This window comes from Erigeron canadensis, chromosome 8 (genome assembly GCF_010389155.1).
Source record: "Erigeron canadensis isolate Cc75 chromosome 8, C_canadensis_v1, whole genome shotgun sequence".
Classification (NCBI taxonomy): Eukaryota; Viridiplantae; Streptophyta; class Magnoliopsida; order Asterales; family Asteraceae; genus Erigeron; species Erigeron canadensis.
The window spans coordinates 28,653,074-28,715,809 of NC_057768.1; the positions used below are offsets into that span (position 1 = coordinate 28,653,074).

General features: G+C 34.4%; 9 protein-coding genes across 12 annotated transcripts in view; 4 read left to right on the forward strand and 5 right to left on the reverse strand.

The window, feature by feature from the left end:
* Nucleotides 1-3,942: 3,942 nt before the first annotated feature.
* On the reverse strand, nucleotides 3,943-5,978 carry LOC122578529 (alcohol dehydrogenase 2). Its single transcript, XM_043750505.1, has 8 exons — nucleotides 5,903-5,978; nucleotides 5,579-5,762; nucleotides 5,165-5,490; nucleotides 4,987-5,069; nucleotides 4,811-4,886; nucleotides 4,566-4,723; nucleotides 4,312-4,473; nucleotides 3,943-4,219 (listed from the first exon to the last, which is right to left on the reverse strand). The coding sequence occupies exons 1-8, from the start codon at nucleotides 5,937-5,939 to the stop codon at nucleotides 4,103-4,105; spliced, it is 1,143 nt and encodes a 380-aa protein (XP_043606440.1). The 5' UTR covers nucleotides 5,940-5,978; the 3' UTR covers nucleotides 3,943-4,102.
* Nucleotides 5,979-11,345: 5,367 nt separating this feature from the next.
* Nucleotides 11,346-17,987, forward strand: LOC122578525 (probable glucuronosyltransferase GUT1). 2 transcript variants are annotated; one of them, XM_043750499.1, is made up of 8 exons: nucleotides 11,346-11,815; nucleotides 14,441-14,587; nucleotides 14,871-14,935; nucleotides 15,203-15,272; nucleotides 15,444-15,662; nucleotides 16,370-16,513; nucleotides 16,611-16,746; nucleotides 17,554-17,987. In XM_043750499.1, the coding sequence occupies exons 1-8, from the start codon at nucleotides 11,474-11,476 to the stop codon at nucleotides 17,781-17,783; spliced, it is 1,353 nt and encodes a 450-aa protein (XP_043606434.1). In that variant the 5' UTR covers nucleotides 11,346-11,473; the 3' UTR covers nucleotides 17,784-17,987. The 2 variants fall into 2 exon arrangements, with proteins under 2 accessions (XP_043606434.1, XP_043606435.1); XM_043750500.1 differs by lacking the exon at nucleotides 17,554-17,987 and adding an exon at nucleotides 17,045-17,210.
* A 459-nt stretch (nucleotides 17,988-18,446) lies between these two features.
* LOC122578167 (psbP domain-containing protein 4, chloroplastic) lies at nucleotides 18,447-20,653 on the forward strand. Its single transcript, XM_043750069.1, has 5 exons — nucleotides 18,447-18,813; nucleotides 19,180-19,283; nucleotides 19,673-19,784; nucleotides 19,865-20,092; nucleotides 20,509-20,653. The coding sequence occupies exons 1-5, from the start codon at nucleotides 18,525-18,527 to the stop codon at nucleotides 20,571-20,573; spliced, it is 798 nt and encodes a 265-aa protein (XP_043606004.1). The 5' UTR covers nucleotides 18,447-18,524; the 3' UTR covers nucleotides 20,574-20,653.
* Nucleotides 20,654-22,173: 1,520 nt separating this feature from the next.
* LOC122579356 (translation initiation factor eIF-2B subunit epsilon) lies at nucleotides 22,174-25,559 on the forward strand. Its single transcript, XM_043751520.1, has 3 exons — nucleotides 22,174-22,348; nucleotides 23,020-25,191; nucleotides 25,277-25,559. The coding sequence occupies exon 2, from the start codon at nucleotides 23,045-23,047 to the stop codon at nucleotides 25,175-25,177; it is 2,133 nt and encodes a 710-aa protein (XP_043607455.1). The 5' UTR covers nucleotides 22,174-22,348; nucleotides 23,020-23,044; the 3' UTR covers nucleotides 25,178-25,191; nucleotides 25,277-25,559.
* A 17,091-nt stretch (nucleotides 25,560-42,650) lies between these two features.
* Nucleotides 42,651-43,283, forward strand: LOC122610564. The gene has a single exon (XM_043783543.1). It carries the CDS (start codon nucleotides 42,651-42,653, stop codon nucleotides 43,281-43,283), a length of 633 nt encoding a protein of 210 aa, XP_043639478.1.
* Nucleotides 43,284-48,794: 5,511 nt separating this feature from the next.
* On the reverse strand, nucleotides 48,795-50,384 carry LOC122578614. Its single transcript, XM_043750609.1, has 2 exons — nucleotides 49,684-50,384; nucleotides 48,795-49,380 (listed from the first exon to the last, which is right to left on the reverse strand). The coding sequence occupies exons 1-2, from the start codon at nucleotides 50,315-50,317 to the stop codon at nucleotides 49,007-49,009; spliced, it is 1,008 nt and encodes a 335-aa protein (XP_043606544.1). The 5' UTR covers nucleotides 50,318-50,384; the 3' UTR covers nucleotides 48,795-49,006.
* Nucleotides 50,385-53,834: 3,450 nt separating this feature from the next.
* LOC122610565 lies at nucleotides 53,835-54,797 on the reverse strand. The gene has a single exon (XM_043783544.1). The coding sequence runs from the start codon at nucleotides 54,795-54,797 to the stop codon at nucleotides 53,835-53,837; it is 963 nt and encodes a 320-aa protein (XP_043639479.1).
* Nucleotides 54,798-55,844: 1,047 nt separating this feature from the next.
* On the reverse strand, nucleotides 55,845-56,837 carry LOC122610567. Its single transcript, XM_043783545.1, has one exon. The coding sequence runs from the start codon at nucleotides 56,835-56,837 to the stop codon at nucleotides 55,845-55,847; it is 993 nt and encodes a 330-aa protein (XP_043639480.1).
* A 4,596-nt stretch (nucleotides 56,838-61,433) lies between these two features.
* LOC122578627 (60S ribosomal protein L6, mitochondrial-like) overlaps nucleotides 61,434-62,736 on the reverse strand; it is a 2,046-nt gene continuing 743 nt past the window's right edge. For 2 of the 3 annotated variants that reach the window (XM_043750624.1, XM_043750625.1), the window contains exon 2: nucleotides 61,434-62,736. This exon is cut by the window's right edge. In XM_043750624.1, the coding sequence (XP_043606559.1) occupies nucleotides 62,644-62,736 (93 nt within the window). In that variant the 3' untranslated portion in view covers nucleotides 61,434-62,643. The other variant, XR_006320533.1, reaches the window with a different exon arrangement.

A 62,736-nucleotide genomic window follows, 5' to 3' on the forward strand; every position in this document is an offset into this window, starting at 1 on the left:
ACCCTAACTTAAAGAAACTGAATCCTAAATCCCTTATTTGTTTCTTTATCGGTTATTAATCTTACTGTCTTTCCTACACTACTAGCATTATTGACATGTAGCATGTCACATTTCTTGAGAACTAAGAGATCAGTGGGAGCACGACAAATCATAACTTAAGATTTGCAGGAATTACAAGAAGCGGGGGGAACCACTCGTCGGTTATTATTACTCTTCCGGTAACTCCTCTTGTACCCAACACTGCTCCTAATGTCACTGATCTGCATTCTCCTAATCCTCCTAATCAGGATACTACTAATGTTAAAGCATCTTATTAATAATGCTAAAGCATCTTCATTACTAAACCTAAAAATCAACTCAGGAGATCATCTAGGTCACTCATGACCATAAATTTTGATGATTTCATAACTTACTGAAGTTGAGGGCATTGGAAAGCTTACTAATCCTATTCCTTATTAAGAAGCCATTAATAGCGATTAGGCCACTTAGTGGAATGAAGCCATAATTTGAGAGCTTAATTCCATATAGCATAATGACATTTGGGACTTAGTTGAATTATAAGTTGTAAGTGGATCTTCAAAACCAAATTAGACCCGAATGGAAACGTCACACGCTATAAGGCCATAACCATTTGCGAAGGGCTTTACTCAAAAGGAAGGAATCGATTATCATGAGACCTTATCTCCTGTCTCATAAAGATTCCTTAAGGATCATCATGGCATTTGTATCTCATTATGATTTAGAGTTACATTAGATGGATGTCAAGACCACTTTCCAGAATGGAAACTTGCATTAAGACGGATACATGTGAACCTAAAGTTCCATAAGGTAAAGAGCGCATGATCTGCAAGTTGAATAAGTCCATATACAGGTTGAAGCAAGCATCACTAAAATGGTACGTTAAGTTTAATGAAGTCATAAGAGGACAAGACTTCCTAAGAAAATCAAGTGGATTAATGCACCTATCTCAAGATTAGTAGGAGTAAATTTACAATCCTTGTTTTGCACGTGAATGATATTATACTTGCAAATGACAACTTGGATATGTTGCATGAGTCGAAGCGTTTAGTTTTCGCAGAATGTCGACATAAAAGATCTTGGTGATGCCTTTAATGTCACAGGTATCGAAATACATCGAGATAGGCGCAATGATGTTCTAGTTCTTTCTCAAAAGGCTTATATTGAACATATCTTAGAACGCCATAACATGCAACACTACACACCCACTATAGATCTATTAGTAAAAGGAAACGTATGTGATTGTTTCCAAAGTCTGAACATTGAGATTAAAGAAAGGGCAAATAAGGATGATACCTTACTTATAAGTAGTTGAGTGCATTATGTACGCTCAGGTATGCACTCGTTCAGATATCGCTTACATTGCCACTATGCTTGGGAGTTAAGTATATAATCCCGGATTAGCATATTGGAAAATGGCTAAAAAGGTTCTACGATATCTACAAAGGACCAAAGACTACATATTAGTTTATAGAAAAAGTGACAACTTAGAAGTAGTGGGATATTTTAATTCCAATAAGAAATCTACTTCTGGATGTAGATTTATGATTAGCTAGCAAACCTATCTTTTGACGGAGTCATAAATAGAAACTGACTACAACCTCTACCATGATGGTTGAATGTTCATAATTTCATGTCATGAGATGTTGCTAAAGAACCTGGTTAGTGGACTCGAAAGTCGTCAACTTTATTATTAGACCATTGAAGTTTTACTGTGATAACTCAGCTACCGTAATTTTTGAACAGTAACAGTTCAACTGGCGCTAAGATGTATCTCGATACAAAGTATCTGTTTTACGTGAACGGATTGAGGAAAATGTTCTTTGTATTGAGTACATAAGTACACATAAATATACTAATGGATCCAATGACCGAAGGTCTTCCTCCTAAAATCTTCGTAGGACACGTGTCGAAGATGAGGCTTACTAAAAGACCCATTATGATAGCATGTTATATTTATTGGTCATTATTATTATGTTAATGAAAAATTTTCCTCCTTATTCAGATTTTGTTTGTCTATTAGTTACACTTTGAGCTCATAATAGTGTAAAGACATTATATAACAAAATTTGTCTTAGTCAATTGATCATTGCTTATTTATTTTAAATTTGAGTCATAGTTTGACTAGTGGGGGTCCTGAGTTAATGTTCTTCTCTACGACTGTACTTATTAGCTATGATTTCGGTTTAAAACAAAATGAGTATTATTCCGGAACTTATTTGAATACTCATAGATAAATGATCGCTTGGTCAAGTGGGAGAATGTTGGAACCACGTTAGTGTGACCGTCACTGATCATGTGTCATTCCTGATATGATAATTGACGATAACTGAAATCCCTATGTCTAAGTAAATATATGATGGGCGTATTTACTATTAGAGACGTAGTATAGGGTTTCCCATTAGGTAATCGTAACTAAGAGGACTAATGGTACACACATTAAACACCAGAAAGGTTAAATGTGTAAATACCAAAGGGTTGAATGTGTAATTACTCTCATTATAAATAGAGGGTAATTAATCCTAAGTTAAAGTTAATCCCAACACACATAATACCCTAATTTTCGTGTGTGTATTCCTCTCTAATTCGTGCATCATGTTTCAGCCGAATTTATCATCTCATTATTACTTAATCACCTTGTTATGGGAACCCGAAATCAATTGCAATTATGCTTTATGCTCTTACAGGTTCCACAGGACGATTGAGGATGTTTTATCACTCGAATCAAATCATGTTTATTCCAACATCCTCAACTTTTCGGTTAAAGCTTCGCCACAAATTATCAATGAAATTGATGGATTTAAGTTTTGTTGTATGGACTTCAATCTTCATGATATTATTTTCTCCGATTCTTGTAATAAAGGCCAAAGTGGCACCCATGTAGACTTTTATTTTTTCAAGTGATACAATTAACAAATATGTTTTAATATACTGTTAGTTACTGCGGTGCAATTTGTGTAAATGTTGACTAGGCTTTTGATTAGGGAATTGAATTGATATTAGTTTTTGATTATTTTAGCACATTTGTGGAATTGATACTTGTACAATTTATAATGATACATTGGTACCTGTACAGTATGGTAAAAACACTAAAATAATTGATACAAATATCACATCCTTTTGGTTATGATGAGATTTAGAAGTTAAAAACGACAGAAAGTTACTTATTCGAAATGTACGTGGGATGTTAGGCTATCAGTTGCAAACTGCTATTTATTTGTTTACAACTCGAAGAAAAGCCCCCTTTTGCTTTTATGATGAGTTTAAAAGTACGAACAATTAAGTCGAATGTTGTTTAATTATGCGAAGTATTTTCACATTTTGAAGCATAAACAATTAAAGTCAGATATATATTTCTACTTTTTTAAATGCGAAGCATCATGGATTATCTTAATTCGCACCTTAAAAAGCTAAGGTGCTTTTTGGTTCAAAGAATTTAAAGGAAAGAAATTTAAAATTTCTGATGTTAACAATTGTGTAAAGCTAGTTTTCATATATAACGGCATGAATAAAGTAGCAAAAATGCTTAATTTAAAGGGGATAACTTAGATGATGTAAACATTATCTTTGTTAGATGATGTTACTCTCATAAACCATAAAATTAATGAGGGACTTTTTGACATGTGTAAAAATTGATGTTAGTGAGTATGTGAGGAAACATCATCTAACAAATATAATGTTAACATCATATATCATTTTCTCATAAAAGGGTGAGAATGCAATAAAGATTTGTACACAATTTTCTTCACGCATGATTCAGTACTGTGAACGACATAACCTAACAAATTTATTAATGTGTATATTTGCTTCAATAAAGGTGAATATAGGACCATTTCAACTGAAATATAACACTATTGCACTACAACAAAAAATCAGTGGAGAAACCACAGTAAGAAGAAACCAAGAATAAATGGAAACCAGGGAACCGAATTTTATCAGTAGAAACATTTCTACATAAGATCGATCGAAGACAGATGCATAGCAAATTTTGTGGAATTAAAAATCACAGGACAAATTAAACAAACAAGGATCACTGCCAGTCTGGTGTACACTCATATACAACACAATTTTGCCTTCCTTAACTTTAAGCATCCATCCGTATGATGCACCGCAGACCCTCTCCTTTAAGCATCAGATCAAAAGCCTTGTTGATTTCAGCAAATGGAACCTCGTGCGTTATGAACTTCTCCAGCTCAAGTTCCTAAACAAATCCAGCCAAAAAAAATCAATGAAATTCATCATGCCTGATAATATCTCTGATCAATAGTTTGACCCGTTGAAGATATGGGTTACCTTGTTCATGTATTTTTCGACCACAGAAGGAATATCGGATCGAGGCTTATAGTTTCCGAAGAAAGTACCCTTGAGTGTCTTTTCGTTCAATAATTGCATAGGATTAGTCTTGAAGACGGCATCTTTATGAGGAACGCCCACTAGAACCGCAACGCCCCAGCCCTATTATATATACAAATTTTTTTCTTGTAAGAGTGGATGTATATAAGGAAAAGAAAACAATTATATAGAGAGGTAAGAAAGTAAATTCATACATCGTGAACACACTCGAAGGCAGAGATCATGGCATCAATATGGCCAGTGCATTCAACGCTCCTGTCAACGCCTCCATTTGTCATCTCTGCAATCACTTCTTGTACCGGTTTCTGATGGTCTTTTGGGTTCACAAACTCAGTTACCCCAAATTTCTTTGCTGTTAAAACCAAGAAATTAGAGTTGTATTAATTAATCCACCATTCACTTAATTATCTTGTATTCACATTGTTTTCGTACAACTTACCAAGCTCAAATCTATTAGCATTGAGATCAACACCAATGATCCTTGAAGCCCCTGCCATTCTTGCACCTTCTGCAGCCTGATCCCAAATAAATCATTGTCATTATATATGAATACATAGATATACATGCCTACATATTTTATGACTACAAAAATTAGAAGAAAGAAACAGAACTTACAGCAAGTCCCACAGCTCCCAGCCCGAAAATCGCCACAGATGAGCCCTTTTTAGGCTTGGCAACATTCAAAGTAGCACCTAGGCCTAAATTTATCCAGAATGATTTCATTTCTCTAATCCGAAAAATGCAAAATAATTAATGATGCTTATAATGAAATTAATTAGTATAAAGGTTGCACCTGTAGAGATGCCACAACTGAGGACACAAACTTTGTCAAGAGGGGCAAGAGGGTTGATTTTAGCAAGACATCCAACATGAACCACCGTGTACTCGCTAAACGTAGAAGTCCCAACAAAATGGAAAATGGGCTTCCCGTTGATCGAGAATCGAGATTTCTGATCATGGATCATGACGCCCCTGTCGGTGTTGATCCTCAAAAGGTCACACATATTGCTTTCTTCGGACTTGCAATGAGCACACTCTTTGCACTCTCCGGTAAAAACAGGGAGGACATGATCCCCTGGCTCAAGATCTGTCACTCCTTCCCCAACACTCTCCACAACCCTATTCAGTATTCACCACATCAATATTAAAAAATCTATCAAAATTACTATTATTATGTAACAAATGAATAACTTAAATATATACATACCCTCCAGCTTCATGTCCTAAAATTCTAGGAAACACAGGATTCTGGCCCTTGGCTTCCCAAAAGTAGACATCAGTGTGACAGAGTGAAGTGAAAAGGATCTTGATACGAACTTCCATCTTTTGAGGTGGGGCCACCTCAACTTCTTCCATCACTAGCGGCTTTCCTGCTTCCCATGCCACCGCGGCTATAACACAAAGTTAAAGTTTAGAATTAATATATATGACCATCTTGATCAAAACTTTTAGTGGTTATGCTACAACTATATATATATATATATACGTGACAACAATGATGAATAAGATGATATATGTTACATTAGCGTACCTTTGCATCGAATTACTTGACCTGTAGTGCTTGACATTTTTGTTTTCGTTACTTAATCGCGATATGTAATATGAATAGAATATTGTTTGTTGTTTGAGATGAAGACGCAATAGTATAAAGTTGGTATTTATAAGGAAGTGCAGAATATTGGATTAATATTCAATATAATCTTGGAACTAGCTAGAAAAGTTGTTGGTTTTTATCTTTTAATGTTGAGTTGAATAAGATGCAAATCAAGTGGCTAATCTACACAACAGAATCATAAACCGGGAACAGGTTTTGGGTTTGCTGGATTTTGGCTTAGCATAAAGTTAACTGTATTGTATATTTATTTTTTATTTTATTTTAGTTTTATATATTAGGTAACTAACAAGTTGCTATATGTACTTTGTCAGCCCACAACTCAGCTGTAACTTTTCTTCAAAACAATACTCATTTTTTAATACTCGTTTGTCACGGTCAATAAACTATATTAATTTTCATATACTTAGACAAAAAGATGAAATATAAATGCATTTTAAAAACATCTATAATGGTCACGCTATTAGCTAAAAACTTTTAAAAATAAAATATTGATAAAGTGATTGTTTAGCTTAAAAAAAAAGTCTTCCACAAAATTTTTGTACAAATTTTAAAAAATTTCAGCTACGATCTACTTTTGGCAAAGTTTGACCTCATAAGTAAATGAGGTTGCAATGAGTCGTGAGATTCCAATTTTCAATCTTCTCATATCGATAACATTCTGCTAACTCATTCCATCCATTTAGCCCTCTCAATTATTTTTAATAATGATAATGAGATTCTAGCCTTTCCAAATTTTTTTTTTTAAAATTAAACTAAAACATTTTTAATAAAAACAAAACATAAAATCAAATTATAATTGATCAAATTCTTAAAAACACAAAACACATAAATTATAAACAAATTACGATTAATATGACTATATATTTAAGAGTGGTTTTAATAAAATCATAATGATAAAAAGGAAAGGGACAACAATAAAAGAAAATGGGGGGAAATGACAACGGTCGAAAATGGGAGACTTCAATAAGGGGCTTTCAACTCGCTGAGCAAGCCTCCTACCCCAACCCGGCCATCGCAAGGCGATGTTTGCAGCGGTGTGAAGGAGCACATCGGGAACTCGGCTTCCCACTACACTCGCCCTAATCAGTTATAGGATTGCTACATATTTAGACTATTCATAAAGTAGGTGAAATGGCCCAATGAGGTAAAAACTAACAAGTTGTTAAAGGCAAATGTAAGGTTAATTAGCTAGAACCTCTTAGCGTAGAAACTAAAGTTCATACTTTGGTAATGAGATATTCCATAGTTGTAACATTTGTGTTTTTTTTTATTTGACTTAATTGACTTGTAACTAAATGATATTTGAAAATGAGCGAATTTGTTAGTTTACATGAATTATCGAACGCTTTGTTGCATAGTAACGTAATGTGAAGTCTAATTGTGTAAACGGTCTCGTGTTAGCGTTTAAATGGTTAACGTTTAGCTATTTGTCGAATTTAGCGGAGCGGGAGCCCAAAAATGGACTCCCTAGGCCGACCTCACCCCAGCCCCCCATCTCCACACTTCATTTCTTTCCCTTATCTTTTCCTTACCCACCTCTTTCTCTCCCTCATTACTCCTTCCCCCTCTCTTTCAACCATCACCTCTAATCTTCATAAATTCAACATTTAATTTCACCAAATACTTGTATTTTTATATCAAATTTAACTAAATCTAGTAACAATAACAACAATAATCTTTACTCTTCAAAGAAATCAAGATTTAAAGGTGTTCATCCAAGTTTTTGCCCTAAACCCGAATTTGGAAGATCTCGACTCTCTTGGTAAGTTAAATTCGTCTTAAATCCTTTCTTTTATGTTTATAACGTCATTACTAGTGATATCTAAGAAACCCTTGGTCAAAATCGGGCTAAAACTTGAAATGGGTCCAATTAGGGTTTCATTAGGGTTAGTTTGGGTCAAGAACGATTTGGACATGTAATTGTGTTAAAGGATTGAATTTGTTTGATGAAACATGTTTGTTTATACTCAATGATGTTTGTTTAAGCCTAAAAATGAACCTTGAAGCACCACAAATCGATTTGGATGTCAAAAATTGAGTTTGGTTCGTGTTTGGCATGTTTTGGAACTGATCTGGGCATCGGTGCGTCGCACCTCCTCCTTGGTGCGCCGCACCAAAGTCTAGCTGAGGTTTCTGGGCAAAATATGCGCCGCACCCCTCACTAGGTGCGCCACACCTGCAGTGGTGCTCTGCACCTGCATTTTGGTGCGTCGCGCCTATCCTCCAGAAACTCGCTTACCTTGTTTCGATCGTAACTTTTGATCCGTAAGTCCGTTTTAGGTGTATGACCTATCGTTAGAATCGTATAAGAGTCTAGTTTCTCTTAGTATCATCCTTTTTATGAGAAGCTATCACCATTTTTCCTGAGTCCCTCGTTTCTCCAATCGTGTATCCGACGTCCGACCTTGGGGTGTCTTGTAATGACCTAGGGTGACTTATAATGTAACGTAATCCATAATGTGATGATTTAATGTGATATAATAGGTTTGTGACCGTTGTGATCCCCGGTTATCCGCTTAGTCACCTTCTACCAACGCTTAAAGCAAAGGTGAGTTTCGTAGCCCCTACGTTTACGTTATTTGGGGTGGAAAGTGTACTCGTTTGTTAATGCTTGTTAGTTGATATGATTGATTATGATATTGAACGAGATGATGGTTACTTACTTGTTTTGATTCTTCACGGTATTGCATGTGTTATGATTACGCATTGTTCATCATGTAAGTCGTGCCGGTTTATTACGCATTATTTATTATATAAGTTGTGCCAGGAACGTATTTTTACGCATTGTTTATCATGTAAGTCGTGCCGGTTACTACGCATTATTCATTATGTAAGTCGTGTCAGGAAACGTATTTTATGCATTGTTCATCATGTAAGTCGTGCCGGTTATCAATATTGTTAAACGTTGACTTGTGTTGATTTGTGTGGACATGATTAGGTATACTAATCCTCGTGCAATGTTAACGGTTGCTATCCCGACACATTTGATCTCTTTATCTAAACCTACGAACTCACCAACTTTATATTGACACGTTTTAGTACACTTTTCAGGTGATCAGGTAATTGGAAGACGTGTCGGTTGATGATTGATGGTTTGCATGCTAGGATTGGACTTGGACTTACTGTGGATCTGTGATTCATTATCCCCGCTTATGGGTTATGCTTAGGATCATATGCCATCTTTTGTACTCTCTTTTGTAAACGTTTGATGGACGTGCTCCTTATGCATTTTGAATGGTCATGGACTTGTATTTGATTAAATTGTATGGATTACCAATCCTTTTAATGCATCTAGATTTGTCTCTACTTAATTTCCATGTCATGCTGTGCTTTTCTTGTGATATCTCATTATTCCGCATTGTTAGGGTGTTACAATAGTTTAGTATTATTTTGGTATATTTTAGTAGTATAGATACTTGCTATTCACAAAAAAAGAAAATTATTAACAGGTATTTGTGATGAAAGCGGGTTAAGAATAATAACCATTCTCTTTGTTTTATATAAATTGTTATGTTTTCTTTGATTTTGATTAGGTATACTCTATGATATAATGAGATATAATAAGATTTGTAGGTGAATGGTTAAGGGGAAATGAAAATGTGACGGTGATATAAAAAAGTTGATTTTGACTTGGCATGAAATATGTAGGTAAATAAGGTGAACGATTAATAATGATGGTCTAATGAATGCTATAAGCGTTATGTACACACACTCGCAAACTAAATATGGTTTCCCTGTCACGTTTGACTATTTGTAAAGGAAAATGATATATCATTCTAACTTATTTGCTTAAACATTCTTCTAACGATAAAATGATGACATTTGGCAAAAATCAATGAATAAGATTATAAAAAAAATTTAATGGAATCCATATGTCATATTCATATAATTTTTGAAGGATTTTTAGGCTACTAATTATGAGGATTAATTACTAATTATGAGGATTAATTATTTTTTATCTGTAAAAGCAAATTGTATAAAGACGATTCACAATCCGCGTATCCGACACGACAACTGGCGCCAGATGTGTCTTCCCCATCCTACCCCTATTCAGCATTGAGTTTCATTTAGGGGTTCAACGTCATTTTTTTTCTAACTAATTTATTCGGGAGTGGTGGGAAGATGTTCGTAATGTTTCATTAACCTATTAACTTAGTCCTTTAATTGATTGATGATAAAATGAAAAACTTAAGCCACCAAGACGAAAAGTGACTTGAGAATTATTTGAGATTGAAGTGTAGCCATTGATCGACTAAAGCTTAACTACTTCATTGATGATCGAGAATGCTACTTTCTTAAATACTTTACGTGAAGATTCTAGATTAGTAGACAACTATATCACCATCGACAAAGATGTATCCAATCATACTAATAATTGGTTTGTACGAAAGGGTGATTACAGAAAGAATTGTGTGGTACTTCAATTCAAAAGTGTACATCTAACACCCGACAACATTTAACGAATACTCAAATATCTTGAAATTAACTTTCGATAAGTATTATAAAAAAAAAGGTTATTATCTAGCACATAAGAGGCCAATGATCAGTAAATCAACTAGCATGAGAAGTCAGTCAATAAAGGCTTGATTTAGGGGCGACAACCAGTATAAAGTTAAAGTTTTTTCATTAATTTAATATTGTTTTTTTGTGAGAGGAGTTAATGAGTTTTTCTTGAATCGTGATAATTATGAGCTATCGATTTAGTAGGTCATCCTAAAAAAATCTACCAACATGATATATCAAACATGACATTCGTTTGTTAATTTATAATAGCACAGTTACTTTGCAATGCAACGATAATGGCGGTGATGGATGTCTGGTGATGACGGCGTCAAATGGTGTTACTTGATGTAATTGGGATAGTGAAAATATTTTAAAAGATAAGAGTTTATGGTGTAAATTAGTAAAATAAAATTTAAAAATGTAAATTAGTTTATTAAAAAAATGGATAATTTGTTATAACTCTATTCAAAATAATGATTTCATTAAAATAAAAAATTGAGTCATATATGTTCTGCAAAAATGATATGTGAAGGATTAACATCGTAAAATGGTTGAAGCTAAAAAGGAAAAAAAAATGGTAAAAGTCTCGATACTTGTTCGAGTTACGTATTAGTTTGCTACTTTTATGTTGTTTAATATGCCCAATATGGTTGCTGTCGTATTTGTTTTTGTATTGTCAAAGATGTTTCCAAGATATCGGTAGGACGCATGATTGTTAAACATTTGACCAGCATAGTAACCAGACACAGCAGACAGATATTTCTTTTTTTCAGATTTTTTTCCGTGTTACATTTCTTTGTAGCCGGAGTTCCCTATGAAAGGTAACCCGTTACCTCCCCATCCCCAGGTGTCATGTTTTGTTGTTGTTGTTGTCTCATACCTTAGTTTCTTCCTCCAAAATCACTCTTCCCATAAGACACACACTCACTTTTTGACTCCTAAATGCACTAATACCATCATCATCGTCATCATCAGTTTTTAACCATGAACAACTTAAAAGACAACAACAGACCACCCCCCATTTTCAGCCACCATCCAACACCCTGCACCCGCACACACCAGATCGGAGCTCTTGCTTTAATTGCCATTACTTTCTTCATCACAAGACTCTTAACAACCCCATCATTTTCTTCTTCTTCTTCAAATAATAATCGATTATTTGAAGATGGTTTAAGTTCGTGGCCCCACAGAGGTTATGGATCATATATAGATATAAAGATATATGTATATGATGAAAACGAAATCGATGGATTGAAGTTGTTGTTGTACGGACGTGATGGTACTATTTCTCCTCAGTCTTGTCTCAAAGGCCAATGGGGCACCCAGGTAAATTTAAAAAATTAAATAAAGAAACCCTCTTTTTTATGTAGTGTAAATGTTATTTTTTTTTTTTACTTTTAGTTACTGTGGTGAAATTTGTGTAAATGCTGACTAGAATGTAAGTTATGATGAGACAAATGTAAATGGAAGTTGCCCGAGTTAAGGAACAGCGAATAGTTGAACTACGGCGTTAAGGGCTTTTTAAGGATCGAAAGCGAATGTATGATATAAGGTTTGCGCAGTCGCAGATTATGATTTTACGTTTTGATAGTTGGGTATGCTAGAGCTTAGACAGACTTTTGGCTTTTCTTGATTATAACTCGCTTAGGAAGTAACTAAAAAAATGTCTCATTTATAGAATTATAGACTTAGTATTATTTTTAGTTAATAAACGGGGTTTTATATATACATAGGAGCACAAAAGTTTTAGACTTGATGCACCCCAGATACTATGTAAACCAAAGTAAGTATGCTCGAAGCAGTACATAGAATACCAACTCAACAATAATGTGGCATGTGAAATTACACCTGGCAAGATTTTGAAATTTAAAGATTGTGAAAGAAAGTTACCAAACTGAGGAAATACGCATCTAATGTTACCCTAGTTGAGAAATGTGTATTCCTTTTGATCCTTTTTATTGGCTTACCAACTTGAGCAGTTGAGCTTATGGGCTTAAATAAGCAATGAGCTTGTTTGCTTTTTGATTCTCAATAAGCGGATAAACTTAATGGTCCTATTGGTAAGCTAATTTAAACACTGAGATCAGAGGGGAGGTTGATTTTATATGTGATCTGGACTTGATCTTTAATCGTACATCAGTCAATGATCCGATTGGAGAAGTTTTCCTTTTGCTCAGGTTCGATGTGACTCTAAGGCACTTGTTGGTTCCCTACTATTATCAATTCCCCCTATTTGGATTAGCCAGTCAATTTTTACCAAAATTGAAGAAACGCATGTAGTACATTAGTTCATATTGTATTTTTCCCAATGTCAAGTTATCTAACGAGTTAAACTCCTCATTATCCGATTATCTGATCTGCTCAAGATACTTGTGTTCTTGTATACTTCTACTGATTGCTTTTGCTAGTGATGTAGCAAAAAGCATACATTCACTATATATGCTGATGTTAACAGTGTTAAATTGAACAACTAGTATGGTTGGTCACCAACTTTGGTACACGTAATTCTGTCTAGAAGGAGTGTGATGAAGTGGCACATACACACATTCACTATAAAAAAAGGGTAATGGGAGCAACCCTAGCCTTGGTACCACAATTGGATAACGAAGGGTACACGTAAAACATTGATACTGCATCATTTGTATAAGTCCTATGCGTCGATGTCCGTTTCAGGATGGTGGGAGTAAATGTGAGGTGTGATTATTTGAGTTGTTTTTTTTTTTTATTTTAAGGATTTAGTTTCGGAATGGAGTTCAGATGTGCGTTTTGAACTGATCATTGTGACTTGAACAATCTGAATCAGAATCAGATGGTCAGTGACTTGGTTAAATCTAGTAGTATATGAGTGATTCTGCTTTTATTATTATAATTTGTTTTGTTGGTGTAACTTTTTAGCTGCTTTTCCAAGTTTACTTGGCTCCTAAATAATCAGAAGATCATTATCATTACTACTTATAGCAAAAAACATGAAATAGATTATTTTAAGCTTAAGTTGTAGCTATAAATTTAAGTGCACATCCAAACACTGCCTTAGATATGAGAAATTGGAATATAACTTGCAGATCATAAGATCTCACAAGTTCATCTGGTCACATGTATAACATTCTTATCTTTTGGTTAATTTTTTCCAAATGAATGCCATCCTAAGCCTTAGATAACCAGTCTGTCCATTACTATCTGTCACTTTAAGCCAGTCCTAGCAGTCAAATAGACGGAAACTGTCGCACTTAATTAGTGTTGCCATGTTCACCTGCCATGAATAGCATTTCTGGAGTTCTTTTGTTCATGGTTAACTAACTTGCTACCTAAATAGTTTAGTGTCCGTTTACAGTATCAAAGTTCTGTAATTTGTCACAATATCCAAGAAGCAGTATAACCATTTGTGCACGGTCTCGGTTTGGTAGGATATCGAAAGTGGATAAACAGATTTTTCTTTAATTCTTGTTGCTTATAGCTTGCAGGAATTATTTGTCACTTTTTAATTATTTTGAGTTATAAAAGGAAGTTTCCAAACATCGTAGGTACTATTGCCCTGCACATTCATAGGAATTTAAAGAAACTGAATACAACACTCTCTTTTGAAATTTAGTATAAGTCTGTGCTTTGTTATAAACTTATAATATAAATGATCTAAATATTTCTGCATCCTTGCTTTTTTTTTTTTTTTTTTTTTGGAATAGAAAACTTTTTAGTAATAACCAACAAGGATACCAGGTTACAAGATGAAGCCATGGTACTACATCAGTGTTTATCAAACTGAGATACAGCCAAGGATAAACAAATACAGAACATATCTCTGCAGTATAAAGTTTAGAACCAAAAAGAAAAAATCTACTAGTTTGGGTTAAATATGATCCTTCTAGGATCTTTAATTCTGTTGTTCTTGCATCCTACTTTTGTTTGATGGGTGTGCTGATTTTCTTATCTGACGATGATAATTTGAAATCACAGGTCAAGATACACAGGCTTCTACTTAAATCAAGGTTCCGTACCCATAATAAAGCAGAGGCAGATCTATTCTTCGTACCATCATATGTAAAATGTGTTCGAATGATGGGAGGTCTTAATGATAAAGAGATAAACCAAACTTATGTCAAGGTATGATGTAGATGTTTCTGTATGAATATGATAAAAATAAATTGCACTTTAATTTGAATATAATATAATTTGCTAGTTCTATCTATTATAGTGTTACTTTCACATTTTTCTTTGAATATGCCACTATGTTAATCTACCACTTATATTTGTTGAAAGTCTTCATTGCATAGCTTTCATCAGATTGAGTAATATGTTTGTCTTTTATCTTGACAAGTTGGACGTAACACATATGCTACTAGTAAGGTAAAGGGGTCCCTGATGTGGTGTTTTTTTTTTATTTCAGGTATTAAGCCAAATGCCATATTTTAGGTTATCAGGTGGGCGTGACCACATATTTGTGTTTCCAAGGTTTGATTGCTTGCTGTTATAACTTATAACCGATATGTTAGTTATTGTTCTAGATCTTACTTCTGTAAACCTTTAATCTCTAATTTGGTCACTGGACTCTAGAGATTGTTAGATGAAATTCCAAGTTGAATATCTTGGGTATTATTGAGTACTAAACCTCTAAAAAGATTTCAACTCTTGTTATAAGAAAATGTTAATACCCATCACGCTTCTGTAACTTAACTTTACCTTTTAATGTGCTTGGTAATATCTCCTACTGTATGCCAGTGGTGCAGGGGCTCACTTATTCAAGTCATGGGCTACTTTTATAAACCGCTCAATAATCCTAACTCCTGAGGTTGGTGTTCCCTCCTTTCAAATGCACAAATACACATGAACTGAACATAACACTCGGGGAAGGCTATCCTTTTGATTTTTTAAAACTAAATTAAGTGGAATCACGGGTCAGATACGTATGTTTTGAGTTGTACCGTGATAAGTTGTTGCTCTATATGCATGATTTTTACAGGGGGACCGGACAGATAAACGGGACACAAGTGCATTTAATACATGGAAAGATATTATTATTCCTGGGAATGTTGATGATGGTATGACGAGTAACGCGGTAAGGCTGGTAGAGCCATTACCATTATCAAAGAGGAAATACTTGGCAAATTATTTAGGTCGAGCACAAGGAAAGCTTGGTCGTCTTCAGTTAATAGATCTTGCCAAGCAATTCCCAAACAAGGTATCTACTTTTTCACGTCTTGATGCCATGTTGTACATGTGTACCCTTATTCTGGCTGAAAGTGTTAGCATTCTAATCCTAATTTACACATTAGTTATTTAAAACCAGTTTTAAGTATTGGATAAATAGTGTTGAGGTGAAAGTGTGAAACCAACTGATACAATTAACCCAGGTGATAATATAATATAGTTATAACTATTTTGTTTAGTACATAAGTTTTATTTTAGATATAATTAGTTACTAATAAATAGCTTGTTAATGAAGTCGCAAGATTAGTTTTTATAGAACATTAGGATTCGGATTGCAATTTTGATTATGGATTGTATGGCTATAGTCTTGAGACTTTTAGGAGATTCTTGCTTCTCTAATTCCCAATTACCTTTTATAATTTTTTTTTGTTTATCAACACGAATCCATCTTAGTTCGCATCACCAACCCACCCAGCTCATCTCTTCCAGTACTCATTAGTGACATGCTTGAAGCTAAACCCGTTTTGACCAATTACCCACCACACTGCCCTTGCAATCTCTAGTTTATACCGTAGACTCTAGTGGAAAATCATATATCCGTCACCGTGGCTTCGTATTTTGCTAATTTTTGTCAAGTAATCAGAAAAGCTAAAATGCAATCCTCACTCATGTTTTCTATTCATATTTGTATGTACTTTATGCTTATGCAGACAATATGCATATTGATTTTATTTACAGTTGGAATCTCCAGAGTTGAAGTTCAGCGGTCCTGAAAAATTGGGGAGGACTGATTACTTTTTACACCTGCGCAATGCTAAGTTCTGCTTGGCTCCTCGTGGCGAGTCGTCTTGGACTCTTCGCTTCTACGAGTCTTTTTTTGTGGTCTCTCTCTCTCTCGCTGCATTTCATAAGTGTTTTTATAGTTGCATTAACATAAATGGCAGTTCACCAAATAACTTAACGATTTCATGCAAAACAGGAGTGTGTTCCTGTGCTATTATCAGACCATGCAGAGCTGCCATTTCAAAATGTTGTTGATTACTCCCGGGTATCAATTAAATGGCCATCTTCACGAATTGGCACTCAACTTTTGGACTATTTGGAGTCTATACCAGGTTTGTTTTCCAGCATTTCGATTTTAAATTCATAGTATTTGCTAAATGGCTACACCACTCTTTCCTAACCTTTGCAAGTTTTTGTCCTGTGGTAGTTACCATAAAAAATAACGTCTTTCATGCTATTTATGTTTTTTTGGGAAGCCACAAACAAAGGGCCAGTGCTTCATATCTGTTTCTGTTTGAGGGAATAAACAGGAGTGCCAAAAACGGAATAAACTTAAGTTACATAATTTAGAACTTAAAAGGAAGTATAATGTCTTCTGTGTGTCTAAAAAGTTATAAAATGTGATGACAGGCAACAGTCTCTTAACAAAATGAAAAAAAGAAAAAGAGGAGGTAGTTCCTGTTTACGGTATTGCTTAAAGTGCTAGAACTAATATGTTATCAATTTCGGTGAAATTTCAGTGGTATTTCGGTGATATACCGGTTTTCGGTAGTGGGACATAATTTCGGTAATGAATTTCGGTTTTGATATCGTTACCGAAATTTTCGGTGGTTTTGACCGAAATTTGACCGAAATACCACCGAAATTTCCGAAATTTGACCGAAATTTCCGAAATTTCAGTGAATTTTGTTTCAGCACTTCCAGGTTTTATCTTTTACTCTTATTTATGTATATATAAATATATATATATATATATAATATTAGAATCACTGAAATACCACCGAAAAAAACGATATTTCGTATACCAGTCCGTGACCGAAACACCGTAATTTATGTCCTTGACTACTTAGCTAAGCATAAATGCACATACAATACCTTACTTTGTTGCACTAAACCCTTTTTGGCTATTGTATCAACAGATAAACACATAGAGGAGATGATAGCTCGTGGCAGAAGCATACGATGCTTATTGGTTTATGGTCCTGATTCAGAGCCCTGCTCTGCGTTTAGTGGGATATTATGGGAACTCCAGAGAAAAACAAGGACATTTCACCAGTCACCTGAAACATTTTGGCTACATAATGGGTCCGTAGTTAACCGAGACTTGCTGGACTTTTACAAATGGAAACCACCAATGCCTTTGCCTTAAGTTGTAGTTCACTTATAAGAATACAAACTATTAGTAACGACCTAATATTAAGTAGATCTGTAGATGTAAGAAACTAAATTTTTGTAGATCTCTTCACCCATTTCTAGGGTGTTTTTTTTATTCATGAGTCGTCGTGTCATACACACTTAATTTGATTGATTTGTTGTATCATAATAGTGAGAAATCTAATTGACCATTTATATATTTGTTCAGTCGTGTTTTAATACCATTAATTTCACCTCATATCTGTAAATGTGCATCGACTTACAAGGTATGTTCCCAAGTAACATGTTAATAAGAGATCCATATGTCTTCATCACCAGGACCACATGTTACTTATACCATTCTTGCAAGATGATAAACTTATCACAAATTTTTATTCATTTACAATTATATGTAACATTTACCGTAGATTATACAAGTCAATAATGCATAATATGAGTATAAGATTAGTAGTAACTTTTCCGATCTTAAGTTGATTAACTTGAGAAGCGTGGACATATACAATTCTTACAAGCAAGAAATACTTGAACAAGACTCTTTGAAGACGTGGCAAATTCCAAGCCAGATTATGATCATTTTTAGATAAGTAAATTCCAACCAAGCAAATATGCAAATGACAAAAAATAAAAGTGAAAAATGGTCTAAACTATACAATAATAATAATTTGTCACAACAGAACATTTCATCTCTCACCCACTCTATCACAAGCCATTAAAGATTTAAAGGCACAAGAACAAAATGGGCACAATTGGATTTACAAGTTTTGGATTTACTTTAAAAAGCAGCAACCAAAAACTTGCTGCACATTCATTTGTTTCTGCTTCTTGTTCACAAGGAAGAGTTTCTGCAACAAAGAATGATGCAGATTCTGAAGAAAAGGGGTGTTTGGGAAGAAGAATAGCACTTGTTTCTGGGGTTTCACTGGTTTCTTCAGCAATGTTGGGGTCTCCAAAAGAGGGATTGGCTGTTGTCAAACAAGGACTTTTAGCTGGTAGAATTCCTGGCCTTTCTGAACCTAATGAACAAGGTTGGCACTGTTCTATCTGTATAAACACCTTTTTGTAAGATTTTAATGTAGGAAACCTTGAGACATCAAAGCCAAAAGTTTGGACTTTTTTTCGGGTAGCCCGAATAGGTAGAAAATGATAGAAACTTTGATTTGTAAATGATTGGAACTAAACTGTTGTAATTATGTACCATACTACCATGTCTAACTTTGAGCATAATATAGATAAGTATGTTATTATGTCATAGTTTGTAGTAAGGCAATATGAAGAACCTATAAGACTAACTCCAAATTTATAGCTAGAATTAGACCAAAAACACGGCATAATGTGTACTTTATTCAATGTGTTGCTCATCATCTTCACGAGGTTAAAACATGCTCAGACAGGTTGGAGGACGTACCGAAGACCAGATGAGAAGTCAGGAGGACATGGAGTTGGGTGGAGTCCTATCATTCCGTATGCCTTTTCGGTGCCTGATGGCTGGGAGGAGGTAATATTTTACTTCAATAGTTGATTATGGTTTTGATCTATTTATCTGAAAATCGACCGAGATATTTTCTTTATCTTTAACGGGAAGGGTTGACGAACAAAGTATCTATTACAAAACTAGTCAAATGAACTGAACAGGCTGAAATTCTTGAGGTCGCCTGACGTCTATTAAAGCTCTTCAACCTACTATTATAGCTTTATGAAAACTTTGTAGCTCAAATTATGTGATACTCGTAATATTGTCTTTCTAGTTAACTAAATACATTAACTACTTACAACTTTTAAGAATTGATAACAAAAAAAGTTGGCACTGGCCCGTTTTGACTCGCTAATAAGGTACATGTTTTGACCCTAACCCATTTAAGTTTATTTTTGTTATATTTTTTTCAGACACCGGTATCAATAGCTGATCTTGGAGGAACAGAGATTGATCTAAGATTTAGTAATGCGAGTGAAGGCCGAATTTCTGTCGTTGTTGCACCAGTTTTAAGATTTGCAGACTGTGAGTTATCATATAATTTAACTAAGTTTTAGGAGTCTTGATATGTGACTAAAGATGCCATTACATTTTGTCATACATAGATCTAGAGGATGATGCCAGGATTGAGAAAATCGGGCCTCCTGAGAAAGTGATCAATGCATTTGGGCCAGAAGTAATTGGAGAGAATGTAGAAGGGAAAGTTATGAATAGCCAAGTTAAAGAATACGATGGAAGAAAGTATTACCAATTTGAGTTGGAGCCACCACACTGTCTGATCACAGCAACTGCAGCTGGGAACCGTCTTTACTTGTTCAACATACTTGCAAATGGTATGAATCCATCACACTCTTCACATCAACTAAACATCGCAGTTTAACCCAATCAAGTAATGACCCGGTTGAGTTTGGTCAGTTCTTTGCCTCAGACGGGTCGACTGGGCCAGGTTACCAGTCAAATGAGTTAAAAACAGCCAAAAGTCTAATGTTAATGCATACAACCTCATATATCATTTTCTTCAAACAGATTTGAACTATTATTGAAACCATAACCAACACAGAAAATACTAAAAATGGAAAACCGGGTCAGTTAAATCCAATGTCGCCCATTTGGGGTCGTACTAACAATGACACATTTTAACCGACCTTGTTTTGACCCCTTATCCAATGTGCATGGCCAACCCATGTTGCTACCTCCACATACAGTTACAACTATAAGTCTATAACATTAGTTTATCTATTCTTTGCAGGTCTGCAGTGGAAGAGGCACAACCAGGACCTGAAAAAGATTGCCGATTCTTTTAGGATTGTATAGAGGCAACTTTCAGATGATAGTATACACAATCTTGTTATTACAAACTCCTATATTCTATACTACGTGAAACATTACATTCACCTTTTGTTTTGGACCACCGTCATGCTTGAAAGGTGAAATCAAGAACCCTTGATTTGGGCTGTAAGATAGTGAGCCAAATGGTTTAAAGATAGAAAACGAAGCATCCAAGTTAGCAATTGGCAAACATATTCTGTGTTTGCTATTATTGATGGCGAAAAACTAGTTTAGTTGGTTTATCCTTTGTTTTCTTAAGAGTAATAAATGGTTGCTAGCTTATGCAATAGAGAGCAGGCTATCTGTGTTGTCTTCAGTTGATGTGATGGTGGGTTCATGTGTCCTAACGTAAACCCAACCCGTTTCGCTTTTCGTGTCAAAAAGTTGAAAATTGACCCGAATACGTTTGTTGATCCATGATAATGATATGAATCAACCAAGAAAGTAAAAAGTGTGAAGTGTCATTATTTAATACGGAGTACTAGTTAATTTATTAGTTATAGTAATTTATTTTTCACAAAGTGTAGGGTTAGACATCTTGGTTAAATAAAGCCGTTAGGTCACAGTTTTTACGTATCAAGACTTTTATTATCGTTCTAAGGAACTAAGGCTATCGGGGCTTTAATCCAAAATAGGGAGTTACTGAAGTTATATCCAACACTATCTTTTATCATACAACTTATATTTCTGCGTGCTTATTACTGTATAACCATTCTTTTCAGATACAATCAACTTGTTACATATCAATCGATATCAGAGCCATAGCTTATGCAACTTGTGGTACTAAAAAAATTGTTCATGGGGTATTGTTCATCCGGGAAAAAAAACTTGTTCAGCAAGTTTAGGGTTAGACAATCGGTGATATCAGAGCCATAGTTTCGTGCATATGTGAGTATGAAATTGACGGTAACAATATATTGGTCTGTCTTAACTGTAACTGCAATGATTAGAGTTATAACCAGTGACAAATTTAGGATTTTTGAAGATCGGGAGCCCGAAAATATTTTTACTATAAATTTGAGTTGAAATAATGAAATCCAATAGTTTTTTAAGTTGAGGCCTAGTATTAAAAACATAAGTACTAATAACAAAAAACTTGGTTGATGGTGGGGTGATGACCACCCTCCTACTACACTTCATTCGCTAAGCTTTGTATAATATAAACTCCTTTGAGAACAAGTTGGGGTATTATAGTCAACTCACAGTATATATACAGATTAAAGTAGGATTTTTTTATAATTTAATTTATTTTTGAACGGAAATTAAGCAAACTAATTAAGTAGAATACATATAGAGAACGTCTTTAGAAGATTTAAAGGATTGTTAGTCAAAATTGAAGTCGTAAAATGAATAGTTTTTCATGAACTCAACGATTTAGATAGGTAAAAACGGATAAAGTTTTCCTGAATCCTGAGGATAGAGGTATGGATCATAACTATCCCGTCATTATATCCGAACATTTTCTAGCCCTCCGGAGATTCGAACCTCACAACAACTCACATTCCTTATCCTTTTACTAAATATATAGGGTCATCTATGGACATTCTCAAAAGGTAAAGGCTAACTTTGAAAAATAAACGATAAACCCCAATCAATCAATCAATCAATGATCCCTCCGCCTATTCACGCTTTCATCTCTTTACCTTTGACGTATCTCACTTTACTAGCCACCGTCGCTCGCCGCCGTTAGCCGCCAAATTTGACCGCCGGTCAATCCTCACTTACCGTTTCTTATATTCAGCTACCTCAAATCTTAACAGGTCCTTTATTACCCTTAAACCCTAATTTTATTTCCCACTCTAAACTTCTTAATATACTAGCTGATATATTAATTTTGCATTAGTTTATTAGTTTATTTTTTCAATAAATAACATTCAGATAATACTTGCAATATTAATTTGATATTTTTGATGTAATTTATTAGTGTTAATAAAGTTAGGCCTTTTATTTGATTATATCAGCTGTATATCATTTGTTATTTCAGTGATTTATTTGTGAATTTACTATTGTTCAAATTAGTGTGTGTATATATATATATGTATCTGTTTGAGCGTCTCGTCCGGGCCTTGCCGAAAAGGCGTTTTAGGTACAACCGATGCGGTTTGTATTTACTATTTGATGTACCTGTTGCACTGACCTTTTACACACTTTAAAACGCTGTAAATGCATCGAAAAGTAGAGTCGGTTGCGTCACAGTGTAAACTCTAGGTGCACCAACATTATTCCCTTTTTCGGGCGTGGCAAAATTTGTGATTTTTAGGCGTGTCGTATTCATTTTTTGTGGAAAATACGAAATGGAAAACTAAAATGAGATATAGATGATCCAAGAGCCTAGGGATTAGAGTAGATGCGGTTACTTTTTAGTTATAAAACAAGTCGATTTTATTGTGACATTGTAATAGCTTATGTATGGTGCTTTTTTTGAATGCAGGTGTGGACGTTTAAGCTGCAAAATAATGGGGGCTAAGAAAGGTGGGAAATCAGAAGATGCTGCGGAGGATATGGTTCGTGTTCCTTTGCAAGCCATTCTATTGGCTGATAGTTTCACTACAAAGTTCCGGCCTATCACTCTTGAATGCCCGAAAGTACTTTTACCGTTAGTTAATACCCCAATGATTGATTACACATTAGCTTGGCTTGAAGATGCAGGAATCCAAGAAGTCTTTGTGTTTTGTTGTTCTCATTCGAAGCAAATAATCGATCATTTGGATAAATCTAAGTGGCTTAACCAGCCTGACTTTATTGTTACCACAATCGAGTCGCATAATTGTATTAGTGCTGGTGATGCTTTGCGCTTGATATATGAGCGGAATGTGATACATGGAGATTTTGTACTTGTTAGTGGAGATACGGTTAGCAATATGGAACTTACGCAGGCACTTCAAGAACACAAAGAAAGAAGACGAAAGGACAGCAATGCTGTCATGACGATGGTTATTAAAAAATCAAAACCGTCCCAGGTTACTCGCCAAACACGGCTTGGAACTGATGAGCTGATCATGGCAATCGACCCATCAACAAAGCAGCTGCTTTATTATGAGGATAAAGCCGATGATCCCAAAGCAATATTAACTCTCGATAAGTCGTTTCTTGCTGAAAGTTCTTCTATATCTCTACAGAATGACAAACAAGATTGTTATATCGACATATGCTCCCCAGAAGTCCTTAGTCTTTTCACTGATAATTTTGACTATCAACATCTACGTCGTCACTTTGTAAAAGGATTGCTTGTTGATGATATCATGGGTTATAAAATCTTTACTCATGAAATTCATTCACATTATGCTGCTAGGATCGATAACTTTCGAAGCTATGACTCAATAAGTAAAGATATAATTCAGAGGTGGACGTATCCATTAGTGCCAGATGTGCAGTTTTCAACGAATACTGCCGCCAAACTTGAAAGAAATGGAATTTATCGGGGGTCTGAGATATCTCAGTCACGTTCGGCTGAAGTTGGACCATATACGTATGTTGGGAAAGGAAGTAGTATTGGTAACAACTCTAAAATTACAAATTCTGTTATCGGGGATGATTGTGAAATCGGGAATAATGTTTCCATTGGTGGCTGTTACATATGGAATAATGTTAGAATAGAAGATGGATGCAAACTAAGTAATGCAATATTATGTGACGGGGTTGTTATGAGATCTGGAGCTGTTCTTCAACCAGGTGTAGTATTGTCATATAAGGTAGTTGTTGGACAAGAATTTGTTGTTCCTGCCTATTCAAAAGTTTCTTTACTCACACAGCCCGTGATCCAAGATAGTGATGAGGAGCTTGAATATGCTGATAATAACAGTGTGGTCACACCATCCATGAATACTCTAGAGAATGGGGATTCAACTAATAATATGGCTTCATGTGAGATGGGTAATGGAGGGCGTGGATTCATTTGGTCAATTAGTGAAGCTGGCCATGAAGAATGGAGGCATTCTGTTGCACCGATACCTGCTGAAAAACTTATCGAGCTTACTCAAGCGTTTAATGACGATCTCGATATTGCTGTTCAAGATGACCCTCTTGTCCCCCTTTCTGATGGACGAGATTCAGGTACTGAATCGGATGATGATATTAAGGATGAGGCTCAGGATTTTGAAAAAGAAGTTGAGGCGACTTTTCTGAGGGTTTTTAATGGAGAAGTCAAAGAGGACAATACAGTTATGGAAATCAACGCATTGAGGCTGGCTTATAACATGGCTATTGAGAATTGTGCAAGCGCATTGTTTTATTCCATGATGAAATCAGCACTCAAATCTGCACACAAGTCGCCTACAGAATTGGTTATAAATGTTAAGGATGTAATAACACGTTGGGGCAAATTATTGAAGGTTTATCTTCCAGGCGTCGATGAGGAAATTGAAGTGATAATGAAATTTGAAGAAATGTGTTTGGAGTCTAGTAAAGAGTATGCCCCGTTGTTTGTAAGGATTATGCAACTTTTATATGACCAAGATATTATACAAGAGGATGCAATTCTTAATTGGGCAAAGGAAAAAGAAGATGCTGATGAATCTGATAAAGTTTTTCTCAAGCAATCAGAAAAGTTCATCCAGTGGCTGAATGAGGCTTCTGAAGAAGAGGATTGATAATTGAGAATATGGTCAGCATATGTGCAATTTCGTTTGTCATAAATTAATGTTACTTTGATGACATTTCTTTATATTTGTGTTCTCTTGTTAGTGCAGGAACTGATTTCGTCAAGATGATTACATGTGAAGGGATGTCGAGTTGAAGAAAAGCTGGAATGTTCAATATGCAAATGGGTTAGTGTGTCGTTGAAAGCTTTGTTTTTGTAAACATTTTTGTTCTTGTCTTGTTGCCAAAAGTTTTAAAACATAGATTTTGATTTTGGTAGAGACTTAGGCAAGATTGAGATCCTAATACCGTTAGTCAAAGTTTTTTAATTCATATCAAGGAAGAGTTTGTTTTTAACTTTTCTGGCAATTGAAATATTCTTTTTTGCGAGTATGTCTAGTTCAATAGGTAGCGATATGGCATGCTTTAATATTCTTTTCATATGAAATATGAACATGACGAGTGAACTATCAACCCTAATAACATTTGTTAAGGAGAATGGTATGTATTGTAATTATCTTCTTATGAGAGGTAAGTTAATTATGTCAGGGACTAAGAGGTTAATAACGTAATCGTTTGTTAGTGGTTTGTATATAATGAGATGTTTGAATTAGGGTGTCAAGTGGTATATGATAACATGTTTGAATTAGTTATTGGAGCTTGTCAAAAGGCGTTTATAAATATTTGAACATATAGGCCAATACATATTGGCCTATAAATTTTCATGTTTTTAAAGGATGAAAAGGGTGTCATAAACTGATAAAAGTAGTTGGACAAATTAATTGGCATGATCTCTTAGCTAGCATTGGATGGAATATTTAACTTAAGGGGTGTATGCGGAAGAGTGAAGGAAAAATATGTTTATGAATTCCTTGAGGCCCTCTTCCTGGATCTGACTTCTGTAGACTAGATTAAACTTATTAAGGCTGGCAAGTCGTGTTGGGTATTGGCCAAGTAGGGTATCACCTCACCTTAAAATTACCTGTTCAGTTAACCACGTTGTTGGTTGGTATCATCTAACCTAAACACGAACCTTTAATTAATCAGGTTGGAGTTGGCATCATCTAACATGAACGCAACCTGTGAAATATGTTTAGTTATATGGGTTGGCAGGTTGAGGGACTAGTTAACAAGTAGATTGGTAAGTGAGTTGTAATTGGGTTAGAGGGTTGCATTCAGTGTTTAGTTTGTTAATTTTAGTAAATGGTTATTCAGTTTAAGCCTATATACTCACAACACAGCAGTGTGCGTGTATCAAGGTGGGCCAACTTTCAAAAAATGCTATTTGGTGATGAGTTTTGCTAAATCTCTATAAATTTTAGGATTCATTTAAGTAACAATTCTAAGTAGCAATTAACTTAATTATATTGTTTTTTTCTTCTTATTTTGTAAAGCAAAGTTTGTATCAAAACCCACACTTCGAGGACCAGGGGAAAGAGCTATGCCCATATACATAAATCAAATATTTTTTACAACGTTATGTGGCGCGTAACATCTGGACAAGACCTTAACGCCAAACTCACTGTTTGGAGCAAGTTTCCATATTGATTTTACCGGTTTGTTCATAGTTAACTTGAGATTACTGATGACACTAAAGCCTATCCAATTTGTCTAGTTTTTGTCCCGATGGGCAACTTCCCATCTACCTTCTCAGGTACCATTGCGATAGGTTGGGATCTAGTCCAACTGGACATTTAATGCCCCTTATGTCTTTCAGTCAAGTGTTGGTCACGGGTTGAAACCTTTGAAATGCATATTGGGAAGTCCTTGCCAATGAGATGGGGCATGGGGGTTTTCTCTAGCATTTAACTGGTTTCTTCCAAAACGGTAGTAGGATTTCCACCGTCAGTCATGCCCTTCGATTGACTGTGTTGGTGACGTGGTCGATCTCTACCGGACGAAGAAGAGGCAATGGCGCTGCTGTTAAAAAAAATTAAGTCTTACCATTGCCAACAATGCAAAGAAAGGATGAAGCAAATGGAATGTTACATTTATCAATTGCCTTCCGTCATCTTAAAATGTCATCCCATCATATGGTTCAGAACCCACCTTTGCTTTCAAGTCTATGAATAGCTTTTACAACTTTTACCACAAGGCATCTGGCTCAACCAGTTAGACGCCAGTACGCCACCACCACTTTATGATGAGACTCGAATTTTTTGTGTTTCAACTCAAATTTCTGGCTCAACATCGGCTGAAATTATCTTATTCCTCAAATTGGAATTGAAACTCTTACTAATGAATTTGAAATGTATACGCATGTCTTATCACTTCTTGAATTTTTCGGAAGGACCAAAGGCTGAAAGGTAACAAGTTTTCTAACATTTGAATCAAATGACTTGAATGCTTTAGTCCTATCTCTTTTTCTTTATCTATGTTATAGTTATTATTTATATTATACAATTATATTAATATAATAGTCTGATTTTTTAAAAATTGTGTACTTATCTAATTCTTTATCTACTCTACTACTCTTAATTAATCACTATTGTTATAAGTCATCAAATTAATAATTTTGAAAGATGAAAATGTCTTAGAAATGATGGTGATTGACTTGTCAACTAGAATGGTTTAAAGACTTTGTTAAATGGCAAGAGGAGGAATGTGGAAGTTTCCGTCCGCGTCGTTGGCGTTTACGAAGACCCTATCAAAGCCTCAAGCCCGCGTTAGACGGCACAATCCACCCAACCTAAATACCCCTCTATTTTCAATTAATTACATCAACTATCCTTTTACACCACTTCTTAGTCATTGCTATTATTATTTAGATTATCACAATCCATTCCGATCTATTTTCAATTTTTATTAATATTGTGAAAAGTATAGCTTACAGTGATAATCATAATGATAATTTCATCGATTTGAGCTTGACTAACAGTTACAATGGCCGCCTAGTTGTTAAACATAGTGTCTCCTCATCAAATGTTTAATTTAGTCTTGAAATACCCCTAAGTAAATATATCAAAAATGACTAGGAAATAAAAATATCATAGAAAATATTTTGGTTAAGCTGCATAAATTTGAGTCATAAAAGACTAACTTTTCCTAGATATAGTACTGTAATATTTTGATTCATATGTATTGATTATTTGAAAATTACGAGTCATATATTGATTTTGATGTAATGGCTTATTATTTGGTATCGTGCTTTATTTATTAGTTGTTTCTCTGACCGGGGGTTCAAAACCCACCCCCACTCTCCTTATTCTTTTGCTTCTATTTTACTTTTTTTTAAAAAAAATTAGAATTAAGAGATTAAACATATTTTTTCTCTCAAAATACCCCTATTTAAACATAAAACCCTTATATATCATTCTTTCTCTCATTCTCTCTAATTATTACACACTCTCATCGACCTTTCTATCGACCTCCGCCACCGCCCTTCTTCTCCAATTCCTCCCTCGATCTCCACCACTGCCTTCCTATTATATTGTCTTTATCTTTTAGCCGCCGCAACGCGTGAATACTAGGCTTGTTTTTAAAATACTTATATAGAGAAGTTTTGAAGTTGAAACTTCTTAGAAAGGAAAAAACACAACTCCCTACCATTATATCATTTTTTAGTAGTTAAACAACGTCTTAATTGCACTTGCAAGTTGCAAATATGATAATATCAGTTAACACATGAACAAAATGGTACATGTGGTAATTATAATAAAATAAAAGGGTATACTGAATGAAGAAAAGTCAAGTCAAAAGCCAACTTCCATGTAACATGTTTATAGCCCAAACGGATCTTTAGCACTTGCAATTTTCATTTCATTCTTCAGGAAAAATGGATAGAGAACAAGAGCAAATGCAATTTTTAGGCATCTTTGGCATCTTCAAAGAAAGTTTCAAGGTCATCATCTCATGGAGAAAAATCTTTACCCAGATAACCTTAACCCTCATCCTACCTTTAACCTTCATCTTCTTAGCACATATCGAGATATCGAATTCACTCTTTCGTGATATCAAACATACCGAATTTGAACAAGAAGTCACACAACCCGGTACCAAAAGATACAACAAGCTTTCAGACACACTTTCATCCGAATGGATCACTTTTATACTATTCAAAGTCGCTTATTTTACCATCCTCTTAATCTTATCCCTTTTGTCCACAGCTGCAGTCGTCTACACGATTGCATCTGTGTACACGGGACGCGAGTTGACTTTTAAAAAAGTCATGAGCGTCGTCCCAAAAGTCTGGAAAAGACTCATGGTTACTTTCTTGTGCATGTTTGCAGCCTTTTTTGTCTACAACTTTTTAGCCGTGGTAATCTTTTTTATCTTTATGGTGACTTTACCTTATAACGCATTCGGGGCGGTCATCATTTACTTGATCTTGATCGTATATGTGATGGGGTTCGTGTACATGACCGTAATTTGGCAACTAGCAAGCGTTGTTTCGGTTCTTGAAAGCTCATACGGGCTTAAAGCTATGACAAAGAGCAAAGATCTTATTAAGGGAAATCGCGTGGTTGCTATATCGATTTTCTTTCTATTGAACATGTCATTTATACTAATACAATTCCTATTTGATGTATATGTTGTGCATGGGAGGTGGATGCATTTGGGGGCATATAAGAGGACAGGGTTCGGTTTATTGTGTTTTATACTACTTTTGAGTCTCTTCCTTTTCGGGCTCGTTACGCAGACAATAATCTATCTCGTTTGCAAATCGTACCATCACGAAAACATCGATAAGGCAGATTTGTCGGATCATCTTGAAAGCTATCTAGGTGAGTACGAACCTCTAAGTGGGAAAGATATTCAATTAGAACAATATAAAGTATGATTTTGTTTAGTTTTTATCTAAATTCACATCATATATATTGTGCCCCCTTTACATTCTCAGTGTATACTTATAATTATTATTATGCATAATTTTTCTCCTCTTGATTGTAAGTTCTTATTTTTCTTTTGTTTGATATATATATCACATAGAAATAGTAATTAATTTTGTTTGAGATCGAGATCACTTAGAAGTTTTATTCAACAAATTTTTTGGCTGGTTTGGTCAAACATCGTTATCAGCATTTGGCCATTAGTTAAATCAGAAATGTGACGTGTGAGTCGAGCTTCTCCACTAAAATGAAAAAATCCAACCGATTTTAAGTATTTTAATCCAAACAAATCGAATATGTTGAATGGTTGCTTTTGTGACAAATTACTTGTTTTGCTTATACCTAGATTCTTTACAAGTTTACAGTGTATTATCTAAAATGTCATTTAAAATAACTGTAATTAGCAATGTGAAGTATTGAATTTTTCTATATAGGTTTTCATAAAGCATGTATTGATGTATTACGTCACGAGAGGTAAATACTATTAGAGATTAGTACATTAGGCCTCTGCTTATAGGAACTCACTTATACCTACTTCTAACCCACTTCTAACACTATTCATTACTTCTAGACACACCAAGACACACCCCTCCTTATAACCCCCATTTCTAACCCACTTCAAACACTATTCATCCATTATTATATTATTTCATTTTTATTTTTTACAAAACTAAACAAACACATTTTATTATAATTAAAACACATTTTATTATAAAAAAAAAACATTACAACATTTAAAATTAAAACTTAAAAAACATTAAACACATTAAAATTAAAACTTAAACAACATTAAAACACATTTAACTAAAAATACAAATTAAACTTAGATATCCTTAAAATACGGCCCGTACTTCTCGATGAGGTTTTTACGCGTAGCCCTTATCTGCTCCAACTCGTCTTCATCTATGCCGGTGGGAATTGGCTGCTGCAGAAGTGCGAAAGCCGCCCTGACCTTCTTGCGGAAGCGCTCATCCGCTCTCAGCTGACGCTCCTCCTCTAATTTCTTCCTATCCTCATCAATTTTTCTAGCCTGCTCTTATTGCAACAGGAGCATTCGATCAAGGGTGTTCAAGGCCTGTTCTTACCCACTCGAACCACCATGGCTAGAAGTGGCATCCGAACCACTTGACATTTTCCGGCTAACATTACGACCCGGTGGTCTACGAATCGGGTCGTCTCCAAACAACCGGTCTTGAGCCACATCCGGGTTTCCACTCGACTGCCCCAAATCAACATAATCACTCACGCCTCTTCTGGGAACACTATGATCTTGCCAAAAGGTGGGACATTCTTTCAGCACCTCGTAACACGCCTCAAACTGATACTTGGGCGGTCCATGAACCTCCAAGTACTGAATGTGAGCTTGGTTGTACACTTGTCTGTCATCTACACCGCTCTGCGTCCATGGTCTAGCAGCCTCTTCATAATTGCTCCAAACTTCTTAGTAGTACTCTTGATCTTGTTCCACTTTCCTTGCAACTAACTTTTGTTTCTTTCTCCGGGAGGGGGGATCTTGGTTGTAACATTCAATCACTTTACGCCAAAACATACTCTCGTCTTGGCTAATACCAACTACTGAGTCTTCTGATGCAGCCACCCACGCCCTAGACAATTGCACCGCCTCGTCAATAGACCACTTCGCCTTCTCAGCTGCAGCCACCCCTTTCTTTGTCACTCGCCTGGGCGGTTCAGGAACTTCTTGAACTTCTTCTTCCTCTGCAGATGCGACACTAGTTCGTGCCGGTTGTGAGGAAGTCTCACCTACAGGCCTCTGGTATGACGAACCCCTAGCTTGGAATTGGTTAAATTGTTGCATCATCAGGAACGCTTGAAGCTGTTCGTTAAAAGTTGGCGTACCTAATAAGCTCGTAAGCGATTGGTTCATCGGACCAAAGCTGCTAGAGGCCCCCGACATATTAGACGACGACATGGAGGGAGGAGATCCTACTGGTGGAACGGATCCGAAACCTAGAAGTGCGTCAAAATCATTTTTGACATTTTGGTATGGAAGAGGGTTTTGGTTTTGGTTTGTATTTTGGGTTTGGTTTTGGTTTGCAAGATTTTTGTTTCTTCTAGGCATTTTGATTGATGAAATGTTGAGAGAAAGATGTGTTTTTGAGTAAAGATAGAAGTAAAATGTAATAAAATGGTTGTGAAATGGTGGTGAAATGGTGTTGTTTAAATAGGAAAAAAACAAATAAAAAAAATTTGAAAGAGGGGGAGCGGGCTCAAAAGTAGCCGTTGCTACTTGTTTGATTTCAACTTTTTTTTTATTTTATTTTTATACCAATGGACTCGAGCGGCCCCACATGTGAAGGTTTAACGTGCGTTCGAAATCGGACGGCTCCTACAGACGCAACACCAGATGCGGCTGGTGCTAATAGCGTCCAACGCGTTTGGTGCGTCGGACACGAAGAAGACGCACGGGTTGATGCCTATAAGGTGCGGCCTTACAATATCTTTCAAATAAATTAGTTGGTAACTTCAATAAAATGTGTAATCAAGAGATGTGAAGATGAGTCTTTTTAACTCTGATAAATGATAATAACCATTAATTAAGTCTCTTTACAGGTGGTTTTATATAGAAACGACCTAATGAAATGAAGTGGTGGGTTTGATCTAGGTTGTTGCCTTGTTTGGTTTGTTATTTGGGAAAATGATCTGTACTACAGACTTTACCTAAGCTTAGTTATTGTTATAGGGGTGTAAACGAGCCGAGCCGAGCTCAAATACTGCCAAGCTCGAGCTCGAGCTCGAGCTCGAATTCGTTTTAGAAGCTCGGGCTTGAGCTCGATCGAACCTTATTGTTTATGCTCGAGCTCGGCTCGCAAAGTTTTAAAAAAGCTCGAGCTCGACTCGTTTGTCAAAAAAACTCTACAAGTTCGAGCTTGGGCTCGAGCTCGGTAAGTTAACTAAGCTCGATTATCATAAGTTCGTGAAAAAAGCTCGTTAGTCTAATATGCGTATATATTATTATATTATATATGAAAGCTCGTTTAGGATCGCGAACTTATTCGAGTTATGTATTCGAAGTTCTAGCTCGAGCTCGAGTAGTAAACGAGTCAATAGTTAAGCTCGAATTCGACTTGAGCTCGTTTAGGCTCGGCTCGAAACGAGCTTTTTCCGAATCGAATTTGAATAATTCGCGAGCAGGATTGACTCATTTACACCCCTAGGTACCGCCACAATAAAAAAAGTTACAGATTAAACCTTTGGATTTGATAAACATACATAACACCCCCTGAATTTTACATAATCTCTCTTGCTTTACCTAAGATAGATACTGCATGCTTTATCTAACTTTTTTAGCTTAAAAAAAGAAAAAGAAAAAATAGCTATCAAACGAATACATATACATAAAATCTACTTAAGAGGTTGGATTTTGAAATTGATTCCCATAATCATTATAATTTTTACCAGTAAACCAAATGCCACTTAATCATACTATCATTAAGTAGATTTTTGATTTTAGCTTATTTGTAAGTTATTCCAACTAATAAATTTAGCTCAAGCTATATAAAATAAACTGAAATATACTAACTCATAAAAAGAACATAAATACAGTACTATTATTATACATATGTAACAATCCATTAAAAAAAAACATATAATATGTCAAAAATAAATTCTTTTCATTGGACCGGGTTTTGAATATGTTTTAAAAAGGGCCCAGATTTTGGGACTTACGAAGTTAGGACCGGGATTTGGGCTTAGCTTGGTATGGCCGAATCCCATTCCTGGGTGAGATCTTTAACTTTATGTCTTTATCTAATTGGTCGTACAATTGAATATTTGACATCGATTTAATTTTAAAAATTATCTGTAAGCTAAGATCGATTACATTAGTTAACCCAAAATCATCTTTACATATGCTCTTCCTCTTTCTTTGTGTTGTTTTCGTTTTGTTATATACTCTATTTAACTTGCTAAAAATGTGTCATCTAAAGCTCTTTAGAACTCTAAAAGTTATTATAAAATGTACTCGTAATTAAAGTTGGGCAAGTGTGCAAATGACTGATGAGGGAATCCGATTCTATAATTCTATAAATGGCAAAACAAGCCAAAATTTTTGTGAAAAGTAAAAATTACAAATGTATACACATTCTGTAAATAGATTAATTTGCTAATGGGGGAAATTTGAAGTTAAGTGAGCAACGCGTTTTTTTTTCGGCACCATTTGTGGTTCAAATAATGGGTCTATAATACTCAAGTGTTCGTATTATTAATAACTTATTATATGTTTTTACCTTTCAAAAAAAAAAAAAAAAGTATTTAAAGGGAAAATTACACTTTTGGTCCCTGAACTTGACACGTTTTTCACTTTTAGTCATTAAACTTCAAAAATTGCAAATTATACATTGAACTTGTCACTTTTTTTCACTTTTGGTCACTGTATCAACTTTGTTAGTTTTTCCCCGTTAACTTGCCCAGATTCGTTAATTTTCATCCTTCCCATTATTCCATAACTAAAATCGATAATCGGTCCAACTTCAGGTTTTATATATTGTTTTGGCCGATTAGTGAAAATACATATTCATTTATTATGTTTTGAAACAAATTTTTTATGTTTACAGTTACTATCTATTTGTTATACAGTAGTTTGATTAGATGAAATAACTGTTATTGAAATTTTTATTTATAAAGATAGATTTATTTATTGACTATGTTTGAGTTTCGAGTCTTCTTATGTCTACTTTAACCGTAATTTTTTTTTGTGTTATATAAACTTATATAGTTTTTCTTAATTCATTTTATTAACTATTAATAAACGAAAATAAAAATAAGATATTGTAATGTTTATCTGAAGTAACGTGTTGTAGGTTTTTCTGATAATCTATAACGCCTTATGATTTAACCATAAATATTTTTGTCTATGTTATATAAATTTGTTATAAAACATATAATAATGAACTAATTTTTAAATATATTTTTCAGTGATAAAATTTACACCAACTACTATATGTTATAAATAAAAATGTTTAGAGTCAAAGCTAATAGTAAAAATATTAAGAAAAAATCAAAATAATAACATTTAAAATTGGACGAATGAGGTATATAGAAAAAAAAATTAGGTAAATTACACTTTTCATCACTGAAGTTTGTCGATTATTGATTTTAGTTATGGAATAATTGGAAGGACGAAAAGTGAAAAAAAAACTAACGAATTTGTGCAACTTAGCGGAGCAAAACTAACGAAACTGGTCGCAGTGATCAAAAGTGAAAAAAAGTGACAAGTTCAGTGTATAATTTGCAATTTTTGAAGTTTAGTGACTAAAAGTGAAAAACGTGCCAAGTTCAATGACCAAAAGTGTAATTTTCCTTATTTTAAAAGTAATTTTTTTTCTTTCATATTTAGAAAAAAAAAAAAAAGAAATTTATTATCATAGCCCAGAAAATACTATAATTTGAATGTCCTTGTAATAATTATACTATATGTATATTCGATTGTACCATTAAAATCAGTTAGCTAGAATTAACTTAATACCAATACTTTATGACTCATCAATGAAGAGACTTTGGATCCAAATACAACTACAATTGAAACCTCTATAAATTAATAATGTTGGGACTGAGATATTTACCAATATATTAAAACAAGATTGTAGTATCATTTGATCGACATATATGATTAGCTAGGATTAAATATCGTACTTATAATGAATCTTAGATGTTCTACATTTCCTCATCTGTTTTGTAAAGTAACTTTTTTAAAAATCAACCTCAAAATATTAATTTTTTTAAATATTAAAACACTAGATTATATCCCGCGTAATACGCGGATATGTATATCTACTAATAAACTAAAACATGATTGATATGTTCTTGAAATGACACACGGCGTAATCTTTGATCGACACGTGTCATTTTAATTTATTTATTTTATTAAGTTAGCTTTTTTGAATTGTATATAGATTCAATTTTCTTATTAGACTTATAATTAAACTCTAACTCTTGACTTATAGATACAAAACACATCATAACATTATTTGATTGGCTGTTTTCTCATTAATAAAATTGTCTATTTTTCCTTCTCATTTCTTCAACTCATATTACTTATATTACTTAAGATTTCAAAAATTTGAGTTTACTATCTGAAATCACAAGGATATTTGTAGTCATCCACTATTCTCACAAGTTTGATGTGATTGTAAAAATTTAAGTTAAATCAAAAACTCTAACTAAACATATACAAGTATTATATTTATCATTAATGTTTATTATAATTTAGCTTCGATCATCGGTACTCACCAATCATGTGTGAGACATATTCGAATTTATTTATGATAAAATCTATATAGCTACCGTATATTGTACAAGTATTATGACTAGTTTTATTAATTTAGCGAGTTATTAATTTATCTCGTGTTGATTTCCACTAGTTCTCATAAGTTATTGGGTCTTAATAAATTATTAATTTTATCGAGATATTAATTTATCGAGTAATTTTATCGAGATATTAATTTATCGAGTATTAATTTACAGAGTTTTGACTGTATAGATAAGTGTCCATGTACTATTTTGACGTCAAAGATTGTAATATCCTATTTCGTGTTGTACATACTTAATGTGATCCTATATTGTTTAGTGATGATTTTTGTCATTAAAAAAATTATAAATAAATGTGTATATAATAGTTTGTGGCCGGATTTCGAATCTTAGTATATATGTAGAGTAGTAATGTAGTATATATAATGGTATTTATGGTTTACCCTCCATGAACGAAATGTGATGACACATCCTGCCTGAGGTACGAAGCGCGTCACGAAGGTTGTATGTAACAAAGGTCGTATAGAAGATAAAAGAGGATAAGAATTGCTTCCCTACAAAATCGGGATTTGTTCTTATCAAGAGGGCTAGCAATTATGAAAGTTATTCTTTTAGGAAAACCCTAAATCTTGGCTTATTTTCCAAGCCAATATCGTCCCTATAAAAAGAAACCTCACGAAGGCACCAAGGATATACGCAATATAGTCAGACAAAAACAACACAACCATACATCCAATTGGCGTAAAGAGGTCCACTCTACCTTCGGGGAATCGCCAACAAACAACCGAAAACACCCATCATCCCCCTTCTTAACCTAACCCCGGTTTGGTGTACAAACATTTGGCGCCATCCGTGGGACACGAACCGGAATTTAGAACCCACGACAAATATCTTTGTGCACTCCCACCGCAGGAAATGGTCAAAAAGAACAAAAACAGACCCCTGAAGGACAGGAGGGCAGCCCTGGCAATCAGCCAGAGAACCACCAGTCCCCTAGATCCGCGTCGGATCGATACAGAAGGTTTTTACTTCCCTCCCCTGGGAAAGGATAAACCATCCAACAACCCTCTCATTATTCAAACCACGGTGTTCAACATCGAAGTGAGAAGGGTCTACTTGGATAGCGGGAGTGAGTGCGACGTAATCTTTTGAGCACTGCTTCCTCAAACTCCCAGACGGGCTTGAAAAATAGACCCCCGGGCCCCATTAATTGGCTTCTCGGGAGAGCACGCATGGCCGTTGGGGGAAATCAACTTGGACATTACCATCAGCGATGGAATACATGAAAGAACCGAGACCCTGGACCTTTCGATAGTACGCTCCCATCACCCTATAATATTCTCTTGGGGAAAACCGCAATGCAAAAGGAATGTTGTCAAAGGACAGGTGCTGGCTGACTTCATTACCGAAGTCCATGAAGGATAGAACTCCATGATGCATTCTGTATCACTGGAGGTGATAGGAAGCGTCGAATACGACACCTGGAAGTTGTACACTGACGGGGCCGCCAGTTCGGACAGCTGCGGGGCGGGCCTCATGTTAATTAGCCCAGAGGACAAAGAGTTCACTTATGCGCTGAGGTTTGAATTCGAAGTAACCAACAACGAGGCCAAATACGAAGCATTGCTGGCAGGGTTGCGAATGGCCAGAGACATGAAAATCCGCAATATCCATGCATACGTTGACTCCCAATTAGTGGCGTGTCAGGTGAAAGGGGAATACGATGCAAAGCAGGAAACAACAAAGTTATACCTACAAAAGGTGCGGGAATTGATAGAATGCTTCAGTCATTTTGAGATAGAACACATTCGAAGAAACTAGAACAAAAAAGCAGATGCATTGAGTAAGTTAGCTTCGCTCACATTTGGACATTTGGGAAAACAAGTGCTGGTGGAAGTCCTGAAGGAAAGATCAATAGAAGAAAAACAGGTCTCGGACCTCGTGGAGGAAGAAGGAAAAAATTGGATGACCCCCATCTACGAATTCTTGCTAAGCGGAGTACTTCTGGCCGATAAAGACGAAGCCCGGAAAATTAGAGTTAAAGCTCCACAATACAAGATCCTAGACAAAAAATTATACAAGAAAGGCTTCGTCACGCCGTGGCTTCGTTGTGTAGGGCCTAAACAAGCGGAGATGATAATTAAGGAAATACACGAGGGAATCTGCGGAGCCCATTCAGGGGCAAGGTCTGTCGCGATGAAGGCCATGAGGCTGGGATATTTTTAGCCAACTATGCACCAAGACTCCACAGCGTTACTGAAGAATTGCAAGGCGTGCCAGCTGCGAGCAAATGTCCCAAGACAACCAAAGAATGACATGACCTCAGTTATCTCGGCCTTCAACAAATGGGGAATCGACCTTGTAGGACCACTCCCCGAAGCGCAGAACAAGAAAAATTCCTGGTGGTTGCGATTGACTATATTACAAAATGGGTCGAAGCGAAGCCGCTCGTCTCAACAAATGGGGACCAAATGAAAAAATTTGTGTAGGAACATATTATATGCAGATTCGGGATACCACAAGTGATAATATCTGATAATGGACCCCAATTTGCAAAAGGAGTTTTCCCTGAGTTCTGTAAGCAGTTACAAATTAAGCAATCTTTCGCATCAGTCTATCACCCCCAAGGGAATGGACAAGTAGAGGCGACCAATAAGGAAATATTTAAGGGGATAGAGAAGCGTTTGGGACGGAGCCATAAAGGGTGGATAGACAAATTGCCTTTGGTGCTTTGGGTTAATAGGACAACGCCTAAAAGGAGCAACGGAGAAACCCCGTTTAGCCTGGCATTTGGAACGGAAGCAGTAGCTCCGGCAGAGTTCCAAGTCTCGACTCATCGAATGTTAGACACAGACGGAAACGATGAGGAACTACGAATAGATTTGGACTTGCTCGAAGAACGAAGGGAGATAGCAGCCATCCGAGAAGCTGCTTTCAAAAAGAAAATAGAAGGATACTACAACAAAAGAGTGAACCCTACAAGTCTCAAGATCGGAGACTACGTGCTACGATTAAATAGTGCTAGTGAAAAAGAGTATAAAGGAAAATTGGGGCCAACGTGGGAAGGTCCATACCGAGTACAGACGTCCTTCGGAAATGGGGCATACAAGCTTGAAACACCTGAAGGGGCTCTGGTCGATAGAACATGGAATGGTTCGAATTTACGAAAATTTTACTGTTAAGTTTTTTTTCCTGCACCGATATTTTTTAAGAATTTCAATGCATGCTGAATTTCTACAATTAACAAAACAAGTAATAATCTTTCAACATAAGATATGTAAGGCTATAAGCCTAACAAAATTAAAGCCCCAGAAAGGGCAGACTACACAAAAAGGCTAATCGCCTCAAACATGGAGGGTTGCAACCTCAAATGGGAACAAACTGGCAGGGACACCTGAACAGATAACCCAAAAAGAATGAAACAAAAGACGATATATAGTCTAAATTTTTTCTATGATGAAGTTCCATAAAACGAAATACGAAGTTTAATCCAAGCGAGGCTTCACAACCAGAAAGTTATGCACATCAGGGTCAGACAAATAAGTAACATCATAAATAAAATTACTTTAATAGGCAGCTAAGTTCCTGATAGCTTGATCGAATGACTCATTTGCCTTCACATAGCCAGGATCACGTTCAAAATGAGAAGCAGAGAGCACTTCCTTTTTCTTCGATGCATTCACTACCAGATCAACCAACTTCACCGCCTCGGGACCTGTAGCAAGTGTTTCACAAACATAAGGGATCACTTGGTTCACAAGACCATCGACCTTCTTCAAAAGATCTCCATTCTCAAGATCCCTCTGCAGTAACTCATCATGACGCCTCGCCAAACCACCACGCAAAGCCCTAACAATAACATCTTGCTCCGATAAACGTTTTTCCAGATCTGATATCCTGTCAAACAGATTTCCAACAACACACTGAGATTCCCTCAACATGTCTTGGGAATATTCATACTCCCGACACAAACCGCTAATTAGAAGATTTTCCCGATCACCGAGGTTCTTTGATAAAAGCTCTTCCTCCATAAACTTGCAAGCGGAGGTCCCGGAGAAAGTAATGGGCGATACATCGGCGGTGCCTTTCCCTTTCTTTTCCCTTTCTTCAACATGGAATCAACAACATCAAAAGGAGAACCGGAAGAACCAACATCAGTGACTTTCCTCTTTGAAGACATAGAAGATCTGCAAAACAAAAGTTTATAAGAAGAAAAAATGAACAGTAAACGGCGACGGAAGTAGAAGAGATGGGCAGAGAAAGAGAAGTAGGAAAATAGGAGCAGTATTTTGTGGAACTATGAAAGGTACCATATCCGTTGATATAGAAACTCGGGATACGTGAAGGACTTCTTAGATTACATCTACCACAACACGTCCTAACTATTTATCAGTTAGACAATAATAGTCCAAGACAATGTTTATTTTGCATTAACATCCCCTTGGATTGGGGGGCTTGATGACACACCCTGCCTGAGGTACGAAGCGCGTCACGAAGGTTGTACGTAACAAAGGTCGTATAGAAGATAAAAGAGGATAAGAATTGCTTCCATATAAAATCGGGATTTGTTCTTATCAAGAGAGCTAGCAATTATGGAAGTTATTCTTTTAGGAAAACCCTAAATCTTGGCTTATTTTCCAAGCCAATATCGTCCCTATAAAAAGAGACCTCACGAAGGCACCAAGCATATACGCAATATAGTCAGACAAAAACAACACAACCATACATCCAATTGGCGTAAAGAGGTCCACTCTACCTTCGGGGAATCGCCAACAAATAACTGAAAACACCCATCATCCCCCTTCTTAACCTAACCTCGGTTTGGTGTACAAACAAAATGCATGTGAGGGGCTTCTTGGCACAATCTTGAGAACAATAATCACTAGAAAAAAAAAAAACTGCAAAAAAAGTTTATGGGGTGTTTTTTTTTTTATTATTTAAAAGCTCAAGGATAAAAGGTACTGTAATAAATTGACAACCCGAAGAAAAACGTAATTGTCTCAAAACAGTGTACAAGCTAGAAGAAAAGTGTAAATATGTCCCCGATGACGCACATTACGAAAACTCTTAGTAAAATTCGTTGCGGTAATAATGTAATATTCCCTTTATCCACAAAAGGAAAGTTTCAAAAAATTGAAAAAGCATGACATATACTTGTATATAGTAAGCAAGAATGATAGCACAAGTTTAATTGCGTAATGTACACAATCCATGAAATTAAGGAAGAAGTTTAGGCAAAGAGCTAAAATTGGAAACCCACTCAATCTGATCCTTTTTGGTTGTTTCTACTATATATGTGATCACGTACCATCAATTTGGCGGTGGATTTTTCTGATAATGGGTTTGAATTTGAAGCACACTATATTCATAACGTAGTGGGTAGTGTCCATAAAAATATGGCCTAAACTATACTTAACAAGGGTGAAATAACAACTCATAAATACGTTCAAAAAAATATATATATAACAACTCAAATGGCTCTTTTGTAGTTTGAATTTGAGCCAACAATAAACAAATAACACAAACATTAAACGAACGGATATAATTGTTAAGAAACTAATATTTCAGCAAAGAGCCATCTAAACTAAATTAGTGTAGTCGATTTTAATTGACATTGGATCATCTTGTATGGCGAGGTTCATGGAAAGAAATTTGAAACGCGTCTTCCCATAAAAAGAGTTAAGAGTGTCATCTCTAAAGGAATAAGTGGTTAATTATCAAGAACACGTTTTCTATTATCTGCGCGCAATTTAACCTTCAAAACACCAAAGTTACTCTTTTTTGGATTGTATAGAAATTATGTATGTAGAAATAATAATGACGTTGGTAAATTAATTTGTTACACATATTTTTCAGCAAGCTAGTCTACTTTTCTTAGAATTACTTGTACATACATAGCTACTATCCAATATAATTCATTTATCACTCAATCATATATACATTATTCATCTTCATATATACTTCACACTTGGTACCCTTCAATCAAATAACCCACATCATGGATCAAACTCAAGACCAAATGAAATCCTTAGGAACATTTGGCATTTTCGGCCATTCCTTCAAAACAATCTTCAGATTGAAGAAAGTGTTTGCACTAATCACTTTCACACTAATCCTTCCTCTTACCTTCATCATAATCGCTCACATGAACATCTCAAAACGATTCTTTAGTAAAATTGAACAAAATCCATACTCGTTGATCCTCGATGCGTGTATCTTTTATCAATCCTACCACGACAATATCAACCAACCCGGGTGGCCTAGTTACATACTTTTCAAATTGATCACTATTTTCTTCCTCATTGTCTTGTGTCTCTTATCAACGTCCACGGTGGTTTACACTGTGACTTGTGCTTACACTGGTCGTGATATCACGTACCAGAAAGCCATGAGAGTCGTTCCAAAAGTCTGGAAACGACTCGTGACCACTTTCTTGAGTATGTTCCTATGTATCTTCAACTACGCCTTACTCTCATCTGTCGTGTTCTTCTTATGGAGTGCCGTTTTTTGGGAAACATATTTGAACATCGGATTTTTGGCCCTTGACTTTCTTTATTGCTTAATATTCATTGACTTGGCTATTTATTGGCAGATTGCTAGCGTGATTTCCGTTCTTGAAAATGGACCTCAAGACGTGATCATGACCAAAGCAAATAATCTCATGAAAGGAAAAAAGAAAGTTGCATTAAGAATTTCGGCAATAATGTATCTCTTTTTTGCAGGTATTGTGCTTATGTACATGGTGTTTGTGTTTGATGATGGCCCTAAAATGGTTCTTGTGTGGAAAATAATGATTGGGATAATGTGTTTTGTTTTGTTAATGATCACACTTCTTTTAATGATGGTGGTTCAAACCATGCTTTATCTAGTCTGCAAAGCGCATCATGGAGAAGTTGTCGATCCAGTAAGCTTATCGACATATTTAGGTGCTTATTTGAGTGACTCTCAGCCACCGGTGTTTAGAGTTGGTGAAGTTATTCAGCTTGGAAGACCTCAAAATCGACCTACGTCTCAAGTTTAGTTAGTATTTTGTGTGAACATTATTGGGTGGCAGCAATGGAGTTGGATAGTAGCTAGATACGTATCATTTTCCCAATATATTGTTTATATAATCTATATATTAAGATGTCTAGCCCATTGGGACCTTTGCCCTATGTTAGCCCGTTTCAACTTTGGACCATACCGCACCAGCAGTTGCAAAATCTTTAGTATAAAGCAAGATATCAAAAATAATAACTTGAAGTATATAATTTGTTTCTGTTGCAATTGGATCTCCAATTCTCCATCCCGTATTGATGGTAGTTTAACTTTCGACATTTCTTTGGATGTATTTGAACATAACTCTACAACATGTAACTTGAAGTTTGATATAATTAAGTTCATCACCTACGGTTAATTAAGTTTTTCTTTGCTATGAAATCATTCAAGTTTTTAGCATTGATTATTTTCATTAGTTTTGATTGAAAAATTATTTGTAATAATAAGTTTTATGTGACTGGTTTTACAAGTTTGATGACAATGGTGACACTTTGTGAGTCGTAACAACATTAATGTAGCAATGTAGCATGATCTCACCTTTTATATATCTTGTATTCGGTGAGTATACATATGCATATGTATGAGAAATCTCTGCATATGATATCACTATATCAGAGTGTGACGCCCACAAGGTTGTTAGAAGGTAAAGGTTGGCTCCCGATCATAAAAGTTATTTATATTTAACTTTTTTTCTTTAACCATGTTTCGAATCATCTCCAACTCACCATATAGGGTGATTGTCATTCATGGCAGATTATATTGTCTTAACATAGACTTTTCTACCTCAGAGTTACTCTACAAGAAAAAATCTTGAAAACATGTCAACTCAAAGAAATTTAAAAGTCTTCATGTTTTGATGATTTACATATAAGTGTTTGGTTTTAAAAGAAGAGGGTGGCACCTTTATAAATCTATCAATCAAATTATCAGCAAACGCTTACCACCCATTACAAACAAGCTACACCTTAGACTATCCCTAATAAGTTCACAAATGAGTGAATGACATATACCACTTATAAAAAAAAAACTCTATTCTAGATATGAATTGTGTATTCGATAAGAAAAATATATATATCCTTCTTAAAAATCAGCCAATTAATAATCTTTCTAACAATATAATCATGGCATGTGAAACAAATCAAAGCATCAAATTAAGAGTGAAAAAAAAGTGACTTTTACAAATCACTTTTACTATAATCCTGCCTCTTACCATCTTCTTGTTCTTAGCTCACATGGAAATTCCCAATTATGTGTGTATTGGAAACTCAAAAACAACTCGTGCTTATATTAAAAATATATATCGACACTAGATTTTAGACCCGTGTATTATCAATATGAGAATTATAGTATATGGGGGAAAAAAAAATACTTATACGTTAAATTTAAAAATATACTTAAAAAATAATTGAGATATTCAAATGTTAATACTGAATTCTAAATCATATCAGGCTGGATGGTGTAGCAAAAATTTTTTTTATTCAAACTCTTTTAGAGGAGTATTATCTTAATTTTGATTACACAATTGACTGGGTTTCAAAGTAATTTTATTTTCGTTAGTCATGGTTGTTAAGAACAATAAAAGTAGTGGCTGGTTCGTGAGGTTTTTAAAGATTTCGTGTGTTTTTATTTTATTTTTAAGGTTCAGTTTATATAAAAAGAATATGTATCCTAAATATAGTTTGATTCTAATTATTAATAAAATAATGATTATCCTAATTATAGTCTGATTACATTTGATTACAATTAATAATATAAAATAAAATATTGATATAAATATTAATTCGTATTAATTCAAATGTTGTAACATCTCTAACGTTTAGCAATATTTTGCTATTAGATAGACATTATGCAATAAAGTACAAGTATTAATTATTTTTACATTGGGTTTGAAGTGTAAATTGGTGATGAAAAACTAAAAAGTGTAAATTAACTTAGACATGTGTTGATTTAACTAATTTTGAGAACTTGAGGGCTGTGATTGGTAAACTAAGGTTAGGTTAATTGACTTTTAGTATATATTAAGATTAAGATTTAGATAGTAATATTCTTAATAGGTTCAATTACTATTTTTCTTATTATATCTATTTGAAGCAGGACTCATTCTTGTGAACTTCTTGGGGGAATATGGACATCAAATATTCATATGGGCCTTCTTTTTGGAAAGAGATTATTATTGGACTATTATGTGGGCTTATGCATTTGATGACTTGATGTGGTTCTTGTTGTTTATCGTGACACAGACGATATAATATTATATGGTTTCGGTTTGTAAACTACTGTATCGTTGGGAAGCGGTTCACGATCAAAGTTTGTCACGTTTTTAGGTGCTTATATAGGAGATCAGGAAGTTTGTCGTCCTAAACCTGGTGAGGAGATTCAGATTCAGCCTCCATCTCTACATGTTTAAAACGATTTATTTGATTATATATCTTGTTCATATATTATCGTCATTATTATGTAAGAATTGAAAGAATTTTCACAAGTGTTGCATTAGCACAATTATAAAGGGTGCATAAATGTGTTATATTAACTCTATCTAAGTACAAATCGATTTAGTTAATTAGTTTAAAGTTATTTCTAAATAATTTGGTACCTTAGCAGTAGTGTATCAAGACGGGTTATCCAGAACCTATCGATTGTCTTGAGTTCTGAGTTGATTTATGAAGCAAGCATTATAAGTTTAAGTTTCATTAACTACGGAATTTGAATAATCATATAGTTTGTGATCTACAATTTTCTGGTTGGAATATTGGTTTCAAACAACTAATTATTAAAGATTAGGTGGTTAAGATGGAAAAGTGATATCTATTATTTTAAAAATGGTTAAAATAGATGTGAAACAAAATTGTTGAAAGGACACGTTGATGAGGCCAGAAATTTCAAGGAAATTACCTAGCACTAGCAACACCATGGTGTGAAAACATGCTAAATAAAGGGATCAAACAGAACATAGAGATCGAATCAATTCACTAATTCAGTACATAATACCCAAGGGGCCCACAACCATAGCAAGCTCACATGGTAATTTAACGACAAAATGACCCTTTTCAATCCAATCTTAACCAACATTAATTCACAAGAAATCAAGTTTTATGAAATGCGAAATGCTACATATAAGTTTGAACATACTCAATTTAATTAATTTCTAACATGCTTAATCAATTTAAACTTGATCCATAGATTTCATTTTTTCTTTTTTTTTTAATTCTCATTGTTAATTTAATTTATCGCATTATCTTAATTTTAGACATATAAAGGTTCATGAGAATTGAATCAGATACATATTTTATATGAAATATATGTAATAGATATACACAATTCGAAAGTGATTATTTAGCATTTTCCTAATAAATAACATCAATAAATAGGTTGCAAGACATATGGGATTGTTTTTGTATTGACTTTAGAATGGTGACAGGACGTTGAAATTGAGATATCTTGCTTATTTTATATGGAAGTCCATGAACCTATTTTATTTTTGTACAAATATATGACGATATATATTTTTTTACAATAAATTGAAAAGTATAAAATACACGATTGAAAATATTCATCACAAAGGTTATGCTTCCATAGATTCCCTTATACGACTATTATAGATCGATGGTATCTTTACTACAGCATTTGATACATACTTTCTCGGTCTCAAAGTTATAATCCATCTTACCATTTTAGCTTCTTTCAAAAGAATAATCTCCTACTAAAAATTTTTAGGAAAAAATATTCTACTTTCTCTTGTCATCTCGAATTAAATTTTAAGTGTTAAAAAAATCAAGTTGAGCAAAAAGTGAACTGTGATAATCTCATTTGTTTTTAAACTTAACTAAAATTTTAAGACCCATGGGATATACTACAAATAAGCATTACTAACTTATCCGACTCATTCTAAAAGTTCTATATAATATTGAATTAATCTACAATTATTTGGTGTAACTTTTTTTATTCGAACTTTGTGCACAAAACTTTGGGCATGGTGGCCATTTGTTAAACATGCCACAATCGACAGTCTTTTTTGTAGAAGTAGTGGGCTTGGGTTGGGCAAAATTCATTGCAATATAAAATAGAGATAATAACCACAAGGTCCACCTAAAAATTTAATTGTTTTCTTTTTGGCTACCAATTCATTATAAAGAAATTATAGGCCGTCTAAAATATAATTTTATTCCACTTATAATAATTCTAGCTAAAACTACTTGTTATGACAATAATACCCTTATAAATATAACAAGGCTGATTTACACGCAAATAAATTGAAGCTTTAAATATGAAAACAAATACTAAAAAGGCTAGGATTTTTTTATGTGTTGTATTATTCTCCTCCATATTCGTTATTAGAGGCGCAATGCAACGATAACGATAAAAATATTTTCTCCTTATATTGTTGTTTTATTGTTTACTTGTTTCTTGCTTCTATACTATACATGATTGTATAGTTATATATATATATGTATCTCTTTTTGTGCATGGACTAGCTTGTTGATGCAATATTAACTAAGCATGCCTACTTTTTTAATTGGTTATCAGTTACTCCCCATTTGACTTATGATTTGTTTTGCTAAATAATTGTTTATGAGTTTGGTGTTTAATTAATACGAATATTCTTAAATACTGTTGCCAGTTGGATTTGTATTTTGGATTCGGGCTAAACACGACGTATTATAAATATTAAATATGAGATATTTTAGTGTATATGTATTATGTATATAAATTATTTTATTAAATAAAGGGTATTTTTGTCATATTCAGTATTTTCTTTTGTAGTTTTAACATAAACTGATGTAAATGGAAAAAATTATAAATTTAGGTAGCCTATAAGTCTCATATAATTAATTGGTGGCCTACAAGAAAACAATGAAATAATTGGGTAGCCTTAGTGGACATTATCCCTATAAACTATGTATAAAACATGAAGGGATCAAGTGAGAACCAACATATATGGTGATAACCGTGAGAACCATTAAAAAAATCATATCTAAAGGCTTTGCCCTTCGAATTAAGGGTTACGCCCGTACCGTAACAACCGTCACCATCTCTTGGATCGTCGCTATCAAATCCATATAATTCCCATATGCGTCTGGTGACAACCCTTTCAAACGGATGAGGGCAATACCAGTTCCGTATCCATACGTTTTCTTAACACGTAACCCATATGACTTTTTACAAAAAAAATTTATTTTAAATTTTTTTTTTTTTTTTTGGAATGGGTTTTTGTTAAAAGAAAATAATTAAAAAAAAAAGTTTAAAAAAATGAAAATTAAAATATAAAAAAATAAAAACTACAAAAAAAAATAAAAAAATAAAGAAGGGAAATTAATGGTTCTCACAAGTTTCTCCATATTTATGGTTTTCACGTTAAACTTACCCTTTATAAAACTGCTTTAAAAGATCAAGAAAAATTACCATTGGTAATGTCAATCACTAAATAAGTTGACTCATTATTAAGTATAGTCAAATATGCCTAACAAAACCACTTAGCTTAATTTCATACACAAAATAAAATCCAAACCTAATCAAGTACATATTTACTCCACAAGGTACAATAATATCAAGTTATTTTAGTTTTTAGACAAATCATTAAGTAAAAGAAAGTCCACATTATGTAGACTTTTTGGATTAACAACTTAATTGTAACTCTTCTATTGCCACACTTGTTACACCTTAAGGTACAATAACATTTTGCAACCATATACAACTCAATCATATGAATCAAACCTCTTGAGCTACCTGTTGTGGTTGAGCTCTTCCTAGCTGAATCTCCTCAGGTTTAGGATACACCACCGTCTCCTCCGTATAAGCGCCTAGAAACGTCGACAAACTTAGCTTATCAATCGCTTCCCGATGATATGATTTGCACACAAGGTACAAAACCGTTTGTGTCACCATAAACAACAAAAACACCATCATAAGCACTAGGCAACACGATATTCCGATTATCACTCGCCAAATCATCGCCAATCCCACAAGGTGATCACCAAATTGCACATACAACTCGTAGACCAAGAGTATACCAACCAAAATCCCGTATAGCACAAATGCAATCCCCATTCCGGATTTCTTTTTGCCATACAACAATTCCTTACCTAAAATTCACCAAATCAACATAAATTAATCTAATCTCATAGATTTTTCCATCATATGGAAATAATTAGTACAGTTAACTGCACATATGCTCATATGCAACAAAGACTAATCGACAAACTGTTTCTTTTACCTCTTGAATTTGCTGCAAATAAACGGTAAACGGTACCGTTTATTTGCAGCAAAGATCAGTACCGTTTATTTGCAGCAAAGAATAAACGGTACTGTTAACTGTACCAGAGCATTTCCCCTATATAAATAAAAATTATATATGCAAACATATATCTAAGATTATTGATGAATACCTTTTCTCATGGCTTTAATTCCTTGATTATTTTCCAAAACAGAAACAACACTAGCTAATTGCCAAACAACACTCAAATACAAAAACCCATAAACATACACAACGAACAGAATAAGGAAGATAACCGCACCCAAAGTCGAATAACCAAATACAGCTCTAGTTAAAAACACAATTACACCATAAATAACGTTATATAAAAACATAGCAAGGTATATAACCACAAACGTAACAACCAACCGTTTCCATATCCTAGGAACAACTTTAAAAACATGTCGAAATACGACATCACGGTCAGCATAAACCGACGCGATTGTAAATACAACCGCGGCGGTTGCAAGGAGAGAGAAAACGGTTAAAAATGTAAAATAAATTACTTTAAATAGCCAAAAATATAGCCAGTCGGAAACAGTTACGTTACGACGATTATAATCATAATTATCGAGATAACTATTTTCGATCCTTGAAAAAAAACGGTTTGATATTGTGGTGTGAGCTAAGAAAATGATTGACAGAGGAAGGATAAAAGTGAGGGTAATTTGTGTAAATAATTTAGTATATTTAAAGATTGTTTTAAAAGATTGTTTAAAGATGCCGAAAAATCCAATGTTTTTCATATCTTCTTCATTTCGATCCATTTTTTTTTAATTTTGTTTTTTAGAAATTAAGATGAAGTTGAGTGTGTGTATGTGTGAATGGTGGATTGTGGAGGTGTGTGAAGAAAGGTGTAGTGGGGGGACGTGTGAGTAGCTTTCTTCTAATGTGTTTGGACAGATTAGACCTTGACATTTCATGGTAATTACAGGAGAGAGACGTTTTTTTGGTGTTTATCTTTATTTGGATCTACAATAGTTTGTTTTTACTCTTTATTTTGAAATTTTGAAATGGGTAATGAATATTTTTGGAAAATTCATCTTAAACTTTGGTTGATAGCTATGAAAATAATTATTATGATATTCATTTACTTGAAATTAAAATTAACTTAATATTTTTATTCTTTATTTTATTTTATTTTTATTTTTTGAAATTAAAATTAACCTAATCTTGGTTTCGCAATACCACTTAAAAAAACAAAACCGAGAAAATACTACTAGTGTTAGAACTTAGAATTAATTGAAAATATAGCCGTATTGATATAACAAAAATTCTTAAATAATTATCAAACTTGAACATACATATTTCATAAGTCGGCAAGTTTAAATGTTGGGTATGCCAACTCTCGTCTCTGTTTTGACTAATATATATTTGATTGTAAAGAAAAAAACTTATTACTTGGGATTGGATCGTTCAGATAGAGGAGTCAAATTTTTAAACGCGGATCAGAATTCAGAATTGGAGGTATCCGGATTGGTTTTTATGTAGACTAACTAGAGAGGGAACCGCGCGTTGCAACGGCTTTTACCAATAACGGAACTTGAAATTATTTTTTGGAGGGGTCAAAATCATCTGATTTTTATATGTTATGCATAAATATTAAACATGAGTAGGATTATTTTATTGGTTTAATTTGCTCATTGTTACTTTTAACTCTACTTAATTATATATACATAAACGGAATATACGATAAGCGTATAATCTATCATATATATATATATATAGTTGCTTAGTTTAAAGAAACTTATTAATGAGTAAGTAAGTAGGAAAAAGAAATGTAAGAAAAGCTTTCAATTAAGTAAGAAAAGAGGCTACAAGAATTGAACCTCTGTCAACCAAGAAAAAGAAGCACATTATCTAAAGTCCTTGACCACTTGAACTAGCTAACACTTTGTTATCTATTATTCTTAATATACTATATAGACATTTACAGCTTGACATTTTGGAGGGGCAAGAACCCCCTCTTGCCTCTATTAAGTTCCGTCCATGGCTTTTGCAAATAACAGCACACTGCCGTGATATATCGAAAATAGATGTTTCAAACTACACTACAAAAGCTAAACACACTACAGATACCAAACCTTTAAAAGTTTTATTTTTTAGAAATGACCTTTCATATATTACCAAAAATAGTAATATTTGACGTGTGTAACAGTTGACGTGACAGTTTTCAATGATTTGGCATTTTTTATTGACTTGGTATTTAGTGACATGGCGGAATCAACAATAGCTTAGCAATTCCAATTCCAATTCACACATAGATCTAGAAACATACGTCTAAATTCCAATTCCAATTCCAATGATGTATATTTGTAGATCTGGAAAGACACGTGGATCCCCTAACTATAAACATAATTTTCTAACACACATATATAGATTCCCATCTATGAACATAATACCCTAACATTAAATCTAGGAGATGTATCATCATCTCTGCCGCCTGTTACCATTATTGTTGACTGCCACCACCGCCGGTAACCGCTATTCCTCAATCTTGTATATAAATTTTCGGGTAATCTCCTTTTTCTGGTAATCCATATATATCCCGAAAATTACTTGTATAACAAAAATAATGTCATGAAGAACAGTGAATACAACATTACCGAGTTCGAGACCTTTTGTCTTTTCAATCCGAGTTCGAGACCTCCTTTGGATTCAAACTCGTGTTGGCGTTTCAAGATCTACGTGTGGAGGTTGTGTTTTTAAATAACAAACACTCTTAAAACATCGGAATAGATCTGATGTATATGAATTTTTTGTATAGATATAGAAACCCGATATATGTATATTATTGTGTGTGTATATATAAATCCGATGATGAAATTGGAATATGTCAGTAATGTTGTAAATGAATATTTGATTTGTTGCTAGATGAGAAAAAATTAAATTTGTTGGAAAGTGAGTGAGAACCGACGCAGGTTGAAGAGGGGTGGAAGTGTGTGTAAATTGAAAGAGAGTATACTGGAGTGAAAAAAGTTGGGGGATAACTTTGGTAGATTCAAGGGTAGTTTAAACTAGACTATTCAAAGACAGAAACCTTAAAATAAAAAAGAGTGGATTTTTTTTATTAGGTAGTAAAGATTATAATTTTTAAAGTTGTATTTAATAATTTCAAACGAATAATTGTGCATAATTACTAACATAAAACTTCAAAGTTCAAAGTTAACTGTTTAGAAATATAAACTTAAACCAATATACGTTTCTGACTCATTGATAAAGTCTTTGATCTTAGGGAAATTTATCAGGGTTCGAATCTCATTTTCTACATTTGTAAGAGTGGATTATTATGGGGGGTTTTAAGAGTCCTGAGTTACATCTCAGACATGCGTGGTTCGAGCACCGCATACTGCCCAATTGGATGTCACTGTGGTGTTTCGAATGATAACTGCTAACTACTAACATGTTGTTAAAAAAAAAAATCGCAATTAAATTTTTTGAAAAACAACAAATTGGACAAGGTTGACCCGAATCGAGGACCGAGCCGCTTGAGTTTGACCAAATTGATCCGAGTCTTAAGTATTGAACTATTTTTAGTTCAATCCAGCAGGACGGAACTCATGGGAAAACTAAACTCCATTTGAATCCGTGTTTTCTGTTGAGTTTTACAACTCTGTAGCAGTTACATTTTCTTCCTACTAAATCACTGAAACTGATTTCCTTATTTGGCTTGTGATGGATCACGTACGTGAATTGCCTAGCGACATTCACCAAACAAATTTATTTTCAATGGTTTGTTTACTTTTCATTTACTAATATATATATTGGGAAAAAACAAGCAAATATGTAATCTATCTTGCAGAAATTTAAATTATTAAATCTTTGGACAAAAATCGATTATGAAATTAAAATAACTAAAAATCCAATCAATATGACAAGACTAGCCAGAAAACTTATATATACTCTCATCGTCCCAATTTAGATATCTAAATTTGACTACCCAAGTCCTTTTTTCACAACTTTGACCATTGTTTGTGTTTTATAATACTTGGTCAAAGTTATATCATTATGAAATACATTGAAAACTTAATCAATGCATTTATATTACATCAAGTATTACATAACACAACTAAAATTCTAAACGGTCAAAGTTAACCATGAAAAATCAAAAATTTCAAACTATGACATTAAAATTGAGACGGAGGGTAAATTCGAATCATGAAATTAAAATAACCATTTATGAAAGAAAATACTCAAATACTTGTCCTATGAACTCTCCATCTGCTATGACCACCTCCTATATAATTCCAAAAAATAACACTATATCGAACTTTAATTTGAGTATTAAGTGCGTCCTAGTTCAATATCCCTGTTTTCGTAGGAAACGGGCTCGGTTTGATCGAGATAACCTTCAAGTTGAGTTGACAAACCCACTTTATCAATCGATTCACCATGATGAGATTTGCACACAAGATAAAGCATAGTCTGAGCCACATACGCGACTAGGAACAAGATCGTGAGTAGGAAGAGACACACGATTGCAATGATCAAGCTGTAATTTGTATAGTTCCAAAGACATATGTAGAACACGATCAATATGACCACGAAAATGAAGTATAACGCAAAGAATACGAACCATGATAACCACCTTTTCCCTCTAATGAGGGCATTTCCTTTCTTCATTGCTCCCCATCCATATGAGCTTTCTAAAACCGAAACAACGCTAGCCAATTGCCAAACCGCTGTTATATAGACAAATCCAATGCCATAGAGAAGAAACATGACCCAAAATACAATTATGTCAAACGTCGTCTCTGACATAATACTTGCCCAGAAGAAAAGCGCTATCCCACACACTGCATTGTAGATAAAGAAACATACGTAACTCCACACAAAAGTAAAAGCAAGTCTCTTCCAAACTTTAGGCACGATTTTCACGACTTTCTTGAATGTCACATCGCTGCCTGTGTACACATTGGCTATAGTGTATACGATGGCAGCGGTGGAAAGAAGATAAAATAGAAAAAAGAAGGTCATATATAAAATTTTAAAAACCCAATATCCGACCCATCGAGACCATTCATCCTTATGATGATAGTAGGGATCTTCAATAAATTCTTCCTCCGCCATACCCCATTTGAGTATGTCACCAAAGATGATGTGAGCAAAGAAGACGAAGGAAAGTGGTAGGATGAAAGTTACGGTGATTTGAGCGAAGATTTTCTTCCATGAGAAGATGGCCTTGAAAGTTTCTTTAAAAACGCCGAAGAAACCTATATTTTGCATCTCTGATTGATCTTTATCCATGGCTTAATTACGAAAAAGGGTTGTGATAAGACGAATAGGACCAAAGAAATGGATCGAGATGATCAATATATAGATCAAAAACTTGGCTAAAATTATATAACAAAAGTCTTACTTTGATAATAGATCGACACTAGATATAGAAACGTTAAATTATACGATCTTAGAAATTACTGTAGTTTTTACGAGTAATGAAGCTAGAGGCTGTGTTGATATACTGCTCCTTTATTTGCTCAAAGTTGCTTGAAATTCATTGTACGTGGAAGCTTTCATAGAAAACAAATGAACAGGTCAAAGTCTCGATCCACTGAGTTTACGCTCAATCAACACTGCAAAACATGAGAAATGAACGCTTGATCAGTACTTGTAAGCCTCACAACTCACACCCAATTTAATTACTTATAGTATCTACTATATTTGGAACTGTATATTGAATTTTATTACTATAGTAATAGTACAACTTTATATATGTCAAAAATTAATTATATAAGTGAACTTCAATTCATTAATGTTTTGAAGTATATATATATTGCATTTTTAAGTTATAGTTTCTATATATAGTTAATGTAAGTTTTAAATTGTTGTCATTAAGAAGTTTTTATGGTTTTCGATCAAGTTAATATATTTTTCATGTAATATGTAGTATGTACCTTAATGTTGTAAGAGCATTACTTCCAATGTGGCACTGCTCGTCAGTTTTGTCACTTCAATGTCATGTCAGTGTTTTTGAGTTGGTAAAGCGACAAGATGTTGCTTAAAATGTTGGTTTTTAGATGAGAAGATATGAACAAACTGACGAGCCGTTAATTGAGCGCTCTAATAACAGATTTTATGCAATGTTATAGATCATTTAAAGTACCATAAGTACTGATTAATATCGAATGAATCTCAAAAAGAGGATCGAGACTCATACACATTATTAACGTTTGTATTAGACCTTAATTTGGTAAACGTCTATTTTAATCGTCTATACAATTCAACCACATACAATAGCAGTTTCAATCATAATCATACATTAAACACGTACTATTTAGCCAAGCATTAATTCGATCAAACTCCAACTACATGAGGATGAGATTGAGTGTACCCTATCTCAACATCCTTGCTTACCTTGAACACCGGCTCCTGGCCCAAATAACCTCCCAGTTGAGTCGACAATCCCACTTTATCGATAGGTTCGCCATGATGAGACTTGCAAACAAGATAAAGCATTGTTTGAGCTACGAAGCCGAGTAGAAGCAAGTTCATGAGTAAAAAGAGACACACTAGTCCGACGATTATAGTCAAAAATGTAAACTTGGACGTGAACGCATAGAACAAGATCAATATGCCCGCAAAAGCGCAATATAAAACAAAGAATACGAACCATGATAACCATCTTTTTCCTTTAATGAGATCATGTCCTTTTCTCATTGCTTTCAATCCGTATGAGCTTTCCAGAACCGTAACTACACTAGCCAACTGCCAAAGTGCTGTTATGTAAATAAACCCGATACAAAATAGAATAAACAAGATCCAAAGCACAATATCACCAAAAGTGGGGTTGGGTGTAGTAACTGCCCACACAATAGCTATTGCAGCTACTACGCCCGATACCACGTTGTAGATAAAGAAACCAAAGTAAATCAACAAGAAAGTTATAGCAAGTCTTTTCCAAACTGTTGGCACGGCTTTTAAGACTTTCTTGAATGTCACATCGCCACCTGTGTACACACTGGCTATGGTGTACACGATGGCGGCAGTGGACAGGAGAGAAAAGAGAAAAAGGAAGGTCAAATATACAAATGTAATGGTCCAATATCTAATCCATTCAGACGATTCCCTACGATGATAGTAGCGGTTTTTGTTATCTTCAAAGTGCTCGATACGCGAGTTGAGTATGTCGTCTACGATGATGTGAGCCAAGCAGATAAAAGAGAGTGGTAGGATGAAAGTTAGGGTGATTTGAGTAAAGATTTTCTTCCATGAGAAGATAGTTTTTACAGATTCTTTATAGAGGCCGAAGAAGCCTACACTTTGCATCTCTGATTGACTTTTATCCATGGCTTAAGAAATTAAAGAAAATTGGTTATCAAGATAATTGGGAATTGGAGAGGGAGTGGAGATGAATGAAAGTATTTGTGGTTTTAAAATTTATATAACAAGATTATTCTCGGCCGGAAAGGAATCTTGATTTGTTATTTGGCTGTAGATCGAGCGTACATTATAAGAGAATAAGTAATAACGGTCCTAGTTTATCACGAGAAAGACAAAGCTAGCTACAGCCTATATGTAGCTTAATCATATATAGTTTTGTTTTCTTTTCATCGTGTAATTTATACTGTACTCCTGGGACTTATTAACGACAATTAATCTAGTATTCGGTTGATAATATATTCTTCCGCCAATAAAAAAGAAAGAAAATAGGAAAACACATCGCGGGTCAAACCTATTGTTGGAGTGCCGGCGCGATGAAATTGTTATCACCAATATTTGGCCACACGAGACTGAACGCTAGCTGGATTGGTGATCCATCACCGATCCTCTCGTATATATATGTTCGATCAAAGATTCATATTAAGCAATGCTTCATATATTATTGCGTCTTTTTATTTATTTACGCATATATATTTTGAAGCTAGCTAGCTAATGCTTCTTAGATCATTTCATCTTTCTATTTTTTTACATTAGGGATGTGCACGGTTTGGTCCAAACCGACTATACCATTTAAATCGAGATAATTGGACGGATTGGTTGGTTTTAAATCAAAATTATCACTAAAAATCATATTTCATTTGTTTACACTTTTAGGTGAGTGTGAACAAATTAAAAATTTTGTCACGCTTTTTAGTGTGTAGAAATATATTGAATTAAAAGTATGTGAAAATTTATCCACACTAAAAAATGTGTAGAAATAAAAGTTCACACTTTTTGGTGTGAACTTTCATAATTATTTTGTCACACCCCATAATTATTTTGTCAAAGTTGTCGATATGATATCGAATGTTAAATTGTTATATATGTTTGTTTTGTGTAATAAGACTTATGAATATTTTTATATCATGATATCGAATCTTAAATGTTATCTATTATTTTATACTTTTATACATTTAATTTCAAAAAAAAAGAAAACCTTTAACCATTCAAACCAAACCGGATTAATTGGTTTTAGTTGGTTTGGTTCAACATAACAATTTGGACGGATTGGTTTGAAAAATTGTAAAACCGTATATATTGCTTTGGTTGATTTTTTGACTAAAATCGTCCAAACCATGCACATTTCAAATTTTTTATTTTTTGGAAAAATTGTGACCTTTTAAAATAAAAAAAAAAAATCGTGACTTTTTGGGAAGTGATTTTGCAAACCCTGATGGTCAACACTTATATTTAATGTATATAATTATCGTTTAATTAGAAGGAGCGTAGCTAATTAAACATTGATTACTAGTAAGAGATAAATTCTAAGGGGGGCGGAGTGGAGAAGGAAGAATTTATCAACCCTTCCAAATTTCACCAATAAAATCCTTACAACTCAATTTAACTTTTTAACCCTCCCAACCATTTTTACTGGCGCCCGATAAATTTTCAACCCTCCCAAATTATTATTTTTTTCTTATTTCTTTTTCTTATTACACAAAACAATTTTAAAACTAAAACATACTACCACATTAAAATTAAAAATATATCAAAGGCCATTTAGAAATTAGAACATATATAAAAAAAAAAAAAACTTACTAATAATTAATATCTAAGTTACAAAAATAACTAAACTAAACTGTAAATATATAATACTATAGGGGTAAAAAGAAACTTTATGCTAGATGCCTAAATATAGGGGGTAATTATACTGCCGTTCGTCTTCTTCATTAAAAAAAAAAAACTCCAACCTGCAAGTAAGTTTTTATCTTTTCTTTCTAATTATACTCTTCTTCATCTGCTAGCAACTCACACCCACACAAACATATATATACAAAATACATAAACCCATTAAAAAAAGTTCCACATAAACTGTCGATTCTTCTTTCTCTCTCCATTTATGAGTAGCGGCAATATAACCCGGTGGCCAAGCCGTTGAGCCATAAATTTGAGACTAACACCGCCGGCATCGACCCCCCACTCCGCCCCCCCTAAGATCATCAATTGTCATCTTAAAAAGTAGCTAGTTTATTGACAATTACCATGTTAACCGGCCGGTTTGTGATTTTGTTTGATTCTTCCTATATGAGTGCCGATCGAATACATATTCTTCAATCATTTGTTTTTGAACTGAGATCATTTTTTTTTCGGCCAATCAGGTTTGGTAAGGTACACAATAACGTACGTTATTACTCTCGTAGTACAACTTTACATATATTTGGAAAATCAATTGAACTTTAAAACTACTGCTTTTGACTATATTGCATTTATTTTAACCTATAGTACATTTATTTAGCTAACATTTGTTAAATTCAAGTCACTAAGTACGTACAGTACGTAGTATTTATTGTTTTCAAGTAATTGTATTTTTCATGTACAACAATTTCTATTTAAGTTTTCAATTTTGTAATAAAAGATTTTATGCAGCGTCATACACATACAAACTAAGAAAAAAACACTTTAACAAGGTCATATGTCCTCGCAGCAGATCAAACTTGAGCTTGAGGATGAGATTGAGTGTGCCCTAGCTCAACATCCTGGCTAACCTTGAACACTGGCTCCGCCACTCCCAAGTAACCTCCTAGTTGAGTAGACAATCCTACTTTATCGATAGGTTCATGATGATGAGACTTGCAAACAAGATAGAGCATTGTTTGAGCTACGAAGCCGAGCAGAAACAAGTTCATAAGTAAAAAGAGACACACTAGTCCGATGATTATGGTCAAAAATGTATACTTCCATGTGAATACGTAGAACAAGATCAATATGCCCCCAAGAACGCAATATAAAACAAAGAATACGAACCATGATAACCACCTTTTCCCTTTAATGAGATAGTGTCCTTTCATCATTGCTTTCAATCCGTATGAGCTTTCCAAAACCGTAAGTACACTAGCCAATTGCCAAAGCGCTGTTATGTAAATAAACCCGATGCCATAGAGAATAAACAAGATCCAAAACACAATTGCACCAAAAGTGGTGTCAGATGTAGTGGTTAACCAGATGAAAGCTACTACCCCTGACACCACGTTGTAGATAAAGAAACCAAAGTAAGTCCACAGGAAAGTTACAGCAAGTCTCTTCCAGACTCTTGGCACGACTTTTAAAACTTTCTTGAATGTCACATCGCCGCCAGTGTACACACTAGCTATGGTGTACACGATGGCGGCGGTGGAAAGGAGAGAAAAGAGAAAAAGAAAGGTCAAATATACAAATTTAAAGATCCAATATCCAATCCATTCAGACGATTCCCTACGATGAGAATAGTGGTTTTCGGTGTCTTCATAGTGCTCGATACGCCAATTGAGTATGTCAGCTATGATGATGTGAGCCAAGAAGATAAAAGAGAGTGGTAGGATGAAAGTTAGGGTGATTTGAGTGAAGATTTTCTTCCATGAGAAGATAGTTTTTACAGATTCTTTATAGAGGCCAAAGAAGCCTACACTTTGCATCTCCGATTGATATATATCCATGCCTTACGAAAGAGAAATGGTTATGAAGATAATAGATATCGAAGAAGTGGAGATGAATGAAAGTATTTGTGTGGCTAAATTTATATAACAAGATTATTCTTGGAAAAGACTCTTGCTTTGTATTTAACTATAGAGTTAGAGTGTACGTGAACGGTCCTAGTTTATTACTACAAAGAAAGCTACATGTTGTCTAAGGCACTCTTTCAATTTATATTCATATTCATATTCATATTAGTTATATATATGTTTGATGGAATTCATTTGGAAGCATATGCAGCTAAAATCCTAAAACTAACGGTTCACCATGGAAAATGAACGTTGGATGGGTGATCCGCACATATGTCCAAACTAAGGTTCATTTTAAGAAATGTATCACATATCATTCTATCTTTTCATTTATTTACGTAAATTTTCACGCTAATTAATGATTCATATATATATATATATATATATATATAATTCCATCTTTCCTTTTATTTATTATAAAATTTCTTAGATTGTAATGAGAAGTCGTGACTCGTGAGTTTTTTTAAAGTTATTGCAAATAGCAAACCCGGTCGTCAATGAATCATTTAAGAAAACTCGTTACTCTGGACATCAGAAACTGGATTCAAGCTTCATATAGATTCATGTTCTGAAACCTAGATTGAAACTTTCAGTTTCACTTATCTTTGTGTTGGCACATGTTTGCGTACGGATTTCACAAACCTGGACCTTGTTTTAACTATAAACAAACAAAAAAAAAAATACATAAAGACCCTGTGCGTCATGACCCGGAGTTATATAAACCTTGAGTCCCGATTTGAGAAAACCTAGAATTACTAGCTCGGGGTTTCTCCGATATGCTCACGTACATGTTCAAAACTTCAAAACTGAGTAGTATTATTTAATCTATCTAATTATAATTTAATAATTAGGATGAAGGAAGACAAACATATATTGATTTGATTACTAGAAGAATATACATTCTGAAGTACGGCAAGATCATACATTGTAATATACAATAGTTTATTGACAATTACCATGTAAACCTATATCTATCTGAATGTGATTTTTGTTTTACTCGTATAATCATACTATTATTATAATCATACTATGCCGAATACATAATCTTCAATAATTTGTTTTTCAAAGGAGATCATTCTTTTTTCAACTATTCAATCAGTTTAGTAAGGTACAAAACAAATTAAATAACAGTTTAAATAAGTTTCTTGGAATCTTGCAGACCTACACAGCGGTTGGAAAACCCGCAACATAAAAGCTTTTACACCTCTGCAGATTTTCTTGTCAAGAACTCCTATTGAAGATGGCTTCAGTCCTCCTACTGAAGATCGCTTCGGTCATAGATCTATGGTTCAAGTTTCGGAACAATCCAATAGTTGACGGACCCAAGGCATGAATTCTTCTACAGCTCTGCAGAAACCTATGAACCACAAAACAGAAGAGAGGAGATAGTCTCATACCTTCTCCCTAGTACCCTCCCCCTTCCATATGTAGAGGAGGAAGTGAAATCCTATAAATAAAAATTAAAAAAATACATAGACTCCAGGTGTAAGACAGTTTGCATAGAGTAAATCTAGTCCATACTTGTTGAGATAGATCTGATTGCAATCGAGGTCTTCCAAGCTGAATCTCATCACTGGGCTTAGGAGACATCACTGAAGTTTCACCGCTGTAAGCACCCAAACATGTTGATAAACTTAGCTTATTGATCGCTTCCCGATGATACAACTTGCACACAAGACACAAAAACGCTTGCGTAACAACCGTAACCAGACACCACATCAATTGAAGAAACCCACATAATATCCCAATAAGCACTCTCCAAACAAACCCCTATTCGAAAACTTCATGTCCATATTCCACAAACGCGAATGCAACACAAATATATAAAACTCGAATGCAATTGCCATTCCTACCTTTTTCTTCCCGTTAACCTTACATTTCTTCATGGCTTTAAATCCATACAAGTTTTCTACGACACTAACAACACTAGCTAGTTGCCAAACAACGGTTAAATACAAAAAACCCTCATAGGAATATAATGATAATGATAATCATGATGCAATGTACTATCGCACAATCTGTCTAACACTACGAAGCCTTATGATTCAATGGTGTTTTGTTTTTGCTCATCCTCGAGACGATGATCAGTTTGGAATAGAAAACAAGTTAATCACAGAGACGCATAGAAATCGGTACAATACAAAGAAACTTACATATATGTCTAAGGAACAATAACCCAAAAGACAAGAGAAGTTTTATTTTGACTTCTTGCCTTGTTTTTTCTTTATAACCTCGTCAATATACATGATACCTTTGCCTTTGTAAACCTCGGGGGGTTTACAACTACG

Excerpts from the sequence above, each read along its gene's own strand:
- LOC122578529 (XM_043750505.1), bottom strand. The coding sequence starts at position 5,939 with ATGTCAAGCACTACAGGTCAAGTAATTCGATGCAAAG. Across the intron at positions 4,724-4,810 it reads TGCTAATAGATTTGAGCTTG|CAAAGAAATTTGGGGTAACT; the intron begins GTAAGTTGTACG and ends TGGTTTTAACAG. Across the intron at positions 4,474-4,565 it reads CCTTCGAGTGTGTTCACGAT|GGCTGGGGCGTTGCGGTTCT; the intron begins GTATGAATTTAC and ends TATATATAATAG.
- LOC122578525 (XM_043750499.1), top strand. The coding sequence starts at position 11,474 with ATGAACAACTTAAAAGACAACAACAGACCACCCCCCATTTTCAGCCAC. Across the intron at positions 11,816-14,440 it reads AAGGCCAATGGGGCACCCAG|GTCAAGATACACAGGCTTCT; the intron begins GTAAATTTAAAA and ends TTGAAATCACAG. Across the intron at positions 15,273-15,443 it reads CAATAATCCTAACTCCTGAG|GGGGACCGGACAGATAAACG; the intron begins GTTGGTGTTCCC and ends TGATTTTTACAG.
- LOC122578167 (XM_043750069.1), top strand. The coding sequence starts at position 18,525 with ATGGGCACAATTGGATTTACAAGTTTTGGATTTACTTTAAAAAGCAGC. Across the intron at positions 18,814-19,179 it reads TTCTGAACCTAATGAACAAG|GTTGGAGGACGTACCGAAGA; the intron begins GTTGGCACTGTT and ends ATGCTCAGACAG. Across the intron at positions 19,284-19,672 it reads TGCCTGATGGCTGGGAGGAG|ACACCGGTATCAATAGCTGA; the intron begins GTAATATTTTAC and ends TATTTTTTTCAG.
- LOC122579356 (XM_043751520.1), top strand. The coding sequence starts at position 23,045 with ATGGGGGCTAAGAAAGGTGGGAAATCAGAAGATGCTGCGGAGGATATG.
- LOC122610564 (XM_043783543.1), top strand. The coding sequence starts at position 42,651 with ATGAGAGTCGTTCCAAAAGTCTGGAAACGACTCGTGACCACTTTCTTG.
- LOC122578614 (XM_043750609.1), bottom strand. The coding sequence starts at position 50,317 with ATGGATCGAAATGAAGAAGATATGAAAAACATTGGATTTTTCGGCATC. Across the intron at positions 49,381-49,683 it reads AATTAAAGCCATGAGAAAAG|GTAAGGAATTGTTGTATGGC; the intron begins GTATTCATCAAT and ends GGTGAATTTTAG.
- LOC122610565 (XM_043783544.1), bottom strand. The coding sequence starts at position 54,797 with ATGGATAAAGATCAATCAGAGATGCAAAATATAGGTTTCTTCGGCGTT.
- LOC122610567 (XM_043783545.1), bottom strand. The coding sequence starts at position 56,837 with ATGGATAAAAGTCAATCAGAGATGCAAAGTGTAGGCTTCTTCGGCCTC.